The 59,887-nt window shown below is 46.0% G+C and overlaps 2 protein-coding genes across 3 annotated transcripts; both read left to right on the forward strand.

Moving 5' to 3' along the window:
• Positions 1–12,264: 12,264 nt before the first annotated feature.
• Positions 12,265–18,178, forward strand: LOC115326745. The gene is made up of 2 exons (XM_029987691.3): positions 12,265–12,416; positions 15,329–18,178. Exons 1-2 carry the CDS (start codon positions 12,286–12,288, stop codon positions 17,565–17,567), a joined length of 2,370 nt encoding a protein of 789 aa, XP_029843551.2. The 5' UTR covers positions 12,265–12,285; the 3' UTR covers positions 17,568–18,178.
• Positions 18,179–21,265: 3,087 nt separating this feature from the next.
• LOC115326744 lies at positions 21,266–31,191 on the forward strand. Of its 2 annotated transcripts, none has more exons than XM_040211044.3 (2): positions 21,266–21,509; positions 28,767–31,191. In XM_040211044.3, exons 1-2 carry the CDS (start codon positions 21,388–21,390, stop codon positions 31,027–31,029), a joined length of 2,385 nt encoding a protein of 794 aa, XP_040066978.1. In that variant the 5' UTR covers positions 21,266–21,387; the 3' UTR covers positions 31,030–31,191. The 2 variants fall into 2 exon arrangements, with proteins under 2 accessions (XP_040066978.1, XP_029843549.2); XM_029987689.3 differs by lacking the exon at positions 21,266–21,509 and adding an exon at positions 25,108–25,129.
• The last annotated feature ends 28,696 nt before the right edge of the window (positions 31,192–59,887 follow it).

Below are 59,887 nucleotides of genomic sequence, written 5' to 3' on the forward strand. Positions count from 1 at the left end.
AAGGCGGTGATGCTCTCGTTGGGCCCTTGAGTCCTGGTACGCAGTAAGTCTTCGGCTCTCTCTCGGCGATGCTGGTTGACGAATGTCGCCTTCAGCTGGCTCTTGAAAATGTCCCAGGATGTCAACGAAGACTCGTGATTTTCGTACCAGCTTCTGGCAGTCCCCTCGAGCGAGAAATACACGTTTTGCAGCCGTTGCTCGTTGGTCCAGCTATTGTGGCGGGCGACGCGTTCGAATTGGTCGATCCAATCTTCAACGTCTTCGTGGAGTTCGCCGTGGAACGGAGCCGGTGTCCGAGGAGCGACGGGTAGGTAGACGACGGCAGGAGCGGCGGGGGTCTGCGACTGGTTGGCCATCGTCGGCTGCCTGGTCCTGGGTGGTAGAAGTCCGTATTCCGGGTTTAGCCCTTGGGTGCGGCGACTTGATCGAGTCTCGATCTGGTTTTCGTTGGGTCCTCGGGAGCTTGGGTTCGGACTTGTACTGCGGGAACTCGGAGGGCTGCGCTGCACGAACATGCGGTACCCCGCACCTCCACCAGAATGTCACGGGTGGTGACCAATAAACAAGAAATAAACAGAAATAAACAGAAATAAATGAGCGTTTAATGTGGCGAACTTGTGCCAAAAATAAAGAAGGCAACAGAAGAAAGCAGAGCGTCGCGGGCGTCGAAGTCGGCGTGTCAGCAGAATCGAGCGCTGGGGCGAGACTGACTCGACAAAGTCGCTGGCGGCCTCTTATCTAGAGTGAGCGCTATCTCGAAGTTTCGGCGGAGAAGGTTCGAGCGTAGCGCGCTCGGCGCGAGAATGAACATGCACATTCTGGAAAAACAAGAGCAGGGATAAACGATAGAAGTTATGTCAGTAGTAAGAATAAACGAGAACCTTCTACAAGTCCGTGACCTTGCGCGCGGCAATATGTAAGATGGTTTTAGTGACATGTTTTGCGAAACAAACACAGCCCAAATATTTTCCTACGAAGGAAGAAATTAAACATGGACAGAGATACGCTTTCACACAGGTACTGCTAGCTGTGCGGTGATAGTATAAAACGAGCGGAACGAGTTTTGACAGAATCTATCGCAGATTCTAGGGGGATACCAGCGTCTCAGATTGAACCTGCATATTCGAATTTGGCACGAAATGTAATCAGCAACTGTCTAGCAATCAACCTGTTGTAGTTCCTCTTAGAAACCGTGTCTCTAATTGCTTTATTACGTTAAAGCGGATTACTGTACTTACATGTATACCTGATTGCAGTATATGATATAATCGTGGTGAACTCCCCCGCAAGTGACGCCCCACAATTCTGCAATCTTTCACAAGCAAGGTAACTTCCCAATTCGTTTTCAATCGCATACTTCTCCCGGGACGATAGAAACGGAGTCTCTTCATTACGCTAATCGTGTTCAACGAACGTTCAATCCTGCTCCACTTCTTCGCGCCTCATGCTGGGGAACAAACTATACGGGAGGCTGACAGAATGGAGGCAGGAGGGGCGTACCTCCATCGCGCCGGTGTGAATTAGAGAAATGGCCTTCGTTTTAAGAGCGTCGAGCCTAGATCTCGATATTCGGAGGAAGAGTGGGAGAGACGCGATAAGAGAGAGGCGCCCCTGTCAAGCCGAGCGAACAACGAGCAGTGCAACCACTCAGGAAAAGGGGTCGCCATTTTTATCCAATTTACTCCCTCGCTGTACAGCCGCCTAGTCCTCCCTATATCACGTCGCTTTGTCGTAACAGTTCAGGTATAGGCACCCTGCCAAGGACCAAAGCTTCAACTGCAAAAACGCAAAACAACACCCCCCCCCCCCCCCCCCCCCCCCCAAAAGATGGTCCGGTTTTTGCTACAGCCTGCCACACAGACGCACTCTGACCCGGAACCGTTACTGGGACTCTAAGTGGAATGCGGCCGCAGAATGAACGAGCGCTTTCGCTCGTGAGGTCCGAGGGCGCACCATTTATCATTCTGCATAATAAGAAGAGCCGGCGAAGGGAGCGGCGACACTGGGGAGCGCCGAAAATATGGCCGCTCAGATGGAGATAAAAAAAGAGAGAGCACGTAAGACATTTCGTTATTTTTCTTTCTTTTCTTACAATTTTATGTACCTGGTTTTTTTTTTTTGTTGTTATTTTTTTACGAATTTTCGTTTGTCGACTTGGGACGACAAAGATGTTACCCACGTGGGTTTCGTCGAGCAATAACTTTTATGATTTTTTTTTTTTTTTTTACGTTTTTCCCGTTACACGTTTAGCTGATAATGAAAGAAGAATGGGGGTGGAGGCCGTAGAGTGTGTATCTGGGGCCGGGAAAGGAGGGGGGGGGGGGGGGGGGGCACCATGTATCGCTGTCCTAGCCTCCACTCGCCACGCTCCATCCTTTTCTTTTTTTTTTTCTTTTTTTTCATGGGGCTCACGAACGAACCAGGCACGTTGTTCCTGTTGAGAACCGCTGCACGTATGCGCCCCACGAGAGCAGCGATTTCGCTGAGATATGGCTGGACCTTGCTGTAAGGGTACGAATATAAATACGTACTCGTAGTTTAACAAAACACTTTTTCACGTCAGGTTCGAACGACGATAACAGTTACTGGATGCGCACTGAGCTATCCCGGAAACAGTCATGCAAGAGTAAGGGGAGTTGCAGCAAAAAAAAGGAACCGGGTTTTTCGGCCCGGATAAAGAAACTATGCATCATAGAAAGCTCGAACTCAGTGAGAATGTGGCTAGTGGTTGGGATATAGAAGGCGAAAGTCTGCATTAAAACATCATTGAGAAAAACAAATTTTTTTATGACAAGTATCGTCAAACCAAGACAGAAATTACATTGTAAACGCTCCTGCGATTTATATTGACACGAATAATAAACGATGAGGCAGGAGAAAACGGAATGACCTAAATATTTTAATGAAAGCAAACTTGTGCCATAAAACGAAAAAAAAAAGGAAAGAGCACAAGTCCAGAAAGCAGCAGCGAGCGTCGACAGCGGCAGCAGTCAGCGACGGTGCGTCGGCGTAACAGCTGGATATCGCGAGAGAGAATCAGTGAAAGGAATCGGCAATACAGCGCTCGTCATCTCCAATATTCGACCTAGAACGTTTGGGATAGAGCTAGGGCGAGATTGACTTAGGCAAGGTCATTCTGGCCTCCTCGTCGTTTACGCTCGGGGTTAGCGTGGAGGCGAATCTTCTAGATGAACGGATGAGCGTGTCTTTTCGATCATGCACGCGGCATTACTCCCCCCTTTAGAAGCGCATCGCCCCGATGCAACACAAAACAGAACAAAATAATTATAAGCTAAAAAATGTCATCTAAAAAACGTAAAGTCCTCAGTGCTACCGAGCGTTGAACGGCTTGAGTCGAACAACGTGAACCACATCAGGTCGTGGTCGACGCCAGAATGATGATTGCATTCCGTCGGGTACCACTTCGTAGTTTAGCTCCCCGAGGCGACGAAGTAGCTTGTACAATCCAAAGTACCGTTTCAACAGTTTTTCGCTGAGGCCGCGACGACGAATTGGTGTCCACACCCACACCCTGTCTTCAGGCTGGAAGTGAACGTGCCGACGACGAAGGTTGTAGCAATTAGCGTCGACACGCTGCTGGTCTAGAATCCGGAGTCGTGCGAGCTGGCGGACTTTTCCGGCCCGTTGAGCAACCACCTGGGCCGCTGGGTGTCGTCGCTACAATCGTCAGCTGGCTCGTGGGCAGCATCGCGTCCAGAATGTTCGTTACTTTCTGAGTATGTACCATCTGGAAAGGTGTAACTCCAGTGGTCTCTTGAACTGCCGTGTTGTAACCAAACGTGACGTAGAATAAGACCTTGTCCCACGTCTTGTGCTCCACGTTGACGTAAATGGCGATTACGTCGGCGACGGTCTTGTTTAGTCGCTCCGTCAGCCCGTTGGTCTGCGGGTGGTATGCCATGGTTCGACGGTAGTCGGTGTGGCCCAGGCGGAGTATCTCTTGTGTCAGTTGCGTCATGAACGATAAACCTCGGTCTGTAACCAGGACTTGGGGAGCGCCGTGTTGGAGGACGACGGACTCGACGAAGGACTTGGCTACTTCCACCGCGGTTTCCGATGGGAGTGCTTTTGTCTTGGCATACCGGGTGCGATAATCCGTTGCCACGATTACCGAACGGTTTTCCTGCGTCGACGGCGGGAAAAGTTTAAGCAAATCCATTCCAATCTGCTGGAACGTTACAGTCGGTGGCGCAATCCGCTGCAAAAGGCCTGCCTGTTTCGTCGGCGCTTTGTTCCGTCGCTAGCGTGGCACGTTCATGTGTGGAGGTGGACAGTCGTCGGAAGCTTGGGCCATTTGTACTTGTCTTGAATCCTTGCGAGAGTCCTGCTGTAGCCAAGGTGAACAGATGTCGGGTCATCGTGGCCGGTTTGGAATATCTCCTTTTGAAGACTAGTAGGGATTACCAGGAGCCACGTCGAGTTGCTATTCCCGAAGTTCTCCTTGTAGGAACACCTTGCAGGACGGCGAATGTTGGTCAGGCACGCGAGGAGGCTCGGGGAATCGTACCCCCTCGTCCCTCAAAGTGGTCAATCAGTGCGCGCAGTTCAAGATCGTCCCGTTGGCACGCTCAAAAAAACTGGGTTGTGTGTATGTTTATACAGCCTAGAGCTTGGTCTGCCTCAACGGGCGACGAGCTTCCCAGTTTTAGATGGGCAATTTAGCCAGTGCAGTACAACCACAATCCTGGGGTCTTTAACGTGCATCACGCATTGATACACGACCGCACGCCGGTAAGATGCTCATCCAGATCAAAATGGGCAGGGGTGAGAATTGAACCCTGGGGTACTATGTTGCGCTTTTTGCACTCCCAGGAGACTTGTAAGAAGGAAGTGACGTCAACGACTAGAGCAAACGCAGATTGGATGTTGACAGAAGAAAACAAAATCAACATCCAATCTGCATTTGCTGCGTTGTTGACGTCACTTCCTTCTCTCTAGTCTCCTGGGAGTGCAAAAAGCGCAACATAGCCCCCCAGGAATTGGCTGGCACACTCACTGCGCCAAGAACTCGATCATCGTCGTCGTCCTCGTCGTCATCTTCTTTGGTACAGCCGGTAGCTGACTCGATGGGGGCTCTAAACAAGCAGTCGGTGTCGCTGTGCTTTCGGCCTAACTTGTAGACCACGGTCCGGCCGTACTCTTGAAGTCGTAGGCATCGAGCGAGGCGTCCCGATGAGTCCTTCAAGCTCGCTAACCAGCATAGCGAGTGGTTATCGGTGACCATTCTAAAACAGGCCCTTATAAGTATGGGCGGAATTTCGTGATAGCCTAGAAAACGGCAAGATATTCCTTCTTGGTCGTCGAGTAATTTTGTTCCGCGTTCGACAACGTCCGACTAGCGTAGCCGATCACGCGCTCTGTACCACCTTGTCGTTGGACCAGTACTGCACCGAGTCCTGTATTTCTGGCGTCCGTGTGAACTTCTGTTTCGGCTGATTTGTCGAAGTGTCCAAGAATCGGTAGCGACTGGAGTCGAATGCCTGTAGTTGTTGTTCCCCCCATTCGAAGTTCATGACGTCTTTTGTGAGGTGCGTGAGCGGCGCAGAAAGCTTGGCGAAATCCCGAACGAATCGCCTGTAGTACGCGCAAAGCCCAAGGAATCTTCGGAGGGCCTTCTTGTCAGTGGGTGGTGCAAATGCCGCTACGGCGCGAGTCAAGGTCAGGACAAACACCTTCGTTGCTCACAACGTGACCAATGAACTTCAGTCCGCCGCAGGCGAACCGGCACTTTGTCAGCTGGAGGGTGAGTCCGGCGGTTTTTATTTCTTGAAGAAGGGCCCGAGGGCGTCACAAGTGCTCGTTGAAGTTGGCCGAGAACACTACGAAGTCGTCAAGGCAGACGAGACAGCTCTGCCATTTGAGGCCTGCCAGTACGGAATTCATGATTCGCTGCAAAGTTGCTGGCGCTGTGCACAGTCCGGAGGGCATCATCTTAAACTCGTACAATCCATCGGGCGTAACGAAGGCAGTCTTCTCTCAGTCCCGTTCGTCAACTTGGATTTGCGAGTAGCCACTCTTCACGTCCATCGACGAGAAGTATCGGGAGTGGCGCAGCCGCTCCAGTGTACGTGTCGTCGATGCGGGGTAGCGGATGCACGTCTTTCTTCGTCACCGCGTTGAGTCGCCGGTAATGTACGCAGAGTCGAAGCGTTCCGTCCTTCTTTTTCACCAGTACGACTGGGGAGGCCCACGGGCTGCTTGACGGCTAGATAGTGTAGTCGTTGAGCATTTCTTGCACTTATTCATGAATTGTCTTTCTTTCCTTTGGGGAGACCCGGTACGGCGGCCGATGGGAGCGCATCCTCGCTGGTAACGATGCGATGTATCGCTACAGTTCTCTGGCGCACTTTCGACGTCGTCGGAAAGCAGTCCCTCAATTCGGCGAGAAGGTCTCTGGGCTGTCGTCGTTCCGTATCACTGAGATTGGGGTTACGTCGAGCTGCGGCGGCGGTGTATTGTATACGGCTAAGATGGCGAGGGTTCACTGGAGATCGCTGCGATCTCGGCGGCGTTCCGGAGTTGCTCGACGTGGCCTAAAGCGGCACCTTTCCTGAGGTGCTGCGCCTTCCGCCGAAAGTTCGTCTCGAGGGCCACAGTACGGCCATCCTGCAGCAATGTTGTGCAACGCCTACTCCTTTCACGAGAAGCAGTTGAACGTTGCCTTCGAGAAGAACTTCCCCCCAGGCGACTGCATCGGTCACGACGGGCACAAGAAACTCGACCGCGGCGGCAGGTTCACGTGGTCCCCAATGACTCGGACTGCGGCTGGCGTCGTTTTGGATCCCTCCGGAGGTATATGAGACGGGCTTTTGAAGCGTCAAACTGTTTCCTGCAAGGTCGATCACGGCACCGTATTCTCACAGGAGGTTCATGCCAAGGATGACGTCTCTCGCACAGTCCTGAAGGACGACGAACTTGATTGGACAGGTCTCCCCATAAATTTATACAAGAGCAGTGCACCTCCCAACAGGTGTGATGAGGTGTCATCCGGCTTTGCGTATATTTGCGAGTCATCCCAGGGCATCGTGACTTTCCGAAGGCTTCCCACTCAAAACGGAGTAATCTGCTCTGGTTTCTACAAGTGCCGACGGCGTGGCCGCCGACGACAACGTTGAGGTTGATGGACACCGTTGCAGAATCGTCGTTCCGATGCTCGTCGTCGTCCGATGTTCTTAAATGCATAGGCATGCGCACAGGGCGGGGGGGGGGGGGGGGGGAGGGGGGGGCGGCCGCCCCCTCTAATCATCTAGGGGGGGGGGGGGGGGCGCAAAGTTGGCCCGACTCGAGGCGCGACGGCGGCATAAAACACCGACGCCAAAGTTCCCTCCCTCTAGTGCGCGCAACGAAAAATACAACCATAAAAATACGCCGCGACGCAGTCAGTCATCGAACAGTTCGCGACAAAATCGCGTAGAATTTTCCTTTAGACTTTTCAAGATTGGGGAAAAGTACTATATCTCCCACGTGCTACACATTTTTAGTAATCTGGTCATAAAATATTTTTACCACCACATAACATATCCATTAGTTTGTATGTTTGTTGAGCATGACACCACTGTAATGACACAATGCGTGCGAGTTATCTTGTTGTTTCTATTACATGTTTCTATCAAGCGCCAGAAAGTAAGATTATCAACTGTACATTTGGATGCTCAGAAGAAAAAAAATGGCATGTCATAGCGTTTATCTTCAATGATTACTAAATATTGTAACTTGCTGTTTCTCGTATTTTTAATCTGCGGTATATTCTCGTGCTTTTAAGCGTTGCTATTACGTTGTGTATTGGGCGGCGTTTTTCGTCCTCTGCATGAACGTTGCAGACGCCATTTGACAGCTTTCGCCATCTGTAGGTGCACCATGCGTTTGCCCTGTATGTATACTATTTTTTCCATACTAGCAGAGTCACGTTGAGGCAATATTTTTAAATATTCTGTGCTGTTAAAGATGGCACATGTTAAGTATTTTTCTCTAGTTTAGAAAGAATACAAATTCTTTGTACGCGCGTTGTGTCACTGACGCCTCAGCTGCGCAGGGACTGTCTTTCTTTGCGGACGTTTCACAAGTGAAACCTACTGCTTAATAATATTTTGTATATGTTACAATTCAATATTGTTGAAATAAACGTTTCATAACCATATCTCGTCTCAGCACTACAATATGAGCGTAAGGACATCGGTGAGAGTGCGTTGATAGAAGGGGGGGGGGGGGGGGGCGCTCTGGGGAAACCTCGCCCCCCCTAATGAAAAATCCTGCGCACGCCTATGCTTAAATTATCTTTCTGACGGTCGTCTTCGGCAACTCCGCCTTCAGGAGTTGCCGCGCTTAGTTTCGACGACTAGGTTGGGAGACAGGCCCTTCCGACGGGACCTACGAAGTGGCGACGCCGGACGTCGCGGCGACGGCGAACGGGATCCCCGGGGGAAAGCGGGTGCTGGTGACGGCGGACGATGCAGGTACTCCTCGTTGTCTCGCGGTCGTTCTGCGCTCCTTGGGCGGGGGCTTTCGGTGCGAACCCACGAAGCCCAAGCTGCCGGTAAGGGCATCGCCAGTGCACATGGGCGGCTTTCCCGTAGTGTTGAGCGTCGGAAGGGCCGTTCGCCACACGTCGATTTTTCTCGGCAAGGCTCGCTCTGGCCGGACGGACTTGTTCTTCCCGGCGTCGAGGATGCTGCGGCGTTGAATTGTCCAGTTGGGATGGCGCCTGGTACCGACGGGTAGCAGGCGGCTGTCATCGGGCCTTGGTGGCGTAACGTCGGCTTCTCTGGCGTCACCACGGGGATGGGAGCCTCTGGTTGGAGCGCACAATGAGCCTCTTGGCGGACAGCCTCGGCGACGGAGAGGGATGCCGGAGGACTGGCGACAGGCAGCAACTTTTGGAGTTCCTCCCGGACGACGTCGCGGATCATACCTGGCGCAGGTTTTCGATACCGACACCGTCGACGTCAAAGCGAGATGTTTGGGAGACGGTAAAGGTCGATGCACCGGCGAGTCTTAAAAAAGGACCGGCTCTGGACGAGCGCTCGCTCGATCTCTATCGGATGTTCCCGGGATATCCTAAAATATTCTGTCCAGTGGAAATTGGCTCAGATTAGTGCTTTGACTGGTTTACGACATATCTGGGCTAGAGTAGAACGGATTCAGGCATGCCATCCGAATATCCGAAATCGGCCTGCAGAGGGATTCCATTTCGGATGTCCAGCGAATATGCGATTTTGTTCGCTTTGACGTTCTGTCGGATAAACTGGGGATGTTCGTCCGACGTATACGGATGTCTCACGAATGTTTGATATATCTGAATCGGATGTCTATCGGACGTTCACGGGATATCCGAAGAAATTCTGCTCAGTAGAAATTGGCTCAGATTAGTGCTTTTACTGGTTTACAACATATCTGGGCTAAAGTAGAATGAATTCAGGCGTACCATTCGAATACCCGAAATTGGCCTGCAGAAGGATCCCATTTTGGGTGTCCGACAGACATGCAAATTTGTTACCTTTGGCACTCTGACGGATGTCCTAGGGACGTCCGTCGGACGGCTACGGATCTTTTGGGGACGTCCGAATATCTTGAGCGGATATCTATCGTATGTCCAATGAACATCCAGTGGTTTGTTGTGAAGGTTCCAGCTGGAACAGCAACAGGTCCAGGTGGCATTCCAATCAGACTAATAAAGGCCTTAGGTAAAGCAATGAAATTAGAGCTAAAACAAGTGATAGACCAAATAATTAAAGGGGGAGGTACCCAATTATTGGAAACTAAGCAAGATGAGACTAATACATAAAGGCAAAGGTGATAAAGATCATATCGTCCAATAGTAACTTTAGTCATATACAGGCTAGCTATGCAGATAGTGAAAAGAAGAACGGAAGAGTGGGCAGAAAGCTCACAGATACTGGGTGAGCTCCAAAATGGTTTCCGAAAAGATAGAAGGCTTGAAGATAACTTATTTGTAGCTACCCAATGCATAGAAATAGGAGCGACAAACCATATAGTATATCATTTTTAGATACTAAGGGGGCATACGACAATACGAGTCAGGAAAAACTCTGGGAACTGATGAGGAGGTGTAAGCTAGATGCAGATTTGATTAGATTCTTGAAAGAGGTGCATGCAAATAATAAGGTGGTTATAAAGTGGGAGGCAGAAACTAGAGAACCTGCAGCAATAGAAAGAGGGCTTGGACAGGGTAGTCCTCTGTTACCACTGCTCCTAATGGTATATCTGAGTGAATTGGAAAAAAAGGTTAGAGCAGAGCAATTTGGGATTTGGTCTGATATATGTTGAGAGAGGGAGTAAAGTAAACCAAGTCGTAAGTGTACTGATGTATGCAGACGACATTGTACTTATAGCAGATAGCCGGGAAATATTGGACAAACTAATTGGAACATGTGGAGGGGAGGGCGACAAGCTTGGTCTGAACTTTAGTAGAGAAAAATCTGGAGTGATGTTTTTTAATGACGAAAAGGGGGACCCGCAGAGAACTCAGAACTTAGAAATAGACCATGTAGATAAGTACATATATCTGGGGTTCTGGATGAGACAGGGAAAGAAATATATAGGGGAACTTGGGGAAAATATAATGGAAAAGGGGAAAAGAAATTCGGCTATTACGAGTAGTTCAGGGCATTTGGAAAGGAGTCTTAGTGCCAGGTTTGTCATTTGGTATAACGCGGTGTTGTGCTTGCGGTCAAAGGTTGAGACAAGCTTGGAGGTCAAACAGAGAAGTGCGGGCAGGTTGGCACTGGGTGCGCATGGGAACACGCCAAATAAAAGGGTACAAGGGGGCATGGACTGGTCATCTTTTGAGAGTAAAGAGGCTATCATCAAAGTGAAATCCGACCAAAGGCTAACAAAAATGGAGGACGCACGATGGGCGAGGAAGGTGTACAAGTATTTATACGTGAAGAGTTTGAATACAAAATGGACGAACCGAACGAGAAAGCTAAAGTTTAAATATCTGCCTATTAGGGAGGAGACTGAGCTGAACACAATGGTAGATAAGGGCGTAAAACAAGCCGAAAGGAAATTTTTGAGGGAAAGGATGCAAGGAAAATCAGCTTTGACAATTTGTAGGTCACATAAGCAGGAAATAAAAAAATAAGTTTTTTTTTTCTTATAATTTACGGGGTAGTTCCTTACTATTTGAGGCTAGAACGTGGTTTTTAACAACCAAAACGTAGGGCTAAAATCGAGAAAATGAACAGATTATGTGTTTTGTGCCAAAATGAGAACGAAACAAAGGAGAATCTGGTTTTAAAATGTGCGGGGCTTCGTCCTGCTCTCCCGGAGGGGGCAGCTGATTTGGCGGGAGCGCTAGGGTTTGCGGACGAGGATGGAAGAATGGAAGGAAAAATGAAAGACGTTTACAAATCTCTGTAATTCGAAACTAGAGCGCAGCACTTGAGGAGGAGGAGGGAAGGGTACGGAGGAGAGGGTATGCCCCTTCTCCTCCTCCATACAGTCCCCTCCCCTCCCCCTCCTTTCCTCCTACTCTCCTTATGCCGCTGATCAAATTGTTCATAGGTGACGTGACACGAAGTCGTGACGTCCTTTTCCCCGCTACTGTGTTGGTGTTGAGGTCACGTGACGTCAATTTCCCCGCTACTGTGTTGGTGTTGAGGTCACGTGACGTCAATTTCCCCGCATAATTTGGTGGGAAAACTTCCCCGCTAAATTTAGCGGAAAAAATGCTCCCGCTAAACTTGGCGGAAACATTTGTCCGCTAAATTAGCAGAGAAATCTTCCCGCTCATTTTGGCGGGAAAACGTCCCAAAATGTAACGCGCGCGGTTCCGCCGACGCCGCTCAACCCGGAAACGGGTGCCTGCGCTCTAAAACGTGTTACGATCACAAAGAGGATATTAGAAAACGGGTGGATACAGCTAGGGAAAATGATATAAGGAAGAACAATTAGCGCAGCTGGGGGACAGGAGAGACAGAGGAATATTATGTGGGGACTCCCTCCGCTCTCGCGTGGCTGCGGCCCAAAGTCTCACACTTGTCCCCCACTGGGTTTGGTTCAAGGAGGAACACCGACAAGGTTGACCAGAGGAAAATTGGCGACTCCCTCGCCCGGGGGAGGAGGCGCAAAAAAGGAAAAAAAATGCTTATTTATTTATTTATTTGTTTTTTTGCCTAAATTTTTAAAGGTTTTTTTTTATATTTTACTTGTCTAGGAGTGCTAGGTGGCGCAAGCTACCGCCCGATATAAAGGGAGCAATCAATATTCATTCATCTATCCATCATTATTCCATAGAAGTATGAAATGGCGGCGGCTAACAAATCCGATACTTCTGGCGGCCAAATATCTTCGAATAGTCCTCATCAGCTGCAGATTACAGACTTCTTTTCTGCCGACGGAGATGTATCGGGAAGTACCAATACGCACCGGACCATGTGAGTTTGACTCATGTTGCCAAACGTTTAAGAAGAATGCAAAATGTCCCAGAAGCCGGGACTCGTCATGACAAACTACACCGACTTTATATGACAATTTAATCAGACGTTTCGTCTCCTAGAAGAATGGATAGTTGGGCGAGTCGGCAGGAAATTCATCGTGGAAACAGTGCGAAAAGACGAGGACGTAGAAAAAACACGAAACGCGCGCTGGCGTCTCATACAGGAGACATCAGTGAAGCTAAGTTGGCGGGAATAAGATAAGAGTAACACCAAACAGAAACGCTTTTTAAAGAGGTCCGTGTACGCTTCACGAAGGGGGCCGCGTTTGGAGGTCGGTTCGCCATTTCTTTTCTCCTGTATCCGTTCTTCCTTTGTTCAGCTGGTTCCACGTGAGATGTGTTCTAACCTAGTAGCTCAGCTCATTCCTGTAATAAATGGTCATCTAGTTCCGTCTCTGCCCTAGTGGCATGAGTGGCCTTCGCCTCGCCCCGCTTGTGTTCTTTCGTATGGGGGGGAAAGGGGGGGGTTTCCTAGTTTTGAAACAATGTCCCATAGTTTAAGATGAGGTTTGAAAGCTGCTCGAATGTCTAAAGGGGCGAGGGCGCTGCGAATAGACTCAGAAATACCTTTAATATTCTGAATTGTTACTTGTGTCCAGCCTAACATGTCTTCCAAAGACACAATCATGATGCAAATGAAGGTTATTAAGAATACATAGTTCCCACGTGACGTCACTTCCTCTACTTCCGCCCGCCGGCGCCATCGCCAGGTACTGAGAAGCAGATGCGGACGCTGCCACCGCCACATATGCGCCGCTCAATTGCTACTTCGCTACGGAATTTGTATCGCCTGTACAGCGCGATGGCGAAAGCCATTCGCCATAAGTTCTGCCCTTTTGAAGAGCTTTTGGGCCCCACACGGCGTACGGCATCGATCCGTACACGCTATGCGTCGCCGACGCATAGCGTATGCTTTGCGTCAGCGCGGACACCGCTCCAGATGCGGACGTGCAGCCAGCTATGACGCATGTGGACATAATTAACTACCTGGTTTTGTCAACGAACTATGTGTCGCTGCAACAGATGAAGGCCTTCAAGGCCCTGAATGCCCACAACTATTTCAAGACTAGATGGGTGAAGAGCCTGACAGCGATACATCTCCCACCGAAGCGTATCGTCGTGCTGAGCGAGGCAAGTTGACAGGCAATAAAACAAGCGTCTTTATGAGAGCCGAAGGTTTGCCTGCAAACGAACAGGTGTGTCCATACTTGCCGCATTAAACTTCGCAGCATCTTAGCTGGAGAGGCTCGGCGCCACAGCTGCAACACCATCGACACAAGTGTGCTACAAACACTGCACAATTACAGAAACGCTGCAAGAAAGGTAAAAGCACATCCCTGCAGCGTGACGTTACCAGACACCGAACACTGCCCCGCGGCCGCTATGGCAATGCGCACAGGATGCGAACAGAAGCCTCCAGCAATCTATGCACAGTTGAGCAACATATTTCTCAACGGTAATGAAGTGACGATCGCAGATATGGACACTTTTGATGTGCGCAAGCAAGCCAGAGGCTTCAGCGTTTCTTGGACAGCAGCTTTGTACGCTCACACTGTCGCATTATTCCCTTTGGCAAACGGTGCACCGCTGCATTTGGCTCCGTGTTACTTGCTTCTGCTTTGGCAGCCGAACATTGCGCACATCGGCATGACGGTACCACTGCGACCACGATTGCACACCAGAAAAAGAAACATGCACTGTGTGCGCCGTAAACGCTGTAGCGAAGCAGCCAACGCTGTAGCGGCCAACATTGCCGGCGCTGATCCCGAAAGCGGAACTGTGTCAGTACCTGGCAATGGCACTGACATATCCCATAAGCCCTGGCTGTGACGTCCGTGAAAACTATGTAGTATATAAGTAGCGTTTCCTTAAAATTAGAGATTAGTTTTCGTAAAACAAGCAAACTGTAGACACCGTGCTCTTATTGGAAGTGTGCGACAAGACAGTAGCGCCAAAATGCAGTGTCTAGATGAATTATTTTACATAGACCATGGCCGGACAGGCATAGTCATCCAGTGTAGCAGCCAACCTTAGTTTATAGTTAATGTCAACTTGCCCAAGCACTCAAAAACACAGTTGGCGCAAACTTTTTTCTTTTTTTTTCGCAAGACCCAAAAATTTAGAAGACAGATCCCCTCCATGTGCTGGCGAAAAATGTGCCAATCATCTCAATCACAGTATGTCTACTTGATCTGCCAGCGAGCAAAGAGCAATATGGAGAAAAAAAGTAGTTAGCACATAAATTTTATCAATTACTGGCACTGGTGAATGTCGTGCGGTAAGGACTTCAGAAGCGTTGAACACACAGACGCTTCATAGGGGCACCTTTCAGCGCAGATAAACGAAAAGGTATGCTGCCTCCGCTCACAATTGTGGGACTCACAAATCCAAACTTCGATCAACTCCGGCAGGTTGAATGATGGAAAATACATCCGGAGCAAGCTGGACAAGGGTAGGTTTCGAATGTCAAGGTGCCAAATCTTTACTCCGTGGCTAAAGGAAGAAAAACTGCCGCAGGGAGGTGCAGAAGTGGAGGAGACGCTGCGGGCATATTAGAAAAAGTCGGAGCAGGCAGTGCTTCGCTATGCGGCGTGACGCGGAAGCTGTCACCGGTGGCACTGCTAAGGCGGAGCGGTGCGCCCCCCATAGGCGTCGCACGTTTTCAATAAGACTGTACGGCCGCCCATTTGGTCACCAAATTGAAGATGTCGTTTGATCCAAGTAGCCATATGAAAGTGTCACTTAAATTTCAGACCTATCATACGATAGGTACAAAAGTATTTACTACAGAATGGAATTAGTTGTGACTCTGCAATAATGGACCCCTTTTTTCCCTGTCCCCTTCCCTAGCATCGGGGCTCTGGGCAACGAGGCACTTCGAGAGTATGCTGCCTACATTAACCAGCTGTGCGGTGGCAAGTCAACTCCTGGCACGGTCTACAGCAAACTCCGCGTTACAAGAAGCAGCGTGACGTCGAGAATAATTGGCCAGTACCTCGCCTGCACCGGTGGCGAGACCACATGCCATCTCCTGCAAGATCTCACAATCTGGAATGAATTCCTTATGCTCCTAAATGTAGAGCTGAAAGAGTTGACACCCAGGAAGCTGGGAGTGGTTTCCCTAGGCAGCAGCTCAAGGGGGGAATGGAGGAACTCTGATCATTACCACTCTTCCATCCTACTCCACTGGCTTCTCAAAGAGCACCACTGCATCAAGACCCTCCAACTCCAACAAGCGGTCGACCAAGAGAATTCCCAAATCCTCTTCGATGCTCTGCGTCTTAATAGTGGCCTGACTCGCCTCAACTTGAATGATTGTGGCTGGCCTGGAGACTCTTCAATGCAGTTGATTACTGCGGTCCTGACAATGACTCAGCTTGAAGAACTTGAGTTAACGAAAGTGAATGTGACCAGTGATGCATTAGTCTATCTTGCAGATGCTCTTGAAGGAATGAAGCATTTGAAGTCACTTGCTATTTATTTCATTGATGGGGCTGGACATTACATGAAACCTCTTTTGCAGGGCTTGAGCAAGAATGTGACTGTCAAAAGTCTGCAAGTCGATTATTATTGTTTTGCCCCTGGCAATGACAAAGTATTTGGAGAGTACCTTGCACATAATGCAATACTAGAGAACCTGATTATTGAGCACGACTACTATGGCTGTCATTACGCAGTAGTTAATGTAAGTGCCCTGGCCAGTGCATTAAAAGTGAACAAGGTCTTGAAGAAGCTACGCCTCGGTGGTTTTGACCATGAAGTGTCAAGAATAAAACAGTTTGTTGAGGCAATGACCAAGAACAGTACACTCCAACACTTGCACTTTTCTGGTCTTCATTGGGACTTCGATGCAAACATTTTTGCTGAGCTCATTGAAAAAAACACTGGTCTTTTGGAACTTGAGGTTTCAAATTCCATTCCCTGTTCCGTCGCCCCAGTAGCAGCTGCTATTGCCCAAAATGTGTCCATGCGAAAGCTTACCCTTAAGTTATCGGTTGCAACCCATGAAAAGGCAAAACTATTCCTTGAGGCGTTGGCAAGCAACAGGACTCTTGAACTAGTTACTATTGGTGATGTCGATGAGACATCAGTCTTGGACGTATATAAACTCTTGCAAGAAACTGGAACTGAAGCACGAGTGGAGTTTTGGGCAGCTTTTGAGGAGCCCTTGTGTCTTGCAAGCACCCTGAAGGACTGTCCAAAGCTGACCGACATCAGTTTCGAATCATGCGAAGATCTTGAACCGCAGCTATTGTTAGGTGGATTGGAGCAACTCGCCTCTTGCCGCCATATCGTTAAGCTCTGGCTTGCATTAGATGAAGACATTGGCAGCGATTGTGCAAAGTCCCTCGCTAGCCTCCTTTCCTCAACAAAGACTTTGAAGGAGTGCCATCTAAGACTTGAGACGACTACACAAATAACAGACATTCTTCTGGGTGGCCTGTCTTGCAACAGAAGTATCTCATTAATGTTTCTTGAGTACTGGTCCTTCCGGCACTGTCACGTTGGCTTGCTTACAGCAATGTTGGAAGGAAACATGGTATTACGGGATATGACTCTGGAGTCTTCTGATGACCAGACGTCCTTGTCGGTACTAGAAATGCTACCGCATTGTCTCCTCAAGAACTACTCGTTACTCAATGTGGGTATGAATATGTGCCTCGAGTTTAAAAGATGCATGTTTGAAGTCCGGGACATCTTACGAAGAAACCTCTCATTTTTGAACCGTGCAGCAGAGTTTGTGATGGGCCTGCACAGCAAGCATTCTGCCAATGCATTTGAGTGCCTCTACGAAAGCGAGACCTTAGCTTCGAAGGTGCAAGACCTTACTTCTGAGACTGCATCTGAGGTGCAGCAGAGGATCAGAAAAACCGCAGCTTACCTGAACGTAAACTTCCTAGCCATCGTGGGTGTTGTTGCGGATACTGTGACGTGCAACAGGAGTGACCAGGTACAGTTTGATCAACTGGGACTGGACAACTGGTTGAAGATTCGCTCTTATTTGAGAGTTTCTGACATCCGAGACCAAGGTACAACAAAGTGTTCTGTAACTTCTACCAGGTGTAGCCGCAAACGAAAGTTGTGTTGATGCTGTTAAGACCCAAAGAATGACGCTTACTGTGTGCGGAAAGACCATTCATTGTGCTTTGATTCTCTTTGTAAGTATGTATTGTTAGTCGGTTTTTATGTGAACATACTGATTTTAAGGATAGCAATAAAGGTTTCACTTGAAAGAAACAAATTACTGTCCAGCCACTGCAATCAGTTAGACATACTTGTTTTCCTGCAACCACAGAACCTCCGTGTCATCACAGCTTATTGTCGAGCACAGTTTCACATTCATTTTCTCTCCAGAGAAGCAAAACTATTGCATATGCAATAGTTTTGTAGTTGTCACAAAGTGCAGATCATGAAGGTGTATGGTGGACTGTGAAAGCCTCCGGAGGTTAAAAATGTAATTTTCGACTCTGATTAGCATAGAGGGCCTTTCCACAGTGATGACATATAATCTCATATTTCTAGGTAGCAAGAATTTCTACTGTAAAACATTAGCGATGTACATGCTACTACACAAATTGATTTCTTGATTTTTCTTGTGACTCCACATGCTACTACACAAATTGATTTCTTGATTTTTCTTGTGACTCCACAGGCACATCATTTTTAAGATTAATAAAAAAAAAACCGCCTGCTTAAAAAGAGGTACCTTTTGTCTGCAATGGATGAGCATTTCATGAGATGACAGAAAACCTCTTCAGTTGGGGGGTCTGTATCATTTCGTTGAAACATCTTTTGTGAGCAACTCTTCATGGACACATTTTGTCGACACTGATGTTTCATGGACACATCAGGCATATACTCCTGCAACATTTTGTCGACAATATATATTTTTCTATACTAAGTAGTTTGAATAACTGGCTTCATTCCATTTGCTGGAAACATGCCGGAACAAAAGTAGACTTGCCCAGGCAGCTCCGATAGAGCAAAAAACAAAATCGCGAGTCATAATCCTAGCCTTTCAAACACACTGCGCTATGCGCAGACACCCCTTACTACGCTAGGCGAAACTTCAGTATGACCTCAGGCCTCGTTGGAATCCGCCAAGAGGTATCCGCAAGGTAGGCTAGCTACCATCTGGATGCCAGTGACCGAGGTGATGTGTGCAGGAAGACGCTTCCGATGAAACGTTGCAAGGTGTGTCTAGGAAACAAATGCGGGAACGTTTCAATGAAACGTTGCAGGGTTGATGAAACGGACCGTCGAGAAAACTGTTCAACAAAACTACTGTTCTTTCATGCACACTTGCTTTAAATATTGGAAGGACACTCCTCTTGGGGTTTTATTCTGCTGCAAGGCCACATACTCGACGCTGCTCAAATATGTGTAAAATGTGCCTTGTTTGCAATTCTTTTGTATGCTTGAGCATCATCAACCCAGCAATACAGGATGGAGGAGAGTAACTAGAAAACTCGGAACGTTTTGGGTGGTAGAAGCAAATATGAGATGTGGGTATGTGGCTATGCACACTATTGTTTTTTTCATTTATAGTTGGAGTGAATGGAAGGGGGTAGCCGCCCGGTTGAAAAACTTCAGCTGTTTTAGCCAAACTTCTTTATTCCTTACGCCAGATACTCTGTCCATCTGGCATTTCACTTTCAGCCTGATTGAAATTTGTTAAGTCCAGAATCTACCAGTTTTCGAAATCACTAGTTCAGGGGTTTCTGGCATGATATAAGATGTGAGCACATGCTCAAATGAGCGTGTACTTTCTCCCGACCTAGGAAGATGCCTTTTGCACCTATTGCGGCTTATCTTTTGTCCTCAAGTTTGTTCAAAAAAGTTTGCATCATCTCCTTTGGAGTCGTTTCACACGGGTCCCTATCGTTTCGTCGAAACACCTTTTGTGGACACACGGTTTGTCGACACTATGTTTCGTGGACAACGTATTGTTTTGCTAATCCACTTAAAGCTAACACGTGATTGACTGACGTGTGCTTACCCAAGCCTTAGGCCCCCGGCCTCTTTCTCTCCCCCCCTAACCAAGTGAGACGCAAAAATATTGTTGCGAAAACAGCAGTGTTGTGTTCTACAAAACGTCACAAGGTCTGTCGATGGAACGAATGCAGGAAGCCTTTCAATGAAACAATCTGTATGAAACATTCAACAAACTGATTGGCACCGGTTTCACATGGCCTACCTTGTTGCTCAGGGTTAAGGTGTTCTAAAGGGGGTGGTGTGAAAAGCGAAGGCGGAGGCTTGGTCCCGGTGCGCGCGGATGCCGCATGGTGGCATCTGCACGGAGGTTTCGCCTTGGAGAGGGGTGCTGTAAACATCTCGGGAAACGCAAAACGCAAAAAGTGCAGGCACGCAGGGGCCAGGTCAGAAAGCGGGCCCTTGCGTGCCCGCTTTCCGAGCAAGCGGTCACACAAGGGCTTGACGGCAACTTTCAGCGTCCTAAAGGGATGCTGAACCGAAATCTGGATTCCACAAAGTATGGCGGCAAAAGCGTGCAACGGGATGCCACAAACATCAAAACATCACTCATACAACGATATATCGAACGGATGACCGTATTTTTCAAGAAAAGGAGGCACATTTGACAGGTATGTTTACGTCTTGTTTTTCCAAGAAGAGTCGAGAAGGAGAGGGAACGGCCTCGCGTCTTCTGTGCCTTGCCGCCTTGAGGGGGCGAAACAAAGAGAGGAGGAAACGAAATATCTTGGGGGACGTCACGCGCGCCGTCGGCCTTGTTCAATCTCAACCTTTTTTTTCCAAAAATATGGTTGCCGATTCGAGATATCGCCTTACAAGTAGTGTTGTAGGGATTGTAGCGTCCCGCCTACAGCTTCTGCATTGTTTTCTGAAATCCAAATTTCGGTTCCCTTTAATGGTGCACAGATGTACCCACCTGTCGTCAAAATGCCTTTCGCATACGGTGGAATTTTTTTCGAGAGGCTTGTCCGCCCTGGGGATTGCGCATGCCCACTTCTGAAACATCAAGGTTTCTTGGTGCTCAAATCAGGGATATAGCTTATCCCCATCGCACCCCGGCACGAAATATCAACGTTGCATTTTTTCTTTTTCGTGGAAGGCATGACATACCACCACAAGAAAGCCGAGTAAGCACCGATGCAACCATAAGCTTGTCAGCTTCAGGAGCCACAGGTAAGGTTTTCTAGAGGGGTTCTAGGAGGAATAATTGGTGTTCTAGTACACCCTATCACGGAGCAACTGTAACGCATATGGCACCCCTAGGTACACCGCCAAATTTACCCCAAGTTGCCTCAGCACGCAGAAGGACTACACCGCCCTACGGGAAAGGTCTGTGCTTTTCACAAATCTCCTTTTCTTCATCCTGGGAATCCTTGAACTTGGTATTCTGCCAGGTGGCACTGTAGTCCTGTTGCAACTCAAGAAGTTAGGGCGAGGGAAAGGAAGGCCGGGGAAGAGGAAGTAGACAGGATGCTGGAGAGAGGAGGAGGTTTCCCCCTCTCTCCTCCAGTTCGTCTGTTTCCTCCTCTTAGGCCTTCCTTTCCCTCGCCCTACCTTCTTGAGCTGTAACTTACTACAGTTATTTTCACCAGTTGGTTGTTGAATATTTATCACGCAGCCCTGATTTTACCTACTAATAAAATATTTACTGACTTACTGAGATCCCACCCTTGTGGATTCGGTGGATTGATGTAATTTCTAGGTTCTGCAGCACGAGCTTTTACTGCTTGGACCCCTTCACGTTCTCAACCACCCCATTGGCGTTCTCCTTGTTTAGCCCGAAATCCCATCGCCACTGACATAAACAGAATGGCTGCCGGCGGGTGCATTTATGTGATTTCTGCGCGGATTTGTGTGTGCACTTTTTTTAGGTTCTTAATTTCGTGCCAAACATAGCTCAACGCTCTTGCTTCGTCATGATGCTGCCTGAAAATTCTGGCATCCCAATAGTCCCGGCTAGTTCTTGCCAACTGCTAGTCCCTGGCCTTTCCCCTGCTGGCGGCAATGGACCGGGAGACCCTAATAAGCGCCTTACAAGGTAAGTCGCATGAACGTGTCACGAGCCGGAGGGGCCGGAGGCATCCGGTTTCCGGTGATGTCAAAGCTTGGCGGCATTAAAAAAAAAAAAAAAAAATTCTGTCTTGAAATATGCAAGAGCAACACTACTATTGTAAGAGATCTGTATAGATAAGCATGAATGATAAGTTGATTACATGGACAGTGCCAAAAGACGCTTATGTTGACTAGGAACGCTTTCAGTACGATGATGCCCCATGGCAATTTGGGCACTACTGGTGCAGAATGACCCTTTCGAAGATTCAAAGATTTGAGCGGACGGAAATAGCGATTGCCATGGCAACCGAGACCGATCAGCCAATCACCTTGTGAGTCTTGTTTGCCCGCATGTCAGCATCTGTTTGTGTCCGGGCAAACAAGACTCACAAGGTGATTGGCTGATTGGTCTCGGTTGCCATGGCAATCGCTATTTCCGTCCGCTCAAATCTTTGAATCTTCGAAAGGGTCATTCTGCACCAGTAGTGCCCAAATCGCCATGGAGCATCATCGTACTGCTTCTCCTCCTCCTGTTTGTGTCCGGCTAGCAGGCAGGGAAGGCAATGTGTTACTTTCCCAAGGTCGAGTGACTTTATCCTGAAATACTCTTGCACTGCACGTGCGCTCATGCAGGGCGAGAGCGAGCTCCATAGCTGAAGCTACGGAACTCGGACTTGTAGCTTGTGCCAAATACTTTACTACGGGGAATACATTCCACTCCTCTCAAATACAGTAGCCTCGGCGTGGACAGGTTTTCTGGGCTTGGCGAGAGCCATCTATGGTCGGGGATATCTCGGCTATCGGATGATGGTCGTTCTACATACAAAATTCATTGTTGTGGAAATGCTCGAGACACGTGCCGCGCGCCACTTCTAGGAAGAACGTGGAGTCACAAATCTAGCTCAGTGCTGCGCCAAATACTTTGATGTGCTGTGCCGTCATGATCTTCCAAAGGGTTGCACGTGCCTCGTGCATCGACGCACCTTGCGCTACTTTTGAAACATGGAAGGCCTTTAGGTGGAATTGGAGGCTTCATCGTCGTAGCCGCCGCGGACCTCCCCTCCATCAGGGCTGGATTCGGCCCTGTAGGCGTTCTGTCTAATGCAAATGAGCGGAGTGGAATGTATTCCCCCTAGTAATGTTGGCAAGGCGCCGCCGCCGTAAAGTGACATTGAAAATGTGAGTTTGTGTATACCAACTCAACTCTCTGAAGTCATGCCGCCGTGGCGGCACCGCAGTCGGCATTGCACATGCGCAGGCACTTTATCTTGCGGGAATCTGGTTCCTGCGCACGCGCAGGGCCTACGTGGGAAAATTTGGGCTTGTTTGTGAACCGGGAGGCTACGCTTCTAAATAGAAAAGGAGCACGGCTCGCCAGCCCAATTTTTGTTTCACTTCTACCACAGGTGATACTAAATAAAAGGGAAGCAGACAACACTGAGAACGGTAGCTTTTATTTGCCGCCAGTATAGAAGTTTGGACAGCATTGCCAAAGAACATGCAAGTGACTGTAAACATTGGCCTCAGTGTTTGAGGCAATCATGCCCTTCACAGGTCAGTGCAAAAATTGCATCTGCAAGGCGAAGCGTAGAAATTAGCAGCGTGCCATAGATCACGGTAACTTTATGCGGACATGTGTTTGCTCTCCTCTTGTTTGCAAAATTTCTATAAGTTTAATTTATACTTACATGAAGTCAGCCTTGTTCAGTGTTTAAAAAAAAGCTGAAACACATTAAAAAAAAAAAAAAGAAACGAGTTAGAGGAGAATTTTGGTGTATTTTTATTCCGTGAATCTGAATATCACGTTCGTTTTCACCGATGTTGTAACTAAACGCGAAAAAACCTTTGACCAGTTGTGACGTCATATTAGGATCTTTTGGCCGCCAAGCATGTGTCGCTCATGTGGCCAGCACGTGCAGTTGCAAGCTTGCCAGGTATATTCCCCCGCACTGACACCAGTCGTGACGTCTCTTTTTGACCTTTTCGAAAATATCAAGAGAGCGCATGCATGGCTTTGATAGATGTTGTAGATGCACGAGAGCGGAGACTCCAAAAACTCCTAATACGACGTCTCGCACCGGGAAGGGGTGACCTCAGCGGTACTTTGAAAAATAATTTCTACAGCCTCCGTGCGGCAAATTAAAAAATAATCTAGATATTCGTATTCCTGGAGGCCGAACGAAGATGATAAAAGTGTTTTTCCTATACCACATGATTGCTTCAGTTTCCCTTTAAAGGGGTATGGAAACAAAACATTCGCCCTTATTTCTTTGCCTAAATATATTTTAGTGTATACAAATCAGGCCTCTACAGAAGTGCGAGGGATTGGCAGGGAATCCTACATTGAGTAAGCTATGCTGGGCTGTGTCAGCAAGCTTCTTAGGGCCGTTCCTGTGTTGACAAAGATGACGGACAGGCAGCCGTCCACTTCAAAAAGATTGTTTGCTTTGTTGGACGGATCAATTGTTTGCAAGCAGTGTGGTGTGTCGACTATCGTAAGACGTTGGTGCGCTGGACCACCAGTTTGCAAACGAGGAGGAACTACCGAAGTTGTCTGTATCGCTCATCTGTCTTATTCCAAGCTTGTGCTGCAATAAGTTTTGTAGTAAAGACTTTACTACGAAAGGAGCGCAAAGGCGCTCAAGTAGTATGTGGACAAAACAACGGCGTGGCTTGACCAAATAAACATATTGCTCGATTCAGATCTCACTGCAAGCGAGCCAGTGCAGCTGACTGATGTTGTTATCATAGCAATATTCTTCATTTTGACAAGGAGCTTTACATGCAGAACCTTAGGCAGCCTACAGCGCAAGCACTCCGCAAACGCATTGGTGACTGTGGAGATGGTGCAGTTAACGCGGTCATGCGGTCATTGAGTCCCTGGATACCTCAACAAAGCAAGGTTGTAACGTGCTAGCACCACCAAGTGGCAAAGCTCGTAACTATGGTATACGTGGTCCTGCCAGACACGATGACGTCTTTGGGCACGCCAGATCTCCCGAAAAGCACCGCGCGCTCTTCGGTGGCTGATTTTGAAGTACTAGCCAAGATCCAGCATATTTAGATAGAAAAGTATAGCCATTGGCTCGAAATATGAGGGTGTGATTATCATTTACAGTTGCTATTGATTCTATTTTACTTATTTCTGAATGTTTTGCATATATTTTAGGTTTCGATTAAGCATCCCCTTAACGTTCTGTTCAGCCACGATGCACACCGACATGGGCATCGACCAACATTCTACTCGGGCAGTCGGGAGTAATCAATTGCTTCTTCATACCTCATAATCTTTATGCAGCTTCTGCAGGAGACACGTCTCATGCCAGTTCATTGGGGAAATCAAAAGTTCCACTGCAAGTCACACTTATACGAACAGCGAGATGACATCTGCGTTATCAACACATCTTCACACACCTGGTGAATGCACTCTAACCTTCTCAGATAGTGTTTTTGACAACCTGTACTTAATCAGAAAAAGAATGCTAGCAAATACTTTACTAGGGGGAATACATTCCACTCCTCTCAAATACAGAACCCTCGGCGTGGACAAGTTTTCTGGGCTTGGCGAGAGCCATCTATCGTCGTGGAGGTCTCGGCTATCGAGCGGTAAATGATGATATTGATTATGGTTGTTCTACATACCACATTCATTGCTGTGGAAATGCGCGAGACACGTGCCGCGCGCCACTTCTATGAATGACATGGCTTCTAAACTCTAGCTCAGTGGTGCGCTAAATATGTAGCTAAATACTTTGCTGCGCTGTGCCGCCATGACCTTCCCAAGGGTTGCACGTTGCACTTGCCTTGTGCATCGACACACCTTGCGCTACTTTTCAAACATAAAGGGGCTTTAGGTGGAATCTGAGACGACACCGCCGCGGCTGCCGCGAACATCCACGTGCAATTGCGCGTGAACTGACGTGGACCTCCCCTCCGTCAGGGCTGGATTCGGCGCTGTAGGCGTTCAATCTGTCTAATGCAAATGAGCAGAGTGGAATGTATTCCCCCTAATAAAATATTTGATGCTAGCATCGAAATGCAAACATATCATAGATGTTTGTGTTTTATTAGTGAATAATAAATCAACCAGTCATCATAATTGCATGCATCCCTCATACATACTGGTTTTAGTGTCTATAAGAAAATTGATAGGATACACCCAATAAGCTTATATACTCTATCTCGCTAGTTGGGCGCAGCATTGCCAAAGGTATGGGGGCAAGAGTGCAACACTAGCTGTTCAAGAGGAGGGAAAGGAGAAACTGCCCTCCTTTGTGTACCCCCAATGTCGCCATTCTCCCCCTGGAAGATTAGCCCTTCCCTCAAGATTTGTACAAAAACTGCTTTCCCCTCTCTCTTGCCCATGGCTTCTGCAGTTCTGCGCCAAACTACGAAGATGGAGTATAGACGCAGCCTCTTTTTGTGGGCGGTGGCAAGCATTCCATTCAGTTCAAATAAAGCTATAACCCATGTATCAAGGAGCATGCTGCAATTGCAATTTCACGCACTGCCTGTGCTGGCATCTGCAGCAGCAACCATTCTAAAGCAAAAATCTAAAACAAATTTCATTTGGCACATCTTTTTGTCGGCGTCTTATTTTGGTTATTTACTTTGAGCCTTCTATACAGATAAGTTGAGCGCGTATAGCTACGTTCACTGTATTCTCCTTGCTGGTCGGGTAATTTGGCGAGAGGTTTATTGCTTCCAGTAGTGTTTCATCCAGACGAAATGCTCCCAGTTAAATTGTCTGTGGTCCTGGGCAGAGCCGTATATAGATAGAGTTTGGTCAATGGGAGGAGCGAGCAGAGAGCCAGGGTGTGCACCAGACGCAGATAGAGGGCTGGACATGCTTTCTTGGCCAACCAGAAGACGAAAATTATACCCTAACGGTGGTAGCGAGAAACTTTTTTTAATAAGAGCGTAAGAGTTAAATATAGTAACGCTTCATGGTTGAAAATATGGTGCACATGATGTTTCGATTAGGATCATGCAAAAGGATGGAAGAAATGCGGCGCCTGGTGTACGGACTACATGCCGTGATCTAAGTATCACGTGCACCATATTTTCAGTTGCCGCGAGTTACTCTGACACACTTATTAATTCTGTTTCTCGCGACCACCGCCAGGGTATTATTCGCTGCTTCTGGTTGGCCACATTCGAATTTGTGAATGCGCCGTGGAAGACACCCAGCCCGCTTACGGCCAATGGCGCCTTACCTCCTATACTTACCAATGAATGGCCAAACTCTCTCTATAAAGTCCTCGCGAACTCCTCACAACACAAAACATTACACCCGAAACATCAACAAAACAGTCCCTGAAGTCCCATTTTATATTTTACTGATGCGACGTTTTCGATTTTTTTTTTTTTATGCTTATTAGGTTTCTCGCTGTAGTATTTTTCTTATGTGACCTTGTTGTATAGTATGGATGTATGGTTTTTTTTTTTTTTTTGTGCGTTATGATGTCTGCAATTTCATCACCTTATGTTTTACTTGTCTAGGTATGTAGGCATGTATGTGATGTATGTATGTGTCTATGTATGGCGTGTTGCATGTATAGTGAGTTATTTATGCTGATTCACCAGTTATAATATTTGCGTTATCATTACTTGATTATTACTTGACCCGGTATATATATTTTTGTGCGTTTATGTCTGTATTATTGTCACTCTACCTCTTCGTCTGTTAGTCTTTAAATGTTCTGCTATGCTTTGAGTGATTATTTAGTTTGAATTTTATTGTGTACTCTATGTCAAGTGCTGGGGGGCAGGGGCCTGTCAAGCTGCAACTGCAGCTTTTTTTCCTGCTCTCCCACTCCTTTGGAGTGAAAATAAACGATTATATTATTATTATATTATATATACGGCTCTGATCCTGGGTAAAGAAATGAATGCACCACTGCCATAAGTTGTGAGGATATCTATATTACAGAGGCTGTGCTGCAGGCTCTAGTTTCTAGCCATAGCTTAATGGAGGTTTTGAAAGCAAGCTTTGTAAGATTCAGCTGCAACAAAAAGTTGCTATAGTTGCGTGCACTTCCAGCTATAATTCATGCAGATTGGTGAATGTGGCCTATTGGCATTAATTCCGGGTGGGGAGGACAACCTATGTGAGTGTCAAATTATGTTGCTAATATCATTGTATGATCCCACTAAAACTATCACCATATTTTACTTTATACAAAGGAGGTTAACAACATTGCATTGCAGTTTCACAAAAACAAGGTACTGTTTTTTTGTTTTTTTTTATCAGTTATCATTTGGAGAATTTATGCCTTGGGCCACAATTTTGTGTGCCTACCATGACAGGATATGACCTCTATCAAAAAGTTCCTTTCCAAGTTCTGTAATGGGTGGTCAGACTAGTACAGCAGCTGAATGGCCGCAAACTTGGAACATACTTGGCTAGAACTGGGTCAGGGAAGGGTCATTAGTTCTTTTTTTTGTTTTTTATATTACTAATTTTATTGTTTACTACTTCTTCCTCGTGAGTTCCAATACCTAACACCAAAAAATACATTTTCTAACGTCTGTTTTTTTTTTTTTGTATCTATTATTCCTTGCCCAATTATTCTAATTTGTTGAAAAGCTGCTGACATGTAAAGGATGTGCCCAGTCATTAATAATAGACAATAAATGGGATAAGGGGAACCTCTAGTGGAAATATGAACTGCGGTGCTTGGACAGGACTCTACTGCTGGTGGCTATCATTACGTCTGAACGACACCTTATTGGAAATAAAATAAAAAAAGGCAAATTGAAGAACAAAAACTTAGTGAAGTTGCCTATGCAAGAGAGGTATCCGGCAAAATGTTTCAGGAGCTAAAAATTATTTCATGTGAATATGCAGCATAGAATCTGCAAGAGAAGCTTTGTCTCTGGCACGCTCTAATTGCCTTTTGTTGTGCTTTGGCTGCGCGTGCTCGCAGGACGCCGAAGTGTTAAGGCTGGTTCACACTGTTGCAACCGACTACGACCGAGTCCGACAAAACCTGTTTTTAAGCCTCTTGTGCGGTCTACGATCGTGCCGCGCAGCAGCAGTGGCAAGCAGCTTAGAACCCTGTTTTGTTGGACGCGGTCATAGTCGGTTGCAACAGTGTGAACCAGCCTTTACAGAACATAGAAATCTCACACTGGAGACAAAGGTTCTATTGCAGACCTTATGCTAAAAGATATTATAGGTTAGTAGCTTTTTTTTTTTGTTTATTAATCCTACTATACTTTCTACATTCTCTTGTTGCAGTGGAACTGCAGATGACAAGGCACTTCTTGAGTATGCCGCCCACATTGAACAGCTCTGCCCCGGCATGTTGACATCCGGAACTATCTACACTCAGCTTCGCGATAAGAAAGGCAGTTGGAGCTCAAGAGTAATGGGCCGGTACCTCCTGTGCACCGACGACGGGACCAATCCCTGCCATCTCCTCCAAGACCTCTCGATCTGGAACGAATTCCTCCGGGTACTGGACGTGGAGCTCAAAGAAGTGGCACCTGGAAGGCTCGGTGTTGTGACCCTACTGGGCATTTACCCGTGGGCAGACTGGATTGACTCTGACCGTCAGCACCCTTACATCTTGCTTCATTGGCTTCTCAAGGAGCATCGCTGCATCAAGACGCTCGAGTTCAAGCAGGCAGTCATTCCAGGGGAGCCCCAGCTTCTTTGTGATGCTTTGTGCGCGAGCTCTCAACTGACACGCTTCAAGCTGAGTGATTTTGGCTATCTCGGGGTTACCTCAACGCAGGTGGTCACTGCACTCTCGGCCTTGACCGACCTTGTAGAGCTCGAGCTGACGCATGTGCACGTCTCACATGATGTATTGACACAACTCATGAAGACCCTCGAAGGGATGAGGTCCTTGAAGTCCCTCGCCTTTTATTTCAATGTCATGACTCCCGATGATTCCCAGTACTTTCTAGAAGAATTGAGCAAGAATCGGGCTATCACGGCTCTGCGCATTGACGCATGCTGTTTTGTACCCGGGGAAGGCAAAGTGTTTGAGGAGTATCTTGCAAAGAATGCAGTATTGGAAGATCTAACCGTTGAACATGTGAATGAAACTTACAATTATCACACGACGTTCAACTTGGAGCCTCTGTCCAGGGCTTTAGAGAAAAACAAAACTCTTAAGAAATTGGGTCTTATGAGTTTTGACCCACAACATGGAAGGCATAAGCTCTTTTTTGATGCTTTGGCCAAGAACAGCACACTGCAGCACCTGGAAGTGGACAGTCTTCCTCATTGGGGCTTCAGAGTGGAGATGTTTGTTGACCTGATTGAGAAGAACACTGGTCTCTTGAAACTGTATGTTCTGAGTTCCAGTGGCTGTTCTGTCGCTTCGTTAGCGGCTGCTATCAGTCGAAATGCGACATTGCAAAAGCTTGCCATACATTTGTCTGACCTCACCCATGAAAATGCAACGCTGCTCCTGGAGGCATTGGCAAGCAACAAGAGCCTCGAGTGGGTTTATATTGGTCATGTCTATGGACCAGTGATTCCAGAATTCTGCAGGATCTTGCAAGAGACAGGGACTGAAGCAAGGGTAAAATTTTGTGCATCTATTGACGAGCCTGGTCGCCTAGCAAGGACGCTGAAGGACTGCCCAAGGCTGTCGGAGGTCAGTTATGACCTAAGTGGCTCCTTTAAACTAAGCGTAAAAGAAGAAGAAGGATTTCGCCGGTTCATCTCTTGCCAGCAACTCGTTGAGCTATCTATCTGCTTGGACCACCATAAGATTAGCAGCAAGTCTGCTTGGTTCTTGGCTAGCTTTCTAAGCTCAACAAAGAATCTGAAAGTGATCAACCTCAGTATCTGTACTTCTGCACAGACCACACACATCCTTCTGGACGGCCTCTCTCGCAACCGAAGCATCTCTGAGATGTCGCTCGAGTATTTTTCTTTCTGGCAGAACCACGTTCGCCTGTTTAAGAATATGTTAGAAGGTAACCTAGTACTAAGGGACTTGAGCCTGACATCATCGGAGGACGACGCGTCACTGTCTGTGCTCAGGGAGCTGCCACAGTGTCTTGTCAAAAACTACTCCCTTCTCAAAGTGAGCATGAACAAATGCCTTAGGTTTGAGAGATGCATGTTTCAAGTCCAGGACACCATGCGGAGGAACTTGTCATTTTTGAATCGTGCTGCAGAGTTTGTCATGGGGCTGCACAGCAAGCATTCTGCTCACGCATTTGAACATCTTTGTCAGAGTGAGGCCCTGCTTACAAAGGTGCAAGAACTTGCCTGTGGAACAGAGCTTGATGCCAGGCACAAAATCAAGGAAAGTGCAGCTTACCTCGATATCAACTTTCTGACCATAGTAGGTGTTGTTAAGGAGGGTGTGGCCTGTGACAGGGACAGTGTACACTGTGCACAAGTGCAGTTTGACCAACTAGGAGTCGACAACTGGCTAAAGATCCGCTCATATTTGAGGGTCTCTGATATCCATGACCGTGAAGCCGCAGAGAGCTTACCTGATTCACCTCCACTGAAGCAGAAGCGAAAGTCATAATGGTGCTTGTTCTTGACCAAACACATACCTGTGTCGGTTTGTCTTCTTGCTCACACGTATCATTTGACTTTTTTATTCATGCATTAGCTGTCAGCTTAGACAAGAATAGACATCCTTCATTGAACTTGTCACAAAATGTTTCAATAAACTCATTGTCATTTGTTTTACTTGTATTTCTTGACGAGTGATGTTTGCTACTGAAAGGAAAATTAAGCTTGACCACCTGCTACTACTTCGTGGGATGAATAAATTAATTGGATTGAAGATCACCCTCCCTTGGCCTTGCACACCTGTTTACTTTGCACAGAGATTCTGAGGGGGGGTTTGGATGTCCTGACGCCTCTCTTTAATTCTGCATGTGTAAAACTTTAGGGCGTGAAAACGGGGGGGGGGGGGGGGGGGGGGGGGTGAAACATGTACGCTGACCAGCACCTAAACCCCCCCCCTCTGGAAATACCTGAGTCCGCCCTTGACTCTGCATACATATCACAGTGGCTGATTTTTCTCCATTTTCCTTCCCCTTTCCTTTATCCCCCTTTCTTTCCTTTCTCTCTACTTTCTTTCATGGGGAATTAGTTCAGAATTCCTGCTAGAACAACCTCCCCTACTTCTCTCACGTCACCTCTCTCTCTCTGATTTCGGTTGATGTTCTTATCCTGATATGCAAGGTACAATTTGTTTCGGTTTTTTTGCATCTCGGACAATAACATCTCATGGATGTTTCCAAAATTTCCATGTCCGGAATTATGTTGTAAAGTAGGTAAAGATATTTCAATCGATAAATCTAAATAAAGAGCACATAAGTAGAGTCTAGTTGATAAGTTACTGGTAATGTGGGTCCCCATCCAAAATATCGGATGACTTTTTTTGTGTCCCCAGACTTCCCACCCATGCTATGCACAAAGAGTGCGTAGCATAGCCTTGAGCTCTTCAGCAAGTAATTATTATCTAGGCTGAGAAAAATAAATGTTTCTCTTATTTATAATTTGGGTAAAGGTTCAAAAAACAACACTGACAGGGGGTGCCTCTTGCTTGAACTAGTATTCACCTCTTTCAGCCTTCAGGAGAACTAGTGCCTTTGTCGGAGACTTTGTTTGGGGATTTTTTGGTGGGAAACTCAAAAAAATAAAGTGCCATTAGCAAGGGTTGGGGAGAAATTTCTTTGTGTGAACTTGGGTGCAAACGATAGGCCACAAAGGGCACAAAAGTGATGTTTTTACAAGCTCAATGGTGCCAACAGATCTAGTGTGTGCTCGTTGATGCCACGCTCACGCAGCTTCATACCGAAAAACTCTGAAACCGGACATTGGGAAACTGGTGGATTAGGGTTGCCCAATACTAAAACGGAGTTTTAGTCAAGCGTCCCGATAACGGTATCCAGCCGGCTGCCGGTGCCTTTACGCGTGCATTGTATCGTTATCGAAGCTCAAAAGCTATCTACTAAAATTGCCGGGTTGCTACTGTACGGAGTAAACACCTTTGTGCCTCCTTTCTGTGAATTCGTAATAGACTTGTTAGTGGCACCCTCCGCGACGCCGAAAGGAATGACGGGAACTCGAGGTACAACCGGCTGTGGCAGACGACATAGGTGACCTTGGAGATGGTGGCGAGCAGATGAAGAGCTGCACTAGCCTCTCGTTCTCTTCAATGTCATGGGGGACAAGGAACTAAAGTGTACAACACTTAGCGCGGCGTTTTAAGATATTTGGGAAAGGTAAATTCGGATGTCTGGGAAATGGGTTGGTTTTATAAATATTGCTGAAAGCCTAGGGACATGCGGTGTCTTTTTAAAGTGAAACTAAGGAAACAGAATAGTAGATTTTGAAAACTTGTATCAATGTGGTGAGAATATGTGGGGGATGGTCGAACGTGCATGTACTAAAACGCTTGAGCCGCTAAAATGACCGCTCATTTGTCGGGAGGTCGGTGGCCGATAGAGCACTATATAGCTCCTGCGGAGCAGAGTAGCGCAATCCTTTGAACCCCGTGTTTTGCCGACAACATGGCCGACAGAGCGGCTCGGCGCGAGTCACGTGGTACTCAGGGTTCCAGGAGGCGGCCCGCCCTATGGGAGAATACATGGAGATCGACATAACACGGCTGATTAAAAAACTAACGGCGAGTTCACATTTTTCAAAACTAGCCTGTCGTGAAGTTAGTAAAGCGCTAAACACTTTATCAAAGTTTTAATAATATCGGATGCGTGTGTAAATTTTGAGAAGGCAATTTCCAAGGCAATGGCGTTTGAAGCAGACGATTTTTGCTCGCAGCGGAGATGGGCTTTTCGGGTTGGCCGGAGCGGGTCACGTGAATGGTGTGACGTCGCCGTGTCGTCTGCTGCATGATGCCGCTCAGGCAATTTTTTAAAAAAAGTTACGTCCTTGTATGGCACAAAACTTATCGCATATTATTCTAAAACGTTTCATTATTATGTCAAAAATGATTTCCATTCCGCACATCCCCACAAAACTGAAGAAACAACGATTTTCTCACGTTCTCCATGCATTTCTGACCGCAGTTGGAACCTCCAGGCGTTCGCCGCTTGTCGCCGAGAGACGGCGTTCTAGATTGCGCTACTCTGCTCCGAAGGAGCTATACACGTTTGCAAGTCCGGCTTCAGGGCGCTGCCATCTTGCCTGTCTGGGGTGCGCTTGGACCAGTCATAATCCGATTACGAAGCCTTGCTAAGGCGTCGTAATCGGATTATGGGCGCTCCCGAGAGCGCACCCCACTGAGGAAGATGGCGGCGCCCTGAGACCGGACTTGCAAACGTGTATATAGTGCTCTAGTGGCCGAAGCGCAAGCGCACCGCAGCTCGGACCGCGTGGAGCGAAAGCTCGCGCTACAGTACCCAGAACCCCTGCCTGATGAAAGTCGTACCGGCGTGCGGTCGTGTATCCCTAAAGCATGATGCACGTTGAATCAATACGACCTAAAAGACAAGGCCTGCGCATGACGTTTCGTTAGTAGATCCCCGACCCGCCCCAAGCGGCAAACACCCCGAAGCTTGACGAGAGTATATATGGGCCATACATAATTAAACAGCGCACAAGGAGAGGGACAGAAAAGGAAGACAGAACAGCGCTTGCCTGTTCTGTCTTCCTTTTCTGTCCCTCTCCTTGTGCGCTGTTTAATTATGTATAGCAACCACCAACTAGCCCAAGTATCCACCATATATGGGCCGCTTCAGAATCAGAACTACGGCTGCGTTCCAAATCTTACCCAAACGGATCCGAGTTACTCCGACGGGTCGTGTCACGTGACAAGACAGATATTGAAAAACGCTGGACGCGGGTAGGTTTTAGAACGCCAAGGTATAAACACCTTATCTTGGAGCTCTTGGAGTAAGATCGAGTAAATTTTGGAACACAGCCAACTACGTCGCGTTCACTTGCGGCCGCAGCTGCGTGTGCGTCTGCTGAGCGCGCTGAGCGCGAGCTGATAGCGAGCTTGCAGGTCATTTGTAACGTGCACACGTGCATGCGAACACTCCCTCGGCCAGTAGCGCCGGCTAGCACGCGCTCCTGGCTTTGGGACGAGCATTTCTCGAGCGTTCGCTCGTTCTGCCGAAGAACGCTTCAAAGCAGCCACCTCGAGCTCTCGTGCTTCTGGCATTGGCTGCGTTCTCTGCTTAGGAATGAACGGAGTATGAACTAGAGCACTGCACGGGCCCGGGCCAGCCCAAAAGCCCGAGCCCGGCCCGGCCCGCGGGCCTGGCTCGGGCCGGGTAGCACGTATTTTCTCGGGCCCGGGCCGGGCTCGGGCTTGAACAAAAAAATTCTCGGGCCGTGCCTGGGCAATCTTGTGCCGTAAATCATAAATTGTTGTTGATAGCAAGAATTTTGCTCATTAATCTTTTAAGTTCAATGAATACAAAAAAAAAAAAAAAGCGAAGTGCAAATTCATTACAGCGTCGTTAAAAATAATAACTAAAAGAGGTCTTAAAGCTAGAAACCCTTCAAGCTTTTTCCGTGTGAGCGAGGGTTCAGTGTTATAAATTGTAAACAAAATAAAGTCCCAGTCATATGCTTGTCAACCTGTCTGATTCATCGCTCTCAAAAATATCTAGTTCACTATTAGGAAGATTTAGAAAAACGTACGCAAGCGCTTTGGGTACCGTAAAGATAGCGTTGCGATGTAAAACCTATGGCGATGCTAATTTTAGTTTGCCCGAAGTGCTTGAGTACGTTATTCTAAGACTCTTGCACAGAGCGCGACACTATATATTAGCGCGAACAAGCGATCGTCGTGTTTTTATGTTTATCTCATAGAATCAAAAGGCTGTTTTCAAAACTATTAGTGTCTTTAGAAGTGCTCATCTGGGCCACAGACCTAAGCGGTATACTTTGGTGCCTACTAACACCATTTCGAAGTAAAATTCGAAAAAAGAGCCAACGTCGTGTTCGCGGTATCAGTGTCGCGCAGTGTGCAATCCGTTTCGCGCTTGCACGTTTTGGGAACCATCTTGAAAAAAAAAAACGCTTTAAGGGGTTAAGTAGGAATATATTAAACTTAAGATTGCCTGAAAGGGTTGTATATTTTAAGAACGCGTTGACATGTAAAGCTGCTTCAAAAGGTGCGCAGACCAGGCTTAGAACGATGGAGACTTTTTGCGAAGAGGTTGCGATGTGCAGGGCCTTATAAAAGTAGGTTGAAACGGGACGCGATCAAACGCAAAGGGTGTTTCGGAAACTGGTTCAAATAAGAAGGGCGTTTAGGGAATAGGTCGAAACAGGACAAATTCAAACGAGAAGGGCGTTTAGGGAACTGATCGAAACGGGACGGGTTCGTATGGGAAGGGCGTTTAAAGAATGGGTCGAAACAGGGCGAGTTCAAATGGGGAGCTCGTTTCGGGAACGGGTCGAAACGGGACCGGTTCAAATGGGAATGGGTCGTTTCGGGCTACAGCCATCGGGCCGGGTCGGGCAGGGCCTAGAAATTAAAAATTCTGTCGGGCTCGGGCCGTCCCGCGTCATTTTCAATCGTTTCGGATAATAAAATAAAATATGATTTTGATGTGTCAGTGCCCCCCTAAAAGGGATACTTCAACGAAATTTGAAATATTCCCGTCGTGTTCAAAAATAGGTTAAATGAGATTCGCACGTTTGTATCTTGAGCCTGGTGGCTGTATTTTTCGTTATAAACGGCCAACTCTGGCAAGCACTCGGAGAAGGCCCAGCGGAGGCCACGTGACATCCAACGCAATCGTGACGTAGGTCGTCTCAGGACGAGCAAAGCTACGGCGAGGCTGACGTCGAGAGGATGGATCGTTCCAGCCACCGAAGCGGCTGCTTTTGTACGAATTTTGAGTGCCGGGATAATCTTCTGTAATCTTGTAGGGGGACAATAGCGACTTCTGCGACACTAGGCAGTGTTGCCAATTTAGCGGTTTTCCCTCTAAACTTAGCGGTTTTTGGTTCTGTTTAGCGGGATAAATTATTGTTTTGCGGGCGGCGGGATTTTTAGCCGGTTTTAGGGAACCTTGTCGGTTTTTTAGCGATATACAAGTTATATCGATCTACTGTCAACTATGCATCTTTCATATCCATAAAGACAAGGATAATAAGCCACAGTAATTGTCTTCGCTTACTCTCAGAAATGTTCTGGTTTGTGAAAGTAACACTTGTGACGTCATCAAAACATTAAGGCGTCGAATGTCGGAACATGCCTCCCTGTTTTGTGCGCGCACGTTTGAACAGCAGGAATGTTCCAATTTTTCTTTGACGTTTTTGTCACTGTTTTGTGAAATAGGCGTGGTGAAGTACGCTCAAAAGTTTACAAAAAAAATGGCTGTAAGACCCTAAACCTAAAGACTGGCTACTGGAGGTTCCTGGTGATAGCAGACGATGTGCCGCTATTTCAAAACAGAACTATCTGCGAAGAATTTGGATTTCGTCACGCACGCTGCAACGAAGAAGCATGTTTCGGCCGCTGCACTTTTCTCCTCTGGTAGCAGACGACTCTACGAGTTGAACGGGTCTGACTAGTCACGCACTGCTGAAAAGTCCCTTGCCATATTCGTATGCGCTCACTCTGCAACTTTGACTTTGGACCACTTGGGTGAACTGTGGCGTGGCGTGACAGATTTCTAGTCAAAACAAAAGAAAAGCTTCCTTTCAGATGGCATTGATATGATCTATACTGTTATTATACGTTTGTCAAGAATTAAAGCAAAAAGAAAGGACCGCTGAGGCATGCGACAATGCGAGCCGCCAGCCAGGGCGGCTCGCATCGTATTTGCATGACACTTCATTGGCCACAAACGACAGCAAACACGGGGTAAAGAAAAAACAGTTAGGGTGCACGCGAGCTGGTGTAAGTTTACCATTTTTTAGACCACCTGAGGACCTGAGACTGGGTGGAAGAAACACGACGACGTCTCTACTTGAGACGTCGTCGTGTTTCTCCAACCCAGTCTCAGGTGGTCTAAATAATGGTAAACGGGGTAAAGGTCAGTTCGGAGCGGGAGCCACTTCGCGCTACCATACCGCCAAACGGCCAAAACGCAAGCCAAACCACCTCGACGAAGGCGGCAAGGCCAGCAAGGCCAGCAAGGCCTCCTGACGCTCAAAACCTTGTTATCAACATCATGAAACCTTTCAGGTAGGTGGCGCAAGCTACCGCCCATGCCACTGTCGATACAAAAAGTACCGGACCGTCGTCACCCATCCATTGGTTTCTACGCATACGAGTGCAAATGGCGAGTGGCGCTTGGCGGGTGAAAAACGAGGTTCGACAACGTAACTGAAAACGAAGCGACAAAGAAAGTGGTCTAGAAGTGTTACCGAGCAAACCGAATATGTCAAGTAGATCACAAGATCTTGTCGATAATCTTGCCCGTTTCATACGCACCACAATCCCGGATAAATACACGGCACTTAACGACTTGGTAGAATCGTCCTGTGGACGGCGATCATATTGGTCCGGGCGGTCCGGGCGGTCCGGGACTCCGACGGATTCATCTGTTGGGACGACCACCGGTGCTTCGTCCGAGCCGACCGACACGGTATGGGCGCCCCAGTGCCTTTTGGAAAAGATGCATGCGACTGCTCCGAAGCTTCGTCGGTGCCGCCCCGACGTTCCTTGCGAGGCAAGGCAAACAAGTACCGTGCCCCAGTGCGCCATGGAAGTGCTTGCAGCAAACGCACCCAAGTTCCGTTCCCAGCGGTTGCGGGCGGGCAGTGCGAACGAAGCTGTCGAGCTGCCCACCAAGAAGCGTCGGAAGAGCGCAGCATCTCCCGATCGACAGGTATGTTCCACACCTCACAGAAGTACGGGGCCAGGAAGAAGAAAGTCACTGTGTCGCTGTCTCTGGCGAACAGGCCAAGGAGTACTCATGACTTGGGAGAGGGGAGGGGGGGGGGGGGGGTCAAAATGCATGTGTATATTATAGCGTCAGCTGGATTTCGGGGGTGGGGGCGGGGCTGAAGGCCCATAAGCCTCACCCCGGCTACGCCACTGCCCAGGTGCCATGAGACTGTAGACACCAACATGCTCTTTACAAACTTCGGAATTGTAGCAGCCAGCATGACTGTGGCTTTAGTGAAAATACTTCATATTCGGTTTGGTTGCTTTGACAGGTGCTTGAACCGTGGAGGCATCCGAGGCACATTCTAAAGCGACAAGTTTGTGGAATAGTGGTATTTGTCAAGGGAGAAAAGAGTAATTGAAGTAAATTTGGAAGCAGATATAAGATCATTTAGACAATTATTTCAGAGTTTAAACTCTAATACAAATATATACTTCAGAGGTACTTTTTATTTAACTTCATAAATACTTTTTTATACAAATAATGAAAATGAATTTTATAACCATTGTTTAAAGTAATCCTTGTTTACTTGTTCGAGGGATGTAGCAAATGTACCACACTATACTTCATGTCACTAGTTGTATGCAGTGCAGGCGAAGGCAAAGCCAGGTGAAGAGAGAAAGGGGGAGCACTAGGAAGGCGGGACGGGAGAAGCGGGCAATTGAAGGGGAGGGGAGAAAGGGATAGTGCTAGGGGAAACGCTATAGAGGAGAGGAGCTTTACGCTCCTCCTCCACAGCGTTTCTAGTGCTTGCCCTTTCTCCCTTCGCGTGGCGCTGCCTTCACCTGTACTGCACGCAACTATAGTGACATAAAGTATCAACTTACGGTTTCTCTCAAAACCTTAAAGGGATACTTCAACGAAATTTGAAATATTCCCGTCGTGTTCAAAAATAGGTTGAATATCATCCACAATATCCGTAAATGACAATCGCACGTTTGTATTTTGAGCCTCGTGGCTGTATTGTTCGTTATAAACGGCCCACTCTGGCAAGCGCTCGGAGAAGGCCCAGCAAAGACCACGGGACATCCAACGCAATCGTGACGTAGGTCGTCTCGGGACCAGCAAAGCTACGGCGAGGCTGACGTCGGGAGGATGGCCTAGTCGTTCCAGCCACCGAAGCGGCTGCTTTTGTACGAATTTTGAGTGACGGGTTAATCTTCTATAATCTTGTAGGGGGACAATAGAGACTTCTGCGACGCACAAAAGGCATTCTCGGGAAGAGGGGAGTTCCTCCTTTCCCTCTTCTCTCATCGTGGCTGGAGGCGAGACACTCACTGTCACGAGCTGTCAAGGTTCCTAGACGGGCATTAGAAGCGAGGTGTTAGTGACATCCACCAGGTGCTCTTTGCTAATCGTTTAATTCATTTAAAATTCATTTTCGAAACTTTTTTAACAAGATATTGGTATGCTCGATGTGGTACTGCTCCTTTGAACACATATAAACCAGAAAATGAGCGCCGAAATTTGTATTCCTCTAAACAATAGACCCTTTCCTAAATTCAGTGCCATCTGGTGGTTCGTAAGGCAGTTTAAGTTTTGCCATATCAATGGCGGAAATGAACTTGTATCGGCACCATCACTTTCGCAAGTCAACAGCACATGTGGAATTGTTCAGTGAGTTCTTTCTCGATCACTTTCAGTTCGACGGTGACCAAGAACCTGCATTCAGAACAAAGCTCAAACCCACTCAGATGCCCCAAGAAAATTCTATACACGAAAGTGCTTTAAAGCAGATTGTGTGCCACACACAGATTGACTGAATCTGAGTTATTAGAAATAAACGCTTACGTAGCTTTTGCGTTCCATTCCTACGTCGCGTCGTACTGACCCCTGAATATACAGGTCTCGCAAAATCCGCTTAGGAGCATCTTCAACGTCTTCTTTTATCAGTCACTAGAAGGCCGCCATTGGTATGGCACAGATGCCGTTCCACCGATGATGATAGTGATCAGAGTGTCCAGACTGAAGTTCGGAAAGGGTCTATTGAAACCTTGCATTAAAAATGTCAGAATAAAACTGTGACTTGTATGTAGATAGATTGCAATATTCTTACAATATCTTTTCTTTTTTTTAAATTTAGCATGGACACATGGGTGTTGGTAGATATGTTTGTTAGCTCTGGAGATGGTGCCTCACAACATATTAATCAAAAATGTTTCTTATGGGCCATCTTGGATGGCAGTACACCAACTCATGTTTACAAACAAACCGGAGCGCCCCTAGAGGACGCCACCGGCGCCGCGCATGCGCAATGGGGGTGTGGGCAAGAAGCTCGCCGTCTCCCATAAACAAACCATGGAAATGCGACGTTGTCGGCGTCGGTGTGAGTCCCCTGCCCTTTTCGCTTTCGAATTGTTGATTCTCTACGTCTTCCTGGCGATGTCTGACTACTTGAGCGGCGTCAGCGAAATTACCAAGGCTCGTTACACCACAAAACTTCGCGTGAATAATGTGACATCTGGCGCTTCATTCCGCGTGGAAGCCGCAGTATGTACCCTAAAGCCTGATTCGCAGGATGAGATTTCGTTGGCAATTTTCAGTCGCGACGCCGCTCGGGCTGCAAAAGCTTGAACCGTAGCTGAGATGGTCGACGTCGATACTGAAAATCGCAAGCAGAATCGGACCAAGTGAATTAGGGGTAGCAAGTCGATGATGGTCACTAGTAACAATGATCAACATCTTTTTGTATCTACTGTTTACATCGAGCCTGCTTACCAACCTTCAAATTTAAGTCTTTTGAGGCCTGCACTTACTTTTTATCGCAAGTACCGGGCCAGCATTTGGTCTACGGGCCGGCGTCGTCTAAGAGAGCAGACGACAAGCAGAAACGTTTGAAAGAGCAGACGACAGTTGAAACGATCAGGCGGCCGTTTGAGCTTGAAAGCGCACTGAACGTAGTCCGCAGGTGGTCCGCACAACTTGACGGTTTTCTGGAGTTCATGTTGGAACAAAACAAATAAATCTGATGATTACAAGTATCCGTGAATTCAACTCAAAGTGCTTCCCGCCCAAGCAATCGTTGTTCGACGGCGTCTGCTTTTCCCTTTTCACGGCACATATCCAGATTCTCGGACGAACCGAGCACGTGAAAACTGACCTTCAAACCGTTCTCGACACTTTTGGTACGGCCCCAGTCGCGGCGTTTTGACGAGAAGGCAGGTTTTTGTCTGGTTCCTTTCAAAACAACGCAGGAATACACGTCTGGCATGGGGACTTCTGCCCACAGTCCTAGACCGGAAGTGCGACCGACGCGCCACCACCGCGCCGTGACGTAACAGAGATGAGTTTGTGTATATACTTGGTTCGCTCACCTCATCCGAAGGTGCATCATACAGGGACGCTTCATCCCAGATTGGTTTTGATTGCTACTTCCCACCTTGCTTGGTATGTAACATTTGCATGAGCAAGTGTCTGAGCTGCAGTGTCCTGTGACCCTTTTCAATTCAGTCTCACAACTTTGTTCATTATCCTCACCTCAGTGTATGGCATTTGTGCCAAACTACTGGTGGCCTTCTTGAGGTTGATGATGGAAGAAGATGAAGATGCCATGAAGCAGAGGATATAGACGCTTTACAGCAGCTGTGCATGGGCGCCGCCATAACTGACCTTCAGTTTTTGTTCCCTCCTATTCCGTTCGCTTCACTTCGTCATTACCACAGCACGACAGGTTATTGCCATTTTAGATGCTACTGTGTTCTTGTGCCCAGCATAGGCCCTTGTGAAGACCCGTCAACGCCCGGTTCAGTGGCTTGGCATCTCGGTAAGACAAGAGAAGGGCGGCTATGGCGGCTCAATCTGGCGCGTGTGTAAAGCGTCTATATAAGGACTGCATTTGAGGTTTCAATATAATGCATTGCAAGAATTAGATACAATAGCTGTGTATGTGTTTATTTTAAAATGTGGTTCAATAAATCTCTTGGTACAAGTTTGGCGGCTCTAAGGCCTTTTGATGGAAAAATTTAATCAAGGGGCTTATGGGTCGCCACTTGGTACTGGTCAGTTCTTACGTTCACTCCAGAGCCACTAAATGAGCTGCGCTTTACTCCGTTCCAAGACATTGCTGGGGCGCCGCCATTTTGGTTAGTATGCAGAACAGACGCAACTGTTGATCGTCATGATTCAATAGTGCGACTTCCTTAACGTTAGATTCAGTGTTAGGAAGGTCATGTAATATTGCTTTGCTCTGCCGAACACTGTTTAAACATTTGTAGAGGGCGGAAAAGCGTTTCCTGTGATTTCAGATAAAGCTTGAGATAACTGGTACCCATGACTTTAAGACAATACGCCGTAGTGTCGTTACTCTGAAGCATAGCATATTTAGTGGCACTAGTTCACTCCATTGAAACTGAAACAAAGAATTATGAGGTGATCAAAGAATCAATTCTCATCTACCATTGCTTTTCAGTAAAGTTCAATTGAGAGTCAGTGCTCTGTATGTCTACGTCTCCTCTTGTCCTTCGTCTTGTTCGCGCTGCTTTTAATTCTTCAATATGCAAAACCAACTCGTCCAAGTCTTCACGCTAGTGCAACATCTGATCTACCACTGATGTGCAAAACTGATGGTACCCAATACCACCAGATGGCACTGAATCTTGAAAAGTTTGTTATGACGGCACTAGACTGCACCCTTGAGAGCCCTTTTGTGCATATGCAAGCTTTTTCTCATTTTGCTGGGGATCGCTGGGAAGCAATTTATTGTACTTACAAGTTATTAGAAATTGTGCCTGAGGCACAATTGCACTTGACGTAAAATTAGCTGTGCCTGAGACAAAGTACATATGTGTGCATTGCAATTCAGCTCTAATTCACTTTTTTTTTTTTTTTATCTTTGGGGTTTAATAGCTGTGTTTGGCCTGTCTTGCTTTCTCACTTGTGTGCAACCGTTCACTGGCATCCAGTGTACAGCAGACACTCTACTGCAGAATTTCGTTCCCTCAAACACTCATTTACCGTAATTTGAGCTGAAAAGCACCTAACCTGCAACAAGAATGTTGACATGAGCCATCCTTTTTGTTTGAAAGGTCCCATATCAGCAGCTGATTTTGTTACATGTGCATGTGTGAGTGGTAACTTAAGGTGTGAAATCAAGGAGCAGAACAAATAATATTCCACCGAAATAATGTTAAAATAGAGTAATTATTATGAGTGCAAAATTAAAATATGACGCTTTCATCCGTAACATTTTGCTTTCCTAAATGAAAATTTAGCAGAGCTCATTAAGGTTATTCCCCAAGCTGCCATGCACCCGCTGCTAAGAGTTAACTTTAACCTAGACTATTTATTTATTGACTGTGTCCTCAAACAGTTTGAGGCCTTCATTTGGGGGGTAAAAAGTAAACAATGCGTTTGACATAAAAATTATACCTAGTTGAGTGACGTCAAGCTCTTTGTGATCTAGGGGATTTATTGTCTCATTATACCTAAATATTTTCCCTTACCAAAATCTTATAAAAATATAAAAAATCATTGTCAATGATGCATACTTGTTAGAACATTGCAGCCTACCATATTCTTGAGTAATATCCAGTTTTTTTTTGTTTCTTTTTATTGTACTGTGAGGTTGTCATCGCTGCTTTGTCGGAGTGTACTGCGAGGTATGCATCAACATCCATCAAGTTCCAGATTTTGTCTTTCAATGCACCATGCACACGCGCACTCCATCCCACTATGAAGGTGTGCTTTACCACTAAACACTCGGCTGCGCTGCGGCGAAGCGAGATGCGCAGAATCGTGATGTTCACTCTGCGTGCGTCGCTTACCCGCACTGCCCCAGTGCTTCGTTAGAAGCACTCTCAACGGAGCGAATAGCGTATTATTGGCAACTATTGTTTGAGCCAGAGAAAGATAGAGCAGACGAAAGATGTTGTGAAGGGTTCAAATATGATTAGTCAGCGTCTTTGACAGCACAATGAATACCGTTTCGCTCGAAAATGCATAGGGTCATTTCACGCCAGACAATCCTGGCCTACATTTTACCCTCACCTATTCGGTCTAAAAGTTAATTTTTTTGGAACAAATTCATAGGCTGTTTTTCGGAGTTTATATTTTTTTTTTTCTCAAATTCGTGGTTTCTTGGTGCGTTTCTTTATGACATATGGAATTCAGAGTTTTTCAGAGTGTTCGTTTATTAACGTTTTATTGTACCCAGAATTGTTTTTTTTTTTTTTTGGATTTTAGCGATATATTGATTTGTTATAAGGGCAATATTGCAGTACATAAATACAAGACAATCAACAGCGGATACGCTTTTATTATGGCGTGAATATTTTCAACATTTGCAGTGGCATTCGTGACTTTTTACAACATGTAGTAAATACAGACATATTTTCCAATGTTGCACTTGCTCACTGCAGCACGCTTCTTTCGACTCACAACGCGAAACATGGAAAATGCTCTTTCCACATTCGCGCTGGATATGGGAATGCAAAAATACTCCAAAAGCCGGGAGATGTCGTAATTAAAATAAAAGCACCTACTTGACACAACAGAAAAAAAAATTTCATTAGACTTTCGCCTCCCCTGCGGGAGGCAACTTCGGTAGTTACAAAGCAAATGTAGGGTTCAACCTCAAGTCAACGCCATTTATCAGGAATATCCGTATAAGCTTCGTGGAGACGGCTGCGGTTTTTACAGCGGAGCTGTTTGAGGCTAGGTTCCCCAGGATCGTGTCCGTGTATGTCAACACAAACCTACCTGGACAGCTACCGCCATCTATAAGCGACGGCGGCAAGCACACAACCAGTATGGTTTCCGCCGTCGCTCGTAGATGGCGCCAACCTTTCCAGCGCGAAAAACAGACGACAACGAAGAAGCACACAGTGTATCGAGTACAGCTCCGCTGGTCTTCCTTCTTCACGAGAGTGGAAAGGCTGAATGTTTTGTTGTACACGGATGTGTGCCTGCGGATGAACTACGATTCTAGGAGTTTGAAGCTTAGGGAAACACAATAAAACTTTGATCGATTGATTGATTGATTAGGTCTGCACCGAAACTCCTGAAGCTCCCGCTGTAGACCTAACGAACTGAATTCGGCATTTTTTTGTCGACATTCTTCTGAAAGAAAGCGGAAGTAACCTACAAGTAACTTTAAAAAATTGGTATAAGTTACTCGCGAAAAGTAAGTTAAAGTACAGAGTACTGATTTTTTAAAGTATTTGCGAGATACCAAGTTACTTTTAAGATACAGTAACTGAGTATTTAAGTACGCAAAAAGCTGAAGGGAGGCTTGTCGCGGTTTTCTGAAGTTTTTAGGATAATTACGCAGTGGAGGCCCCAAAATTGGGAGTTTTTTCTTTTGGGTAAACCAGAGTGCGAAATAAACACCGCATTTAGTAGGTAAATTTAGGCCGTTACAGTTACTTTTTTTACTATATAAATTAGAACCCACTGTCGCGGACATGGAGAAATTACCATCTTGAAGTATTTTTCGCCAAACTCGTTGCTGAGAAAAAAAAAAAAAAGAGAAAGAAGTGTGGCCACGCACTAAACAAACCAAAAATTGCCTGGTTTAGCCCACGACCTAGAATGTACGACGGACGAGTCAGCACGAAACCGGGAGGTAAAGGAAGCGGCGTCCGCGGTGGTAGCGGCGGCAAACAATGTCTGTTTCACCGACTTTGGCTCACTCTTCTCTCGTGGGGACCATCTTCGGTGGTCGTGCGATGCCTCCGAGTATTCCGTCTGGGCTGTGTCTGGGATATGTCCTTGCTGTTTGCTTTTACATTCTGCCGTTCGCCGTTTCCTCATTCCTATTAGTTTTCAAGGAAACCGTCCCCATATTGTGCAGAAAGCCGGTACTTGTTTAACTTATTCACTCTCTTCGGAGCCGTTCGAGTGAACACTACTTCCAAAGTTGGCGTTTCCGTACAGTCGTAAAGCACCAGAAGCTAATTGTCTCCTTTCCCCTTTTATATTTTCAAAGCTGTTCGACCTGTTATGTTCAGGCCTGCCCATAAGGGGATTATGTGACCATCTCTGTCCTCATTCATTTCGGAGTGAAAACTAAACCAAAACGTTCATTGACGCGGGCCGACAACAATTTTGAAGAAACGGTTGATACTAAGTTGTAACAATTATTGCAAATAAATTATGCACATCAAAATGCTGAAACGGTGAATCACGCAAAAAAGAAACACCCTTCGGGTTTAAATTTTTCTAATTTCTCAGTTTACTTTTCTTCTCACTATAGTGTAACAAATAAAATAATACTGTTTTGGTTTGCGATTCCTTGTGTCCAATTTTTGTACTGTAACGAGAAAGTAACGTCATTACTATTTTTGCAGTAACTGTAACTGTAACACATTACTTTTTGAAACCGGTAACTGTAACTGTAACAGAGTTACTTTGTCCCCCTAGGTAACTGTAACTGTAACACTGTTACTTTTTACTGGTAACGTGCCCATGACTGCATAGCACCATATGACCCAATGGGGTTGCATTGGGCCAATGTTAAAACAATATTTTTCTCGCTTTTAGAAAATAATAATTTGTAGCGCGTTCGCTGCTGAGGACGGAAGAGATGGTGCGACCGGCTCCGAGCTTAGGGAAAAACATTACGTTTAATCCAGTGTTGTGCTAAATACTCAAAAAAAGTATGTAAGATACTAAATGCCCGTTTTAACATGTATTTAGAGAAGTACTTAAGCTACTCTTACTACGAACTATCTTGAGTAGAATACAAATACTTTGAAGAAGTAATTGAATTACATTCGAAGACACTCGGCAACTAGGTTGCTAGCTGGTAATATAATAAAATCCGAAAGGTGTGCTCCACTTGTGATGAGTTCACTGAAAATCACATTCTGCTGTGATCTTTGACTTTCAGGAAGCGACTTAGGTGCTGCAATCGAAGTTTACTTTGAAATAATTCGGGATATGCTGCATAATGGGTACAGAAATATTTTAGGAACAGGGGGGGCTCAGTTATTATTGTAGGCATGGCAACAGCTGTGCTTTAGTTTGGCGGCACGCTCGGCCCATGACCGGATTCGGCAGCCTTGACCCATAGTCTCGCACTGCATATCCCCAACAGCCGGACTAGAAGTTGATCGGACAGCCAGACTTCATGATGAGTACACTTGCGAATGACAAACGTGCACGCACAGGAGAAACATCGGCTAGAGCAGTGGTTCTCAACCACTGATGTTTCGCGGACCCCTTGTAGATCGGCAGAGATGATGAAGGACCCCGTTCGTGGTGAGAGGAGAGGAAAGTTGTTGGTTAAATATAAGAATGATTTAATAAATGGATATAACTAAGGGCTAGTGTGAAGTAGACATCTCTTGTTGACATATACACGAGGAAACTCACCCCAAAATTAAAACGTCTATTCTCAATCTTTAAAAAAGACAGCTTTTATTGGCGGGAGGCAGGTCTTCGCGGACCCTTAGGATGCCTTCGCGGACTCCCATTTGAGAACCACTGGGCTAGAGGACAGCAGCCACTGTCACTGGTCAACAACCAAGAGCGAGTGTTTTGTCTCCCCAGCCAAGGGCGAGGAGGAGCGGTCAAGAGGGAAACGCAAGTGAGAGTGTGCCCAAAACCGTTTTAAATCCCTGGCTCCACCTGGTGGAAAACTGGGTGGGACGATTTCGAGAATAAAACAATGGGCGCATTCAAATCTAGGTCACTGCCGTTTAATAAAGTCAGCAGGATTTAGCTTCCTTGGCCGAGGGAGTGTTCGCGCTCACGTGAAAACGTGCTTGCGCATTTTCATACCAGAACCTCCCGATCCGGCAATTTCCGGAAATGGTTCATGGTGACCGTACCAAGCGTTTACGTCACAATCTTCCGCTGACGGAACCACTTTAGCTTCAGACAAATGGTGTAAAATCCCAATGACGTTACTAGGACTTTGGTATAGGAAGTATTCAGTGGCGGCCATAGCTGTGTGCGTGAATGCTGAGCGCGTGCTGATGGCAAGCTTCCACAGTTCTTTTGCAACGTGCATTCCGCACCATCAAGAGTGCCGGTCTTAGCAGCCTATTGATGTGCGCTCGTTCTGAGCATGCGCTCTAAACAGCAACCACAATTATGCGTCCAGTGAATACTGTAAGAGACTCAATTTTCGCGACGCGCATCGTCTACAATTTGCGAAAAATAGATCCCGCGAACAATTTGATCAAAATTTCAACACTTATGAAGCTACAGTTAGGTGCTTGTGGTTCGCAAAAATTAGAGCCCGCGAATTATTCTAATTTTACAACTTTGGCCAGATTCGCGAAAATTTGAGCCCGTGAAAATTATGTCGTTTAAAGTACTCCCTATAGCGGCCATAGCTGTGTGTACGACTGCTGAGCGCGTGCTGATGGCGAGCTTCCAGTTCTTTTGTAACGTGCATTTCGCACCCTCAAGATTGCCGGTCTTAGCAGCCTATTAATGTGGGCTCGTTCTGAGCATGCGCTCTAAACAGCACCCACAAATATGGCGCCCAGTGAATACTCCTTATACACTGTTTCACCTTATGTTGTACCGCAGTAAAAGCTATGAGCGCGAGCTCATAGAGCAAGGAGCTCGCGCTTGTAGCCTTTCCTGCGGTACATCTTTTTTATTTATTTATTTATTTATTTATTTACAGATACTACTGCCTTCTCAAGGAAGGCGTTGTAGGACGGGCTTCTAAAGAATGACTGAAACGTACAATATGGGACAAGGCCAGTGCAACGAACATATTAAAGAGCAGAAACCGTGAAACCGACAACCGAAATACTGCACAACAATGAAACGAAACAGTGAGCATCATTACACTTTGCCATGTACATTTTAGCATTTACGCTAGAAAGCGAACAAGTCATTGAACGATGTTATATACACAAACGACCAACACAACTTAGTCCGAGATATATAGCTGCCAAACTATTTCAGGAGCAGTGCATTGAAAAATTGGCTAACAGACAGCAGTCACAACTAAATCAAAACAATAAGCAATAAGTAGCCTCGAGGTTATTTAAATAATGAAAAGAGCGAGGCTTTAAATGATTGGATGGAAGTCGTGTTTACGATGTCAAAAGGCAGCTCATTCCATTCAGTAATGGTTTTAGGAAAAAAAGAAAACTTGAAGCAGTCGGTATGGCATTGATAGTCTGTAAGTGATAAGGCATGGTAGCTACGTGTGCTTCTCGCAGATTTTAGAGTGACATAGCGTGACCTGTCTATTCTAAACCCATCGTTCATCAGTGTGTATAGGAAAGTGAGTCTGTTAATTTTCGTACGTGTTTGGAGTTGCTGGATGCCGGCTATGCTGTATAGGGCACTCACAGAATCTAATCTTTTGTATTTGTTGTAAATGAATCTTAGTGCCCTCTTTTGTATTCTTTCGAGTTTATTTATGTTCGATAATGTGTGTGGATCCCAAATAATGTCAGCATATTCTAAAAGTGGCCTGATGAGAGATTTGTAGGCTATTAATTTTGTTGCAGATGTAGAGTGTCTTAAGTTACGTTTCAGATACCACAGTTTGAACATCGCCTTCTGACACAGCGAGTCAATGTGGGCATTCCATCTGAGATCAGAAGATATAGTGACTCCAAGATATTTGAATGAAGAAACTTGTTGCAGAGCAGAGTTATTTAAACTGTATGAAAAGACCAACGGAGACTTTTTACGCGTTATTGTCATCGAAACACATTTTTCAAGGTTTAACTGCATTTGCCATGTCTGGCACCAGTCACTGATTTTTTTCAGGCTCGAATTGAGATTAGCTTGATCTGCGCCATTTTTAATTTCAGAAAATATAACCAGATCGTCGGCAAATAGGCGGAAATTTATGTTTATGTTATCTTTTACTACGTCGTTTATATAAACGAGGAAAAGGAGAGGGCCTAACACGGATCCCTGGGGAACACCTGAATGCACCGGCAGTAATGATGATCGTTCCTTCTTTACCTCAACAAGCTGTTTCCTATTGCATAGGTAGTCTTTAATCCACCGAAGCACTTTGCCATTTGGTAATAATTTAGATAGTTTTACAAGAAGTTTGGGGTGCGACACACGGTCGAAGGCCTTCGAAAAATCTAAAAATATTACATCCGTTTGCCCCCTTTTGTTAATAATTTCCGAAAAATAATGAACCATTTCCGTAAGTTGCGTAGTCGTAGAGAGCTTACGCCTGAATCCATGTTGTTCAGAACAAACAACGTTGGTTATTTCGAGAAAAGAAGAAATATAATTATGTACTATATGCTCAAGCAGTTTGTTGACCGTGCAGAGCAAAGAAATTGGTCTATAATTAGTAGTGTCATCGGTGCTCCCCGATTTGTGGATGGGAACGACTCTTGCGCATTTCCAATCATCTGGCACTGAACCTTCTCGTAGCGATTTTTCGAATAAACAGTATAAATATTTAGAACACCATTCCGCGTATCTCATTAAAAATTCATTCGGAATATCGTCGGGACCAGAACGTTTTTTAGTATCTAGACTGAGCAGAGAAGCGAACACTCCTTCCTCAGAGACGGCAATATCAGGCAGTGACTGTGCAAACTGAAAATCTGGCGAGCTCGGTTCGACACCGTTGTCTTGCGAAAACACAGTGGAAAAGTACTGGTTAAAGGCGGTGGACATTTCTTTCCCCGCAGTTACGTCTACTCCGTCAACAATTATTTTATCTAGCTGTTCCTTCTTGGGAGAAATGTATCGCCAGAATTTCCTTGGGTCTGTTATTAAAAAACGAGGTAGTGAGACGTTAAAAAAGTTATACTTGGATTTGCGTATAGAATTGTTTAACACCTGCTTTTGCTCCCTCATCTTGTCAGTATATTCTCCTAGTAGAAGATTGTGTTTATTTTTGCGCAGTCTATGAATTCTGCGTTTTAAGTGAATAATATTACGCGTTAACCACGGTTTGTTATGATTTTTGGAGCGGAGAGTTCTTTTAGGCACATAAAGATTCAAACACCCATGAACTAGGTTTTTGAAATACAACCACATTTCGTTAACATTATTTTCTGGCGAAGAGTACAAACTAAGAAAAACGTCATGTTTAATTGCAAATTGGTCAATAACACTTTCGTCGAGCGCGTTCTTAATATCGTACACTCTGCGTGTGCTCCTACGAGCAGGACTAGCACAACCTACACTAGAGGGATTATATTCAAAAACAACAATGCGATGATCTGAGATGCCTTCCGAGACCTCACATGAAAAGGTGCGCTTCGCGACATCACTTGAAACAAACACGAGATCAAGAGTATTTGACGATGAACCTTGAACACATGTGGCTGTAGTGACGGTTTGATACAGGTTTAGATTGAACGACATTTCAGTTAACAAGACAGAATCAGTACAGTTGTGGTTCAAAGGAGAAAGATTTTCCCAGCTAATATCGGGAAGGTTAAAGTCACCTGCAATAATAACGTGCTTATTTTTTTTTACAATGGGCGTGAGGTGTGAGTATAAATTTTCTAAAAACGACAAGTCAGCATTAGGGGGACGATAAACACCACCAACAATAATGGGAGGAGAAAATGAGTTTATTCTAGCCCAACAAGACTCGGTTCCCTCAACATCATTCATAACCGTAAAGTTCAGCGTATCTTTTAACATTATTGCGACCCCTCCACCTCGAGAGCACCGGTCTTTTCGAATGATTTTAAATCCGCTGGGAACAATTTCAGAGTCACTGATAGAGCTATGAAGCCATGTTTCAGTGATGACCAGTACATCGGGGTCATGCTCAGCTAACAAAATGTCAAGATCGTCAAGCTTGTTCAAAAGGCTACGAGCATTTACGTTAATCAGCTTAAAACTACTTGGCCCTGTAAGTTGACGTCAAGGTTGGGAAAATGAAGAAGCTGCATGCAGCCTTTCACGCCGAGCAGTATCACAGTTCCAAACATAGGCGTCACCGTTGATAAGGAGCTTATCATAGACGAGTTTAACCTTTTGTTTGTTAGCTCTCTCGGCTTGGGAGCTCTCCCATAAGTTACGACGCAATGACTGTACACGAACAGAGTAATCTTCGCCAATAGCGATATTAGTACCTTTTAGCTTCGTAACATTTTTCAAGAGGGCCATCTTATCATTGTAGTCAAAAAACCGCACTATAACTGGTCGCACTTTGTTTTTTGATTTTTCCCTAGCCTATGCATGCGTTCGATGGAAGTTACCGTGACGCCTAGCATGCTTTCGAAGACGTTCACACTTACATACTCTTTTAAACCGTAAAAGGTCTCTTGAGCTACCTCAGGAATACCATAAATTATTAGGTTGTTGCGTCGTGATCTGTTTTCAAGATCGTCCAGTTTCAGTTCAATATGCGATACGGAAGATGTTAGACCTGTTATTTTCTCCTCGCAATCTTGTATTTTCTTTACTTCCATGCTCAGGTTTTCAATCGTCCGTTCGATAGAATCTAAGCGATTATCAAGTTTTGCAAGCGCTTGATCGAATGACGATTTCCACGTTTTGATGTCCGCTACGTCTTGAGCCATCTTGTTTTGACTCTCGAGAATCTGCGCAAGCAATTCCTGAGTTGTAGGCCCAGGGTTCAGTTCTGCATCGCCCGACAAGGCCAACTTGATTATGGAGTTTATAGCGGAAATGAAATCAGAACATGCCTGGGGGCTTGGCAGCAGTAAAAGACAGATGTTATTGTTTTTTTGAGAGTCAGAATCAATTTGACCAACCTGCACGAGAACGAAGAACAGTTTAGGCGTCATGTTGGTTTGCTGCTGCCAAGCCCAGTGGTGGATGCTGGCCTCAGTCGCTCTTTTATACCCCGGAGGTGCTGGCGCTGTAGTCGAAGATGGTCTGGTGACTTGTGACGATGCAACTCTGGGGCTCACGCGGATTGGTTGTCGATACGACATGAAGTTTAAGGACAGCAAGTTCACACGCGGCAAGTGTACGTTTACAATCAGCGCTGTAGCGTGGTTGTTTCCTTGGATGAAGTGACTTGTAGAATGGTAGTCGACTGGCCACGGGGATGCCATGATCAGCAGCTGCACGAGAACGAAGAACAGTTTAGGCGTCATGTTGGTTTGCTGCTGCCAAGCCCAGTGGTGGATGCTGGCCTCAGTCGCTCTTTTGTACCCCGGAGGCGCTGGCGCTGTAGTCGAAGATGGTCTGGTGACTTGTGACGATGCAACTCTGGGGCTCACGCGGATTGGTTGTCGATACGACATGAAGTTTAAGGACAGCAAGTTCACACGCGGCAAGTGTACGTTTACAATCAGCGCTGTAGCGTGGTTGTTTCCTTGGACGAAGTGACTTGTAGAATGGTAGTCGACTGGCCACGGGGATGCCATGATCAGCAGCTGCACGGGAACGAAGAACAGTTTAGGCGTCATGTTGGTTTGCTGCTGCCAAGCCCAGATCTTAAGGTGGAATAGAGCATAGATACAAGCGTAACGTGTCAAAGACAACCTAAAAAAAAAAAAGCGAACAGGAGGACACAAAGGTACGCGTACTTGGGGCGGGTCACTGTCACTTCGGCCGCCAATCGCATTACCGCCGAGCGTGAGGGGCGGAAGGGCCGGGAGTGGATTTGAGGCCGAAAAGGGCATAACGGCCGAAGACCGCATCATGGCCGATAGTTTTCGAATGGGCTGGTCTGGCCGCCGCCTTGGGATTTGCGTTGTGGTTGACCACGGCCGGACTGGAAGCTCGCCATCAGCACGCGCTCAGCAGTCGTGCACACAGGTATGGCCGCTATAGGGAGTACTTTAAACGACATAATTTTCACGGGCTCAAATTTTCGCGAATCTGGCCAAAGTTGTAAAATTAGAATAATTCGCGGGCTCTAATTTTCGCGAACCACAAGCACCTAACTGTAGCTTCATAAGTGTTAAAATTTTTATCAAATTGTTCGCGGGATCTATTTTTCGCAAATTGTAGACGATGCGCGAAATTCGCGAAAATTGAGTTTCTTACAGTATTCACTGGACGCCATAATTGTGGTTGCTGTTTAGAGCGCATGCTCAGAACGAGCGCACATCAATAGGCTGCTAAGACCGGCACTCTTGATGGTGCGGAATGCACGTTGCAAAAGAACTGTGGAAGCTTGCCATCAGCACGCGCTCAGCATTCACGCACACAGCTATGGCCGCCACTGAATACTTCCTATACCAAGTCCTAGTAACGTCATTGGGATTTTACACCATTTGTCTGAAGCTAAAGTGGTTCCGTCAGCGGAAGATTGTGACGTAAACGCTTGGTACGGTCACCATGAACCATTTCCGGAAATCGCCGGATCGGGAGGTTCTGGTATGAAAATGCGCGAGCACGTTTTCACCTGAGCGCAAACACTCCCTCGGCCAAGGAAGCTAAATCCTGCTGACTTTATTGAGCGGCAGTGACCTAGATTTGAATGTGCCCATTGTTTTATTCTCGAAATCGTCCCACCCAGTTTTCCACCAGGTGGAGCCAGGGATTTAAAACGGTTTTGGGCACACACTCACTTGCGTTTCCCTCTTGACCGCTCCTCCTCGCCCTTGGCTGGGGAGACGAAACACTCGCTCTTGGTTGTTGACCAGTGACAGTGGCTGCTGTCCTCTAGCCCAGTGGTTCTCAAATGGGAGTCCGCGAAGGCATCCTAAGGGTCCGCGAATACCTGCCTCCCGCCAATAAAAGTTGTCTTTTTTAAAGATTGAGAATAGACAATTTAATTATGGGGTGAGTTTCCTCGTGTATATGTCAACAAGAGATGTCTACTTCACAGTAGCCCTTAGTTATATCCATTTATTAAATCATTCTTATATTTTACCTACAACTTTCCTCTCCTCTCACCACGAACGGGGTCCTCTATCATCTCCGCCGATCTGCAAGGGGTCCGCGAAACATCAGTGGTTGAGAACCACTGCTCTAGCCGATGTTTCTCCTGTGCGTGCACGTTTGCCATTCGCTCGTGTACTCATCATGAAGTCTGGCTGCCCGATCAACTTCTAGTTCGGCTGTTGGGGATATGCAGTGCCAGACTATGGGTCAAGGCTACCGAATCCCGTCATGGGCCGAGCGTGCCGCCAAACTAAAGCACAGCTGTTGCCATGCTTACAATAATACCTGAGCCCCCCCTGTTCCTAAAATATTTCTGTACCCATTATGCAGCATATCCCAAATTATTTCAAAGTAAACTTCGATTGCAGCAGCTAAGTCACTTCCTGAAAGTAAAAGGTCACAGCAGAATGTGATTTTCAGTGAACTCATCACAAGTGGAGCACACCTTTCGGCTTTTATTATATTACCAGCTTGCAACCTAGTTGCCGAGTGTCTTCGAATGTAATTCAATTACTTCTTCAAAGTATTTGTATTCTACTCAAGATAGTTCGTAGTAAGAGTAGCTTAAGTACTTCTCTAAATACATGTTAAAACGGGCATTTAGTATTTTACATACTTTTTTTGAGTATTTGGCACAACACTGGATTAAACGTAATGTTTTTCCCTAAGCTCGGAGCCGGTCGCACCATCTCTTCCGTCCTCAGCAGCGAACGCGCTACAAATTATTATTTTCTAAAAGCGAGAAAAATATTGTTTTAACATTGGCCCAATGCAACCCCATTGGGCCATATGGTGCTATGCAGTCATGGGCACGTTACCAGCAAAAAGTAAGTGTCACAGTTACAGTTACCTAAGGGGACAAAGTAACTCTGTTACAGTTACAGTTACTGCAAAAATAGTAACGCCGTTACTTTCTCGTTAGTACAAAAATTGGACACAAGGAATCGCAAACCAAAACAGTATTAGTTTATTTGTTACACTATAGTGAGAATAAAAGTAAACTGAGAAATTAGAAAAATTTAAACCCGAAGGGTGTTTCTTTTTTGCGTGTTTCGCCGTTTCAGCATTTTGATGTGCATAATTTATTTGGAATAATTGTTATAACTTAGTATCAACCGTTTCTTCAAAATTGTTGTCGGCCCGCGTCAATGAACGTTTTGGTTTAGTTTTCACTCCGAAATGAATGAGGACAGAGATGGTCACATAATCCCCTTATGGGCAGGCCTGAACATAACAGGTCGAACAGCTTCGAAAATATAAAAGGGGAAAGGAGACAATTAGCTTCTGGTGCTTTACGAGTGTACGGAAACGCCAACTGTGGAAGTAGTGTTCGCTCGAACGGCTCCGAAGAGATTAAACAAATACCGGCTTTCTGCACAATATGGGGACGGTTTCCTTGAAAACTAATAGGAATGAGGAAACGGCGAACGGCTGGATGTATAAACAACAGCAAGGACATATCCCAGACACAGCCCAGACGGAATACTCGGAGGCATCGCACGACCACCGACACCCGGAGATGGTCCCCACGAGAGAAGAGTGAGCCAAAGTCAGTGAAACAGACATTGTTTGCCGCCCCTACCACCGCAGGCGCCGCTTCCTTTACCTCCCGGTTTCGTGCTGACTCGTCCGTCGTACATTCTAGGTCGTGGACTAAACCAGGCAATTTTTGGTTTGTTTAGTGCGTGGCCACGCTTCTTTTTCTTTTTTTCTCAGCGAGGAGTTAGGAGAAAAATACTTCAAGATGGCAATTTCTCCATGTCTGCAACAATGGGTTCTAATTTATATAGTAAAAAACGTAACTGTAACAACCTAAACTGTTACAGTTTCCCGATAAAAAGTAACAGTGCTACAGTTACAAGTTACCAGTATTAAAGAGTAACGCGTTACAGGTAAAAGTTACCGAAAAAGGTAACGCGTTACTGGTAACTAGTTACTGCCCAAAACTGGTGCTATGGCGTTGCGCGGGCCAATGTGTAACAAAAAGAATCAAAATATATATATATTAAACTTTGTTTTCCTGACTACTAACACGCAAAGTCTCAAACCTTCATGTGGTAGCGTGTTCTTGAAAATGACAGGTAACTATCAGCTTTTTAGGATATTTTTAACGCATGTAAGCTCTTAAAAGCACTCCGAAATACGTGACAAAACATATTGGATAAGCTAGAATATATTTACCTACTAAAAACGGTGTTAATTTCGCAATCTCGGTTCAAACCTTTTTTTAATGCGCGTTAGTGACTGCTTTTTTGCAAAATTAAAAGTGTCGTTAAAAAATAGCAAACATACATTGGAAAAGCTATTTTTACGCACCAATCACGCATATATATATATATATATATATATATATATATATATATATATTTAGACCGATTTTGTGAGCAATAAATTTGGGTCTGGGTCGTTTGGCGTAAAATAACCCAGTTTGTTTTTCAGTGGAATTGAATTTTAATATTATGTAATAATGGTCACTCTAAAAATTTAGTTCTTTGCATAACCAATGTGCTTTTATGCACATATGATGATTTCAATCTATGTTTCCTTTCACATACATATAAATATTATTAATATTGGTTCTGGATGCAAGTTTTAGTTCAACTTGAATTTTACCGAAAAACAAATTATGTCCCCTTCACATGGGCAACCTATAGTTATTTATGATATGGGTCTCTTTTCAGTCCTCGAATCCATAGAGTTATTATAATAAACGCTAGAGGCTTAGCTGGCGCTAGTATCTACGGGACTTCTGGTTGCAAATTGAAGCAGACAGCATGCAGTCTACTTTTCCAGTCTTCCTGTGTATTCCTATGGGAAAACGCGCCTGAATTTTGTCTCGTCGCCAGAAAATAACATTAATAACTTTTGTTATTTCGGTTGTACCGGATAGTATGTACCTTTATTAACATTGTGAAAGTGTAATTGCTTTAGTTACAGCATTTTTCCTTTACCACTGAATGATGTTAAACTTCGCTATATTTCAGGCCCAAACCTGTTTCATGGCAGGTATGTAGAAACGAGCGACGATTCCAAGCAAAATAACAATCGAAAGGAATGTAGAATGTGTTCAAAGTTCGCCAGCATTCCGTTAGTGCTTATATATTGCTAATATGCCTGTCCTTTCACTATATGAAAATACTCCCGTCGTGCATCTTTACGAGTGTTTAAATAAAACGTTCGAAACGTAAAGAATAAAGTAGGTGGGCTACGAAAGGTGTATTTTCTTATTATTTCCTATGTTGGGCAGCTTTTATCGTGCACCTGTTTATTTATTTATTTATTCACAATACCTTACAGGCTCTTTTCCAGAGCATTGAGTAAGGGGGGTATTATACACATAAATTCAGAAGAGAAAATAGAACAAACGCACATACAGTCTCACACAAAGTTGTCATGTAGGCACAGGATACAATAAAAACCCAGCTAAGTACAAATTTAGAAAAATAAAAACAATAACAAAAAACACTGGACTAATATAAAAAGTTGTCAAGTTACACAGAAACAGAACTTATCGGAAGCGCATTGGTTAGAAAGTAAGATTCAAGTTTAGCACGGAACAGTGTAGTCTCGGCAATGGTGACTATGGATTCAGGAAGGTCGTTCCATGCGCGGATGCCACGTGGTACAACTGAGTTAATAAACGCGTTGGTTGACCCAGTGAGGTGTTGAAAACTCTTACTGTTAGTGGTTCGATGAGATGATCTATTAGGAGGTTTAAGGAAAGTAACGCTTGAAAAACGATTGCTATAATAGAACTTGTGAATTAGGCACAGAGTTAAAATGGTTCGACGCACTTCGAGCAATGGCAGGGCACATTGATCTTTTAGGAGAGAGACACTCATGCTATATGAATAGGAAGATGTTATAAAGCGTGCTGCTCGAGTCTGGACTTTTTCAATGTGCGTGGTTAGGTATTTCTGATGAGGGCTCCAAATCGCGGCAGCATATTCGAGTTTAGGACGGACATATGTTTCGTAAGCGAGTTTGCGGAGATGGTTAGGAGCCGATTTTAAGTTACGTTTAATATAACCGAGCGTTCTAGATGCGTCAGCGGTCACAGAGTTAAAATGAGTGACCCATGAAAGGTTAGATGTAAAATGGACACCAAGATACTTGTAGGATGAGCATACGCTAAGGGAGGAAGTGCTTAATGTGTATGGAAACTGTGAAAGAGATCGTTTGCGAGTAAAGTTCATTACTTGGCATTTGGATTTATTTAGAGTCATTAGCCATTCTTCGCACGAGTTGTTAACGCGATCAAGATCATGCTGGAGTAGTACGTGGTCATCTGGAGTGTTTATTTTTCTGTACAAGACACAGTCATCCGCAAACAAACGCACATTAGAAAACAATGCATTTGGGAGGTCGTTTACGTAGATAAGAAATAACAAAGGACCCAAGACGCTGCCTTGCGGAACGCCAGAGGTTACATTAGTAATGTCAGACTGAAAATCACCACAGACAGTATACTGAGAGCGAAACGACAGAAAGTTGCGAATCCATGAGAGGGTTAAAGAATCAAGATTTAGTGACGAAAGCTTCGACAAAAGGCGACAGCGGGGAACGCGGTCGAATGCTTTAGAAAAGTCCAGAAATATTGCATCGGTTTGAGAGTTAGAGTTCTCTGGCTTTCCCCTATTTGCAAAGATTTAGAGCGTGCGGGTGATGATTTGAGCACAGAACAAGCACCTTCGCATGTATTCATAAGCAGAAAGAATAAAGCAGTACTTATTTATTGCAAATCGGACTGTATTACGTCACTTTCAATTTATTTTGATCGTCTGCAAGCACAAGGAGTTACTTATCCAGTGTTACTGCATAGTTTTTGCCGTC

Source organism: Ixodes scapularis, unplaced genomic scaffold (genome assembly GCF_016920785.2).
Source record: "Ixodes scapularis isolate PalLabHiFi unplaced genomic scaffold, ASM1692078v2 PGA_scaffold2__306_contigs__length_199485367, whole genome shotgun sequence".
In the NCBI taxonomy this organism is placed as follows: Eukaryota; Metazoa; Arthropoda; class Arachnida; order Ixodida; family Ixodidae; genus Ixodes; species Ixodes scapularis.

Bases quoted from the DNA above. Each gene is read 5' to 3' on its own strand.
- LOC115326745 (XM_029987691.3), top strand. From the start codon at position 12,286: ATGGCGGCGGCTAACAAATCCGATACTTCTGGCGGCCAAATATCTTCG. The intron at 12,417-15,328 runs GTGAGTTTGACT...CCCCTTCCCTAG, and splicing joins ACCAATACGCACCGGACCAT to CATCGGGGCTCTGGGCAACG.
- LOC115326744 (XM_040211044.3), top strand. From the start codon at position 21,388: ATGATGCTGCCTGAAAATTCTGGCATCCCAATAGTCCCGGCTAGTTCT. The intron at 21,510-28,766 runs GTAAGTCGCATG...CTCTTGTTGCAG, and splicing joins CCTAATAAGCGCCTTACAAG to TGGAACTGCAGATGACAAGG.